The sequence below is a fragment of the Hibiscus syriacus genome, unplaced genomic scaffold (assembly GCF_006381635.1).
Source record: "Hibiscus syriacus cultivar Baekdansim isolate YM2019G1 unplaced genomic scaffold, ASM638163v2 tig00110557_pilon, whole genome shotgun sequence".
In the NCBI taxonomy this organism is placed as follows: domain Eukaryota; kingdom Viridiplantae; phylum Streptophyta; class Magnoliopsida; order Malvales; family Malvaceae; genus Hibiscus; species Hibiscus syriacus.
The window spans coordinates 1,819,943-1,892,031 of NW_024062780.1; the positions used below are offsets into that span (position 1 = coordinate 1,819,943).

At 33.0% G+C, this 72,089-nt stretch overlaps 4 protein-coding genes and 4 pseudogenes across 4 annotated transcripts; 2 read left to right on the plus strand and 6 right to left on the minus strand.

The window, feature by feature from the left end:
* Nucleotides 1-6,972: 6,972 nt before the first annotated feature.
* Nucleotides 6,973-8,089, minus strand: LOC120131956 (ethylene-responsive transcription factor TINY-like). The gene is made up of 2 exons (XM_039148815.1): nucleotides 7,952-8,089; nucleotides 6,973-7,898 (listed from the first exon to the last, which is right to left on the minus strand). Exon 2 carries the CDS (start codon nucleotides 7,856-7,858, stop codon nucleotides 7,100-7,102), a length of 759 nt encoding a protein of 252 aa, XP_039004746.1. The 5' UTR covers nucleotides 7,859-7,898; nucleotides 7,952-8,089; the 3' UTR covers nucleotides 6,973-7,099.
* An 8,668-nt stretch (nucleotides 8,090-16,757) lies between these two features.
* LOC120132108 lies at nucleotides 16,758-18,649 on the minus strand (annotated as a pseudogene).
* A 2,304-nt stretch (nucleotides 18,650-20,953) lies between these two features.
* Nucleotides 20,954-26,270, minus strand: LOC120132109 (annotated as a pseudogene).
* Nucleotides 26,271-26,332: 62 nt separating this feature from the next.
* LOC120132110 lies at nucleotides 26,333-30,078 on the plus strand (annotated as a pseudogene).
* Nucleotides 30,079-30,137: 59 nt separating this feature from the next.
* Nucleotides 30,138-34,037, plus strand: LOC120132111 (annotated as a pseudogene).
* Nucleotides 34,038-34,344: 307 nt separating this feature from the next.
* Nucleotides 34,345-39,067, minus strand: LOC120132196 (transcription factor MYB3R-1-like). The gene is given in 12 exon segments (XM_039149010.1): nucleotides 34,345-34,544; nucleotides 34,636-34,860; nucleotides 34,936-35,050; nucleotides 35,286-35,548; nucleotides 35,712-37,066; nucleotides 37,069-37,499; nucleotides 37,715-37,843; nucleotides 38,099-38,202; nucleotides 38,314-38,408; nucleotides 38,491-38,548; nucleotides 38,681-38,735; nucleotides 38,918-39,067. Coding segments are annotated over 12 exon segments (3,045 nt in total). The 5' UTR covers nucleotides 39,001-39,067; the 3' UTR covers nucleotides 34,345-34,412.
* Nucleotides 39,068-44,163: 5,096 nt separating this feature from the next.
* LOC120132001 (sulfite exporter TauE/SafE family protein 3-like) lies at nucleotides 44,164-53,316 on the minus strand. The gene is made up of 13 exons (XM_039148854.1): nucleotides 53,298-53,316; nucleotides 47,169-47,401; nucleotides 46,915-47,074; nucleotides 46,210-46,410; nucleotides 46,055-46,119; nucleotides 45,838-45,865; nucleotides 45,659-45,738; nucleotides 45,498-45,584; nucleotides 45,335-45,385; nucleotides 45,035-45,256; nucleotides 44,779-44,872; nucleotides 44,448-44,588; nucleotides 44,164-44,355 (listed from the first exon to the last, which is right to left on the minus strand). The coding sequence occupies exons 2-13, from the start codon at nucleotides 47,376-47,378 to the stop codon at nucleotides 44,270-44,272; spliced, it is 1,425 nt and encodes a 474-aa protein (XP_039004785.1). The 5' UTR covers nucleotides 47,379-47,401; nucleotides 53,298-53,316; the 3' UTR covers nucleotides 44,164-44,269.
* Nucleotides 53,317-60,696: 7,380 nt separating this feature from the next.
* LOC120131993 (indole-3-pyruvate monooxygenase YUCCA6-like) lies at nucleotides 60,697-62,474 on the minus strand. Its single transcript, XM_039148848.1, has 4 exons — nucleotides 61,768-62,474; nucleotides 61,258-61,506; nucleotides 61,017-61,139; nucleotides 60,697-60,903 (listed from the first exon to the last, which is right to left on the minus strand). The coding sequence occupies exons 1-4, from the start codon at nucleotides 62,464-62,466 to the stop codon at nucleotides 60,697-60,699; spliced, it is 1,278 nt and encodes a 425-aa protein (XP_039004779.1). The 5' UTR covers nucleotides 62,467-62,474.
* Nucleotides 62,475-72,089: the final 9,615 nt, after the last annotated feature.

Here is a 72,089-nt window from a genome sequence, read left to right on the forward strand (position 1 = left end):
TATATTTAGGGTAATTGGAATTAAACCCCTCTATATATTATTTTTTAATTGAATCCCTATTTTTTATTTAATAAAAATAATATTTTTTAAAAAGATATTATTTCGTGTCGGGTTTAGTTTTTATCTCAAAAGGCGGTTGAGTCGGATTCGGATCAGATAGAGAATGTATAACTTTTAGGTCGTGTTTGGATTTTGAAGAATATATAGTTTTTAAAACGGATCAAATTGACCGAAAACCCAACTTAACTCAACCTTGCAACCCATACATATCCCATACACCTCTCTCATAATTCATAAAATTGTGAAAGAACTACAACATATAGGGAAATTCTCACGTGCGGCATCTTTAATATAAACCGGTAAAAAATTACTTAAAACATTATTATTTCTACCGATTTTTTATTATTGGGCGCTTTACCGGTTTTATTAACATATCCGGTAAAATACTACCTAAAATATTATTTTTCTTCCGATTTTGATATTATTGGGCACTTTACAGAAAATATTAAAAAATATTAATATTTTAAATAAAAATAATAATATTTTAAGTAATTTTTATCGATCTTATTAAATAATAATAATAAAACAGATAATGTCTCAATTTAGTCGTATATTAAATATGCCGTAAAGGTAAAACTTCCCCAGCATATGTGGCTCAACCAACGCTAGAGAAGAGTAGAATTGAATTCCCTTGGTACGGGACTCGTACAAAACATGTGCACATTCATCTCCATAAAAAGCGAACAGCTTTTATTGAGCACCACAGACCAGGGATTTGACAATGAGATGATTTTGATATGTCTAAAAAACATGGTCACTTGTGGTCCAAAAAGGAATCCGAAATAAACAATAAAAAACTGTAGCAGCCAGCCATTACGTCCCAGTACATGCTATTGACGAACCCAGTATTCACTTCAAAATATCACATGGCTCCAATTTCATCTCGTCTCCTATCCTATCCTATCCTATGCTCATTGCATTATTATCTTTCTTGTGGTGAAAGCAACATTCGCTTCGTATTTCGTGTCATTATTCAGACAATTGAATGATTCATGTGCAGGATAACAAGCACTAGATTTTAATGTCGTACGTAGCAATTTGGGATGTACATGAGTATGTTCGTGTAGAATTTTAAATCAATCCGACACTTTTTAAAAATTTATATCATTCACCCGAAATTTAACTCGAATTTAAGAATGATTTCATTTGACCTAATTATTTAAGGTAAAACTCGAATCCAAACGATCTGAAATAAATATATTTATATAAAATATTATATTTATTCAATTAGAATAAGGATCTAATTGAAAAAATAATATATAAAGTGTTATTATTGTAATTATCTTTAAATATATAAAGTAAATTACATTATTTTTTTGGTTAACCCGAACATATTTCTAAAAAATCCCAACCTGAACCCAAAACTTTTTTGAAAAGATTCAACTCGATATTGGATCTGAATCAAGTCTAAACCCATCAAACTCGGGTCTCGTACCCATTCCTACATGCAATGACACGGGTCACGCTGTGACGGCAAAGCATATCCATGGTAGGCACGTGTCCATCTTAAATTTGAATTTCTTTATATTAATTATTCATTTAATTATGAGTGTCCACCCTAAATTTTTATTTATGTCCACTTCATATGAGAAAAAATAATATTTATATATATCACCCTAAAAAATATTTCTAAACCTTTCATTAGGACGATCGCTTTTAAATTAAAATCGTCGTCTTCGCATAATTTGGTGAAATTTCTTTGCGGTTCTCCTTCAGTTCTCCACGGCTTTTGAATTGTTATTATTATTTACTTGTATCATTATTATTTTGATAATCATCGTCTCAGCTTCAACTCGTGTTTGCCTTGGGCTAGAAAACAGAAAGGTGAATCCGACAAAACCGACAAAAGGGTACATCTACAGCTATCTTTGAAAATTTTGGGCGGTTTGCTGGGGTCAGGGAAATGTTTTGTAACTCTGAATAATACCTAGTAATCTTAAATTTTAATTGTCAATTTAGTATCATTACTATAATTCAGCTGGGGAAAAAAATTGTTCGAATGGGCACTCTCGAAATTATTTCGTGAAATAGAGTGAATGCTACAGTAATTCTGAAGACGCATAGGAGTCCAAGCGACTTACTGGGGAGACGCACAGAGTGCAATTAATCATTCATATTTTTATGTTAGTCGTGTAAATATATATATAAACTTTATATCTACTAAATATTCCATTTAAATTGGTATTACGAACATATTTGACATTAATTTAATTATAAAACTATTTTTATTTAAAATACACGAGATATTATCATAATGATATTATTTTGGACAACAATTTTAATTAGAAATTATGTAAACACGATATTGGTTTCTGTAGAACACAAATTCAATGCTTTGACTCCAAAAAAAATTACCCTTTGTACATTTATGAAAAAGTGAAAAAATTACCCTTTAGTACACAAGTTGAGTGATTAAATTGAAAAGAAATAAAAGTACAATGAGTGAATTTGGAGAGAGAATAAAATTGAATGATTAATTGTGTAATTTTATTTTTTTTCAATTTAATCACTCAACTTTTGTTTGACTCCTATTTTAATCACTCATCGACCATTGCTCAAGTTGTTATATGGAACTCAATTTGGTACATCAACTTTAGCATTAAATTTGTGTATTAAAGAAACAAACATCGTGCTTATATAATTTCTAATTGAAATTATTGTCCAAAAAATACAATTGTATTTAATTAATTTGGAGAGAAAATAAAGTTAATGATTAATTATGTAATTTACCCTTTGTACATTTACATAAGAATAAAATTGATGAAAAAAATATGAGAGACGTATTGCACTCCATGAGTCTCCCCCAAATTTATGTATAAGTCGCTTGGATTTCAATGCATTTTCGAGTTTACTGTAGCATTCACTCTTTTTAACGAAATAATTTCTAGAGTGTTTTATTCGAACAATTATTTTTTTTCAACTGCATTATTCGTAAAATTCAGCCCATTACTATTATTGTTATTAAAAATAAAATTAAAGTTTTTAAATGATATAAATCATAAATTTAATGCAAGTAAAAAATAACGATGTGATTGTGATGAACTGACTGTTGATAATTCATCAGTTGTACACGCGGCGTCCTGAGGTTAATGAAAAAACAAAAGTATCTCTAATATGAGGGACTTTCTGTACCTCGAAGGGGCCGACATAGGTGTCGGTCTTAGAAAACGAGACAGGTGAATGTCAAATTCAAAGGGGCCTTTTGTTTTGGTTTGGTAGAAGTCAAACGTCTTATCTAATTCTCTCTAATATGAGGTTAATATTATTATCGTTTAAGTAAGGTTTCGAGTTTGAATTATTTTATATATAAAATATTCTTATCGGGATACTCGCCCAATCAAATTCATGTGTGCGACATGAGTTGGTCCGAATTAATGAAAGTAAACCTTAAAATCGAAGGAGAATACAAAAATATTAAAATACTCAAACAACACAATTGAAATACGGGAGTTCATGTATATTTTGTCTCCTAACCTTAGTTACAACTTTACTTGCGAGTACATAACCCAGTTGAAAATTCACTAATAAATCTAAAGGTATATTTAAGTAATTAGACACAAAATAATTGATCTTAGTGATGAAAGAATTGTTGTTGTTTTTTTTTAAAGTTTTAGGTTCGAGTACATGCCATGAGTATAAACGTTTAATGTCAAATGATTAAGAGTTAATTTTGAACTGATATTACATTGTATTCACTATATATTAATAAAAAAAAAGCAATTAGATGTGTACATAAATTTTAAAAATTCCAATAGATTTACGCTAACATTTTATCAAATATTAACCAAATAAAATAAATATAAAACTCCATATATAGATATATTTAATGGTCAACAATTCTGTTATAATAACTAGTACTCGAACCAATAATTTTAAAGAACAAAAATAATTCCTTAACTATTAAAGTAAATTTGAACATTTGATCTTATCAACATTAGAGCATGTCTCTAGATTCTTATACATCCAAGTGTCTTTTAAACTAAAAAAGTATTGATAGATATATAAAATTAAATCAAGGTCTCTATCTATCACGTCCACTTGGAGACAATAATTAACCGATATTTGTTTTTAAATATTATTAAATGAACGACTCTCAGATTTTTTCATTTCCTCATGATTATGCTACGTCGTACGTGTATTATAACAAAGTGGATCTGTCAATTTAATTATTGTTTTTAATTTTAAGTTAAATTTAATCAATCTATATAATATATTTAATCTAATTTATGATTCGATCATTTAAAAATAGTTACAATAATAAAATATCATTTTCATAAATTAAATCGAAAAGAAATAAAAGATTTTTTTTTTTACGATTTCATGAATTTCATGCCTAACATATTGTATTTTTAATGAAAGTTAGCCAAAACTGAAGATAGAGGCAAGGAGCAAATATTTTATTTTAGCCTTAAATTAGATTATTGTATAACAAAATTTTAAATTTCTTAAAGCAACAGGATGTTTAAGGGATATTATATTAACTTAAGGTTAAAGAACAACATTGAAGGGTAGCAATAAAAAATATAATCATACCCTTTTTTATAATTTAATTATAAATCATTATTAATTTTTCCCTATTTTTCTTAATTTATATTCTCCAGTTGCCATTAAAGATACCCCATGCTTTCCAATTCGAGACTGTGGACTGTGGTCATGATTCTAAGTAAAAATAAATAAACATTTTCTAATTTATAATAAAAAATTCGATCGCATCATTACTTGACTGATTTTAACCAATTAATATTATTCTATAATCACCAAATAATCTAGCTAACGTCGACATGAATGAAAAAAAATCATCAACGATTAGTTGACTAAATCATGTATTTAGTATTAAAACAATTACTTTTAGTTTGTGATCTAAAGATAGAAATATCTTCGCATAATGTGATCTATGATGTGTATCGAATTCCATAAGATTCATGATTTGAAATTATGGACCAAAGCGACATGAAATTTGTTGTTAGATTCATGTATACATGCATATGGTAAATAGAGAGGAAATTTGTTGTTGGATCCTGGAAGATGAACGAAGATTGAGTGGGGAAAAAGGTATTAATTTCTTATTTCCCCAATTATCGGGTGTCTTGAAAAGTTAAATTGTCTAGTACGAAAATGGACAAAACTTTCCCATCTTATATATCGAAAATTTGGGATTTTATTTTAAATTAATAAATAATTAGTCAGTGGCGGATCGATATTAACATTAGTGTCTACCCTTAAAAAAAATTAAAATTAAAATTTCCTTCAATAATATGTATGTTTATCCTGAAATTTTATAATGTCTATTCAAAAAATTTATCATACAAAAAAATTTATATTATTAATACACGTATATGTCCACTTTCAATTTTTTTAAATTCCGTAATTGTACGTATTACACGAAATTTGGTAGCATACTCCCTCCCAGATTTCTTGGGTGGGTAAGACCCATTTTGGGGAGGGGGGGGGGTTCGTGATAGGGCTGCTTATTTTTAAACCGAATGATATAAAGGTTTGTCTTCAAAGCCGTAGCTAGGTTTCAACGATTAAAATTAAAATTTAATATTATACTTAATTTTTTTAAAAAATTTAATAATATAAATAATACACGGTATAAAAATTATTAAAACACAGTCTCAAACTGATAAATGAAAAAAAGAGGGGTTTTTCTTTGTGGGTGCATACTTGAGAATGATCTGGCTTATACCTAATTTAAGTATTGTATCCCAAAATAAAGAATTTACGTACACTTTGCTTTCTTTGACTTGGCTTTGGCTTTTTTTAATTATTATTATTATTTTATCAAAATAATTCTTGATGTCATCTTTTAATTTTATTTTAGTCATTTATTATTAAAATGTTAACAGTAATATCAACGTATTATCGTAAGGTAATGTTATATATCACATTAGTAGTTTTGTTAATTTTTCAACGTCAAGTGATAAAAATAAAATCAAAATATACTGTTAGATAGGATCTGAAAGAGTAATAGTTTATTAAAGTTTTTTTTTTGCCTTTTTACATTTGATAAAGTATTTCAGCAATATTTTATATTCATTTTTATTATTAATTTATTTTTTTTAAAAGATTTATTGATCGTTGTTTTAAACAATTTATTTACAAAAGGGTTATTACTAGTTTATTAAACAACAAACATGTTTAGCTCAAAAATTAATTTTGATGTTAATTTTTAGTGACAAAATCTTATTTTAATTAACATCAATGTTGTTATGTTATTTTGAGTAAACTACACGTTTAGTACATTAATTATCATTTTTATTTTAATTTGGTCACCAAATTATTTTTATTTTCTAAATCATACTTAACGTTTAATTTTAGTTTTATTTTGATCATTTGTTGTCACAGAATTAACGTTGATGTTGACTTGTCACCATAAGATAATTTCAAGTCGTCATTGAAGACATGCAATATTGTCACTTTAAAAATATTTTTTTAGCATTGGGTGACCAGAATAAAATCAAAATTTATTGTTGGTTATAATATTTAAAAAAACAATTAATGACTTAAACAGAATAAAAGTGATAGTTAAATTACTAATTGTAGAGTTTACCCTAAAATTTTAAAAGTTATGATGTGCCAAAAATGATATGAGATAACAAATAAAAATGTCATGAAAGAACAAAAAAATCATATTCAAAGGACCTTTACATCCATCTGACATCTGGCAAAAGCAAACCTCAGCTTTCATGACAACGGGCAAGGGGGAATTTGGTGGCAGGCCCCTGTTTTTACCATATGTTTGATCAGATTTGAAAATTACTTCTTAGAACAGTTTTCTTTCCCCTTTTTTAAGATTAATTGTTTTATGTAATTTCTCTATTCCCAATTTCCTGTTTCAAATTGTAATTGTAAAAGAGAATAGGATTGAATTTCCAGTGTTGATTTCAAGCTTCTGTACACTATGATTCATTGACAGAGATGACCTAGACAGAGAGATAGAAGATGACAGAGTTTTAGCCCTTTCAGAGAAAAAGCAAAAGGGATTTAAACACACTCACAATTGACAAACGCAAAAAGCAAAATGAAAAAGAAAACATTAGTAATCCCACAGCAAACCTTCTTCGAAGCCATTTAGTAACTGATTACAAACGTACTGGCAATCTTCCATGCTTTCGAGCCATGGTGAAGAAGCATAAAACCATCTGTCCATCGAGTCCAGAATTACCAACTCATTCCCCAACTCAGCCGAGTCGTAACTTGTCCCTAGACTCGGTAGCTCCACTATCTCGCTCAACTCGTCCGACCCTGAGGTTAAGTCCGGATGAAAAACCAAAGAGGATAGGGACGACGACGACAAAGAGGAATTTGAAGGTGATGCCGTGGATGGTGACGGAGAGTCCAAGTTTCCCATTTGGGCAGCTTCGGCTGCCGCAGCTTGCACGTCACGTGGTGCTAGAGACACGGGTCGCGGTAACGAGTTCGCGAGTTCAGGGAAGTTAAGAATCGCTGAGTCGCCTTTGATGCTCAGAGCGGCCATGTCGTGTGCTCGAGCTGCCATTTCCGGCGTGCGGAAAGTACCGAGCCAAATGCGGGATTTCTTGCGCGGCTCGCGGATTTCGGACACCCATTTGCCCCAGCTTCTCATTCGTACGCCTCGGTAAACCGGGTGGTTGCTTGAGTCCCCCCTCATTCGCTTCATCGTTTTACTGCAATCGGCGGTGGTTTCAGGTTTACCATTTAGAGTCGTGGTTGAGGTTGGGACCGAGTTAGGAGGTGAATGAGTTGACCCAGGAGATGAAGCCCAACAGAATGAGTTGGAACTGTACTCTGTTTCTGAAATTTGCAGCTCAGTCATTTTTATTAGTCCCCTCTTAGTGGCGACTTGGAGCTGCTAATAAACTTACAGAAGAAAGGACAGTATAAGCAGGCAGCCAGGCAGGCTAGCAAAAACAGAGTAAATTGAAGTCACAGTGATGAATGGAAAAAAACAAAGGCAGAGCTAAGAACTTAGAGTGCAGAGCGGAAGGTGGTGGGGGTCTGGCCATACGCCATGAGAGAGTAATTTTGAGCGAATGTTTTCTGAGATTAAAAAACAATAGCCCCGCCTTTTTTTAGTTGTACATCATTTCCCAACGACTCACAACACTTATAAACATTGAGAGAGAAAGGTAATAGCCTATAATGACCCACAAAGGAAATGGGTCACCCTGCTACACCCTATGGTTCAATGGGGGTCCTTTTCTCTACTACCACGCAACCTCTATTAATTTGTTCTTCTTGGTCACCGTTTTCACCGTGTCTCCCCATTTCTCCATTGCAACTTTCCCCTGAGATTGTTTTCGTTTGCTAGGGTTATATAATTAATTATATGATTTAATCCGATTTCACGTACGTTTGGCCTTCTTTTTACCGTTTAGGGTTTTGCTTTTTTTTTCTCTCCATGGGATTTACCTTCTTATGTTATTTAAACAGTTTAAACATAAAAAATATATTAAATGTTAAGACAACAATCATCAATGTCAAAACATTACAATCTTGAGTACGTAAGTGGATTGGTCAAGACAAAGTTTAGAACCGAGACAACAACCAAAACAAATGAATTGAAGCATGTAAGAAGCGAGTGCCAAATTATCGCATCCAAGGAAATAACAGCATTTACCTACGCGGGTGTATTAAATTTTGGGCCAACATCAGAATAGACGACAAAATATTTCTTGACCGTAACTCAGGTATTTTGTAGCCATTGGTGTACCCGTGAGTTGCTGCTTTGGACCCTCCGATCTGAATACCTTTTCTTTAATCGGTTCCTTCGAGTGTCAATAATTCAGACCATTAACAGACTTTAACAACAACTTCAATTTAATCCTATGCAATAATTATTTTCATTATTAAACTCATAAACGAATCGAACATTCAGTGAATTATTTTTGAACTATTCGGTGGGAAGTTCGTTTATATATTAAAAGAATGAATATGAAAAAGATTTTATGTGCGCTTAATTAAATGTTTGAACACGAACGAAGGGTCTATTCGATCATTTACGTTCATGAACTCTTGGTATCCGTTTGTTTGTGTTTTTTTTTATATTCGCTTATGTTCATTTATTTATATTCTTTCGTTTATATAAATTACAATCTCCAAACCCATTTAAAACATTAAGACCTAACAAATTTTAAAGTCAAACTCATTAATATTTTAAAATCTAATTAATTTTAAACTCGGATACTCAAATCAATTAAAAAAAATATAAATTCTAAAATTATTTAGAAATAAAAACTCTTTACTGTTGAAAAATCAAACCACATGGGCTGCTAAGCAGCCGGTGGCTTTGAAAAAAAAAATTATTAAAAACCAATTTTGTTGATTTTTTATATGGTCAAATTACAAACTTTAGTCATTAAACTTTAGTGTATTTATAAGATTAAGTCCTTAAGATTTAGCTATAAATACCCTATCCCATTTGGCTTCAAAACCATCCCAAAGCATTCTAGTTTTATTCCAATACTATAGAGAATTTAAAGAGTTTATTGAGAGTTGTTTTTTCCTTTTTATCAAGAGAGAATTATCATTGTTTTCTCCTTAGTCGATTGAGAGAAGTTGTAATTCCTATTTTCTCTTAGTGAAATTCTTGTACCGTTGCCCGTGGTTTTTACCCTATATTATTCAGGGGTTTTCCACGTAAATTTTGTGTATCTTTTATCTTCATTTTTATTTTCTCAAATTATCAGTTGCGATTTTGCTCTATCCGATAGCCGTCTTCCGCAACATTTACAAATATAAACCCAATTAATTTTATGTTTGTTTGTTTGTTTATGTTCGTTCGTTTGTGTTTGTTTACCATTTAAACGAACGACCATAAACAAACACAAACAAGTTGCATGAATGAACATAAATAAAAAATTTCGTTTATTTAATTGTTTTGTTAGTTCGCTTGTCCGATTAAAATTAAACAAAAGAACATGAATATACCATCGTATGTGTTCATTTTCGGCTCATTTACATGCCATAATCAGTAAATTCAATTTACATACCAGACATCAATATATGTGTTTACAGTACTCAAGGGTGAGAATAAAAAAGCTTACATCTGAAGCATGCAGGCAGCAGTGCACCGATGGTTTGTCACATGCATTAGCGTATTTGCCCATGCATGCATGCAGAGTTGATTAAAGTTATTAGGTTGTTAGTTCCATGCACCGATTCGTTGCGTATTTCAGGGTTTTTTCAACTCAATAATTTTATGCAGAAACAGACAAACGTAGATCTGTTAAATTCACGTGGTTCGCTGCAAGCTGGTGTTTGTGAATTCATGTTAGCCCATACATGGAATGTATGCGCACTGAAGCTTAAAACCTAAACGTTGATCTCAAATACGGCAAGCGTGAGTGACCTTCAACATCTTTCTTCATTTATGATCATCAATTCTGATCAGTGTTTCCTTTTTTTTTTCATTTATTGGTGTCGGTGACTTAAATTGCGGGTGGGTTTGTGTTGCGTTTATCACGGTTGCAGATATAACGAATGTTATTGGGGCATTGCGGGTACTATAGTCGTGAATCTTCTCCAAATGAGTTAGTTTTTTTTTAAATATTAAAATAGCAATCCGCTATTGTTACGATTGAACGCTATCCATTAAATTGCGGCCATGACCCGTTGTTATTGGTGTGATTCCGCTTCATACCACTATTTTCTGTGATAATGATCTCATATGTTGCCCCGACCACGATATAGCAGCCGTTATACCGCTATCCGGCCGCTATTCGAATCCCTTGATGTATTCACCATAGTGCTCTTCGTTTTATGAATTTGAAGGATTTGAGTTTTCTGCCTTTCGCAGCTCAGGTGAATCTAAAGTGGGTGAAGTGCTGATCTTCAGTTTGACAGACAACCTTTCCAGATTATAGTAAAGACGCTTTCTTTTAGTTTTATCAGATATTTTATTATCGTTGTAGGGATTTACCTATAGATGGCAACCGTCGGATTTGTAATCAATCTAATCCGAAAATTATATATTATCCGCCTGATTTGTTCACACTCACAATATATATATATATATATATATATATATATATATCCGACTTGATCCAATATTTTAGAATATAAATTTGATACGATCCGACTTGACTTAACCTAAAAATATATATCTTCCACTCGAATTTTATCAGTACGACTCGATGTTTCTCTAAGTTAGGGATGGGCACGATGCGGGTCGAGCAAAGTTTTTGGCCACCCAGCCCCGACTCGAAAACGTAGATGTAAATCCTAACCCTGCCCCGCCCTAAGGAATTTTGAGTTTTTTCACGCCTCGAATCACTACAGCAAAACAGAGTTTTAGTGGCGTTTTTAAGCGCCGCTAAAAGTATTTGTGGCGATAGGAAAAACGTTGCAAGAAGCGCCGGCAATACCAGCGCCGTTAAAGTTAGCGGCGTTTGAGAACAAAAAACGCCGCAATAGGTCAATATCTATTACGACGTTTTTTGAACAAACGCCGCAAAAGGTCGATATCTATAGCGGCGTTTTTGGAATAAACGTCGCAAATATATAGCCGCAAAATGTCATATCTATAGCGGCGTTTTTGGATACAAACGCCGCAAAATATAAGACCTATACTGGCGTTTTTAGAACAAACGCCGTAAAAGGTCAGACCTATAGTGCCAACAACCATACATTTTAATTAAGACAAAAAACATAAAGAAAAATACTTAACAACAAAATAAATTAAAGTTTTTTTTATGGATAGAGAACCTTAAAAGACATTAAAGTACAAATGAGTTACAACTGAACCTCAAAGTGTAGATATACATGGATTTATTGTTCGATACATCCTCAATTTCACTAGCGTCATCATCATAACCTCCAGATATGCCTTCTAAAGCTACTTTGTTTCCCACTTCATTGGAATTTGTCATATTCATCGTCTTGACATCTTATTTGAAAGTATCATTTGACAGTGAATGATCTCTCCTCAATAGATTAAAAACAAATGGGAAACACTATGTCAGTCTATTGAAGAAGCCGCTTTTTGTTGAAGTTTGTTCTTCAAGATTACTGCAATTACAATAATTTAGATGAGACTAAGAAGAGAAGGAAACAACCAGCAGAACTTGCATTCATAACATACATGTGAGTGATTGAGAACTGAAAAAAGATGTTGCAACAAACAACAAAAACAGGAAGTCAGGAACCATGAAAACTAAAATATATTCTATATAAGAATGTAAAAAATGTCATCATAAAGAAAACATTTAATAATGTATTGGTTGCCATCTTACTTTTAGAAGTTAGAATTCTTACCCCAAGAATCTGAGCAAGTTTGTATTCTTAGAAAACTTAAGGAAATACAAAAGAGGGATAAGCAATGAAATCTTATAATTTTGGATCAAGAAAGCATGCATGTCTAAGTCCCTCAAAGTTCATAGGGAAAACCCTAGTAGGTTCAATCATTTCAAGATTGCTTCATGTGCCTTTTGATCCTATTCATGATCAGTAAAATAAACAAATGAATCAAGGAACATATATTTCCAGTTATAACTTTGTACTATAAGAATTTTAGACGATAAAAAGAACTCAAAAAGTGAACTACTTACTCTTAGTAGTAAAGGAATGTGCCAAATATTTGGAACGTCATAGAGAGTGACAGTATTTTCGGCCTAGAAAGAAATCATATTTCTTAATAACAGTAGTTACTGATTTAGGAGATGGAAGAGAAGCATACAAATAGAATTCATGTTTCATTACCAGAACATGGTAAAACGGAGAGAGCTTTAACTTGACATTATCATCAAGTGCCTATTGCAAAAAAGGGGCAAGTGAATGAATAAGAAATGTCAAATTAGCACTGCTAAATACAGTTGAAAAATATAAATAAGGGTAGAACCATTGTACTACAACAAGCAAGAATATTTGGTCTCAAGACAAGTCTTCTAAGTCCCCGAACACTGTGCTAACAAGCATGTTCCCTCATTGCTTGATTCTTCTGAATTCCTTAAAACGAAGAATTATACCATTACTTCAAACCCATAAGGAATGTACATATACAGAAAACAAAGAGATAACAAAGAAAATATATTATATCTGAGTTTGAGCTTCGCAGCTCCTAGAAAAGTATCAAATTATTAGAGTGAAGCTTTCAAAGAAAAACATGGACCATAAAACTTTCGAGAGTTTGGTTATATTTTCTTCTTTCATTGCCAATGAAAGCTTGACCTCAGTACGGTATAATATAAACAAAAAGAAAAAAATAAAAAGAATAATATATTCAAGGACTTACCTGTATTTGTTACTAGCATGTTTATTGGCCACGAGTTTAAAGCTTGAATAAATCATCTTACTATAACACTTAACCATGAAGTTGTTTTGATATAAACAAAAAAAATCTCTTTTAAGTATTTGCACCAAAAGCTACTCATTGCTTATACTGAATTTCTTCTCCAATTGAAGTAATTGGAAGGCTAGTAACAATCAAGGACCATGAACTCTTAAATTGGTAATTTGAAATAAAAAATTTATAAATAGAATGAGAGATTTATATTCTAGTCCAAATGAAGGTACAAATACCCTAGTAAGGACTATCAAAACCAACCAGAAAAACATTATATAAGCATGCCAGAGCTTGTCCCTGCAGAAGAAAAGCAGCTTCATGGTTTCAAAACTTTATAAAACTCCAAACTCAGAGAATTATGATGTACCACTCCAGTCACAATTGAATGATGAGTAAGCAAGAGAGAGTTCAACATGAATACACTTTATAAAATGATCTTAAGGAACAATTCCATATTAATTAGTTCTACATGAAGATTAAGACCCTTTAGTTAGATGGATCACTTGACAATTATGCGTCCAAACTTGAACCTAAATTGTAGGCATTTTATCTGTGATAAATCTAATTTTGAATAGAATTTCAGAAACTGAGCTTGCAAATGCACTACTTGTATATAATTAAAGAAATTGAAATATCAATTGCTTTAATGTTAAATTTGTGGACCTTGGATTTCAAAGTAATCATTACTTCAATAAACCCCAATTCTGTAGACATCATAAAATTTTCAACGACAATTTTATTCACTCGGCTAAAATGTAAGAAAGCATCTCAATTTCACAGTTCACGACACCATCACCTAGTAACATATAAGTGATTTCTTAACTTTCCAATCATAGGCAAACGACAACAAATTTAGTTATGGTAAGCATAATCCTAAGTAAACAAGAGTAGTAAACAGAGTCTGCGGATTAAACCTGAGTAAACTTATGTAGTATGTCTCTATGTCTTGCAAGTTTCTGGGTTACCGAAGTAGTCGGTGCAGAAGATGCAGTTCATCTACTCATACGATCAGTCCAAAAGTTTCTCAAGTAATGATTGAATTTCAATTTCCATAGACTTCCATGATCTGCTTGACCCGGCCGGTGGCGACCCAGTATCTACATAATCTAAATGTAAGTAAATATTATCACAAAGAAGAAGAAGAAATGAAAGAGCACCAGATTCCTAAGGCTTTGGATTCCTAAAACAGGAAAAAAATTCCCATTAAACAAATCTTATTTATTCAGATTTTAGAATATGTTCAGTTCTTCAACAAATTTGTTCCTAATTTCAATAATCTATTGGGGGAAAAAAGCAACACACATTCCAGAAAATAACAATAAAAAGGAGGAAAACGAGCAACCCTCCTGGATTGAACCTAGCACCTAGCTTAGCATAAGAAGATAGTTTGACATCGAGATCGCCTTCAATCTTTCGAGCTTCTTTCCTCAATTCCTCCCAACCCGATTCTAGTTGATTCAGGTTTAGATCCATCATTTGGATCTCGGTAGTTCAACTTCAGATTCCTTGCTCTTCAATTCCAGCGATGAGTTCTTTTAAAAATGTGGATAAGGGAATCTAAATCAGAGATAGCATAAAAATGGTGGTGAAATATATGAGTTTGGGGTTTGGTAGTGAAGAAGATGGGTTTGGGTAAATGGCGGGATTGAAAAATGCTTGAAAGGGAAAAAAATGAAAAAAAGGTTAAAAGGCGCGACACTTAAAATTTGTAAACTTGCGGCGTTTGTAAACACAAACGCCTCTATAGTACAAGTGTATAGCGACGTTTGAATAAAAACGCTACTAAAGTACGAGTCTTTAGCAGCGTTTGTATAAAAATGCCACTAAATTACGAGTCTTTAGCGACGTTTGTAAACACAAAATGCCACTAAAGTACGCGTCTTTAGCGGAGTTTGTATAAAAACGCCACTAAAGTATGAGTCTTTAGCGGCGTTTGTATAAAAACGCCACTAAATTATGAGTGTTTAGCGGCGTTTGTAAACACAAACGCCACTATAGTACATGTGTATAACGACGTTTGTATAAAAGCGCCACTAAAGTACAAGTATATAGCGGCGTTTGTATAAAAATACCACTAAATTACGAGTCTTTAGCGGCGTTTGTATAAAAACGCCACTAAAGTGTTACTCTTTTGCGGCGTTTGTTGAAAAAACGCCACTATCGATGAACCTATTGCGGCGTTTTTATAAAAACGCTGCTAAAGTTACCATTTTGTGGCGTTTGCTATGTAAACGCCGCTATATGTTTAAAATTAGTAGCGTTTACTCCTAAAACGCCGCTAAAAACGCCGCTGTAGAACAATTTTGTTGTAGTGAACCTTTCCCGATTTTTAGTCTAAAGCTGCGACCCCAATCCGACTTGACCCAAATATATTGATATTTAAAATAATATATTTTATAATAATATATTTATAATTATTTATTATATTTAAACTGCTAAATAATATATTTTATAATATTTTAATAATTAAATAATATATTTTAATAATATAAAAATTCTTTATATATATAAAATAATTTGGTTGAGTTGGATAAGTGATTTTTCACCTCCAACCTGATTGTGCCCCGCCCCAAAATTTTTTACTATATAACCCAGCCCGCCCGACCTCGAGCCCTAAAAATTAAAAAAACCCTTATTGAGTCGGGACCTGTTGGTTTCGGGTATTTTGAACGGGTCAGGTCGGGTTTCAGACAACCCGACCCACCCCCAAAAAAAATTCACCCTACCGACCTGAACCCAAATCGACTTTTTGAGATAAAACCTGAACCCGACTTGAGCTTACCAAAATTAATAAAAAATATTATTTTTATGCAATAAAAATATAATTTTGATTGAAAAAATATATAGTGAGTATTAGTGTAATTATCCCTTAAATATATAATGTAAAATTATATTTATCGGATCGAGACGAATATTTTTACTCAAATCCAGATATGATCCGACCTAAATATCACCTTTAAAAAGCCTCAACCCAAACCTGAAATCTAAAAAACAAATCCGATTTGATCGGATCGGATCCGAATCCATCATGTTTGAGCCCCATGCGCAACCCTATTCCCTAGAATCCCTACTATCAGTTACTTTGCCTGAAATTTATGAGCCGACGTTTCCGAGTCTCGAGGCAAACCTGTTGGTATTCTTTGGATGTTCAAAAGACTATAATGGCCCAACAATTTGCTCGAATTTGGGTCTAAACTATTACCCATTCAACCAACAAGGACTTCATTGCAAAGTTCAGGCCATTCCAACTTTGTGAATTATATGGTTCAATCCTATTTTAAATCCCTAATAGTTTTACTATCATTGAAATTAAATCTTACTTTTTAAAATTTTCTAATTTTTAACAGAATTCCTATTACAAAGATTATAAAGCAATTAAAAGCCTCAAACATGGAACACTCCAATGACCTCCCTAAGCTAAGTGCCAGAGGAATCAGACATACAATTTCAACATGATTACTTTAAAGAAAATAAAATCCAGCCAAAATTTTCCATCAATCCAAGCAAGTATTTCCCAGAAATAGGCCATATTTATACGATAAGCCAACATATGTCGAATCCCGTCCGTCCACATATGTTTGTCAATTCTACTCCTGCACTCGAATTCTTTTACCCTCTCTGCAGTTTTAATCCCAAAATAAGCTCTGTTCAGCGTTGTCTTCTTTCTCCCTTCTCAGCCACGCCGGGATGCAGTCATAAACTCCCAAGATCTCATCTGGAAACCACGGTCTAAACTCGGTTAACACGGGGGGCTTAACTTTATAAGAGAATCGATTAATCTCGAGTATGAGGCCGATGAGGTTTAATTTACACTTATTTTTAGTGGAGGTGCCTCAAATGTGCTTGCTTTTCAGTTTAACCACCACCTGTTTTCAGTATGCATTTTAAAGGGCAAGATTGAAGAAACTTGGACCACAAGTAATTGGATTTCGTATCTGCCAGTTAGAGTTTATATAGAAAGAAACTTGGATTACAAGTAATTGAATTTCGTACCTGCCAGTTAGAGTTCATATAGAAAGAAACTTGCTTCCAATGTAAAGCTCCTGCAATCAAACATAAAATCAATGGCAGCGAGATGTAGTATTTTGTTACTGACAGATAAAGATTGAAGATTCGAAACATCGAAATCGGGAAAATGTACCTTTCCTTGTGCGCTTGAGTAGTTCTCCCCCGGTTGCAACGAAGTTTACTGCTGTTTTCTGGCCATTGCCGTATTCACCAAGAGCTAAAGTCCCGGTCTTTTGCAGCCTCACCCTTAAGGCGGCAGCTCCTCGCAAGGCTGCATTGATTCGTAATTAGAATTTAGTCGACTTTCCTCTGAAATCGATTCATATACTAGACTATCGATGTTATTTTCGATTCTGACGAGGAAATTCAGAAGCAATTTGAACAACATGCGGCTGCTCTGGCTGTTAGGGTCATTACATCACCATTTGTTCTTGCATTCATCGTAGAGTTGACCACTGTTATCAGTTGGTCACGATCAGCTCCCATGTCCTGTGTAATCTCAATGCAGTGGGAAGCGACAAGAGCCGCCGCGGACACGACAGCAGTCGATACTCTAGACGACACGGTTTCCATTTCCGGCAACATCGCTTTAGACACCGCGAGCGCTGCAACGGCGGCCGCAACTCCGGCCACCGACATGGCTGCATGAAGTTGTGCAGTATGTGTTCTAATCTCTTGCTTCTTCCTCTCTTTCTGGTCCTTGAACCGTTTCCCCGTTGTTCTTCCCCTCACAATGCTCCTGTAGATCTTCAAATCGGCAATTAAAAGATGGGATTGAAACAAGACGATACAATTAACCGAAAATATATTGGATAAACAATCTTAAATCTTGATTCTTTCGGATTGCCTTGAACCGGTGGAGCTTGAATCATCTGTTTCGATACTCCCAACGGAAGAAGACGATGATGACGTCGCATTTGGAGCTGATATACGCGTCTGGGAAAGTGCTTTGGAGGTTTCCATGGCCGAAAGACTCCATGATCTGGCAAGATACTCCATTGATTCTGTAGGAGTTTCAGGAAGAGGGCAAGACAACTGCAACCACAATGGAGGATCGTTCTCATCTATGTTTTCCTTTTCCCGCTTCATCGACGAGCTTCTTACACTGCATGAACTCACTAACACCAAAAAACAAAATATTCTATTAACAGTCAAAAACTTTATAGTAATGATAATAGTAAAAATTCTTACTTTTGAGCTTGTCGTCTTCTTCAATTAAGCTGAGACTTGGATTCCAACAAAACACAGCAAGAAGAAAACAAGGAAAGATAAAGAAACAGATTGGCATTTATAATTGGAAGTGAATCGAAAATGCATGGTTTTCCTTTATTGGGAAGCTGGAAATATTCTATTGTACCGGAATCTGGGCAGGCTCCCCCATTAAAGGCACATCATCTTTGTACTCAGAGTCCTGTATTTCAGCTTTACATATTATAAAGAGAGCAAAGGAAATTTTTTATTGAGCGGCGTAGGCATAAATCATCATTACCCAACTTCTCTTTTGTCACCATTATCAGTGGCCAAAGCTAGTTCCGAGGCCCTTCTCACACGCCCATTTTTGTATATCCATCTTGTTATAATCTATGGGTAAATGTATAGAATGTTCGATAAATTATATATAAATTGTTCGTATAATATCATCGACACATTTATAAACTTGTTTATCCGATTTTTTTTTTAAATATCGGTGAAGGTAAGGACTAAATTGAACATAAAATAAATTTTAAAGTTCAAACTGTGAAGCACGATGAGCTTAAGGATTAGTGACATAATTTCACCATGTCTAACCATATAAACGAGCTCGTTAACACATTCGTAAACACTAAAGGAACATCAATACCTTCAAAAAATAAACAAATAAACACAAACATGATCTTATTAGTTAAAACCCGATTCATTTACGCCCCTGTTACAACCCAACACTGCCCGAGACATATTTCTAGAAGCAAATACAAAGCATGGATCCAACTACACGGAAGCACTACAGCTTTCCGGGCTCAATGGGGTCACCCTTACCTAATGCACACTAATCTTTTGTACACGTACTGATAAAGTTTATTTGTAGAAGTTTTACCTTTTCTTTGTACTAAGACTGTGTATTGTATCCCACTAATATTTTCTTTACTGCTGCTTTTTCCCTACTCAGTGAACATGGTTATTTGTATCCTCGGAATCAAAGTATTTTGGAATTTCCTGGAAAACTGAATAAGGGTCTGAAAAGAAGTTGCTTTTGTGCAAGGCTGGAAACAAACCATGTGAACTGTGAAGTTCTGTTGTTCCCTGGACCTGGAGTATTGAATTTGAAAACTGGTCTGACAATTATCTTTCCCGATATAGCTAATTACTATGAAAATAGAGTATTTGAAAATGGTTTACACTCCAACTCCATTTTATATAAAAAGCCAGGAGAAAGAACGCAGGCAGTAAAGAAAACAAAGGCTCAATTTGAAGAAGATAATGGAGTCAGTTGGACTCGTTCTCCATATCAAATGTTATAACTTATAACTACCCCGATACCCTTTTCTGCGTATACATATCAACAAACCAGTAACAGTTTACTGAACATCTCAGTTCAAGTGCAGCCGATAAAGAAGGTGCCACAGAAAACAGTGGAGGAAAAGAAATTTTTTAAAAGCCGGAAGCATCGGCAGCGGAATTCGAACCTGCGCAGGCAATGACCAACAGATTTCGAGTCTGTCTCCTTAACAGCTCGGATCGTTGTTAAGGTTATTAATCAAACGCTATGTTTGCTCCATCCAAGATCTTTGCAAGTATAGGAGTTACGGTGGCAGTCCAACAGTGGCTGGGGAGGTCTGACTATATGATGAAGACTTGGACAAAGGAGAAGGAACTGAACGTTCAGCCTCCCTAGTCATTGAAGTCCCCTGTCCAGGCACCAGAGTCGGTGTTCTTCTAATGGAGACGGTGAGCAAGGCTCATCCCGGAAAAACGATTTTTTTTTTCGAGAAAAAAATTTAAGTTCAAATCGAGTTATAAAATACAACTCGAATAACTCAAAATTTTTAATAATTAATTGATTAATTTTCAAATTTGAGTCGAGTCTCTCAACTCTAAATGATAAATGTATATCACATATGAAAAAAATATAAACAAATATATATGTATTGTACATCAAATTGTATCACAATATTATAAATATTTATAATTAAATTTAAACATAAACTCAAAAACACCACTTAAACTCGAATTTTATTAACACAACTTGACTAAAAGAAAAAATCAAATTTGAGTTATAAAATAACACTTGTTAACTCGAATAAGTTAAAATTTTTTGACTCGACTCGATCAAATGGTCACCCCTATGCAAAGCTTTAGTTCGAAAGACGAAAAAGAAAGCGTAACATTTTACAGATCTTCATTCGAATTAAATATAGGGTCAAGGTGGAGAGTTTAAAAAAAAAAAGATGTTGAAGGAATCTTTATAATGGCCTTGCTTGAGAGCTAGACACAACGACAACTTTAGTTAAGAGATTGGTGAAGAACATATATATTATTTGATATGAATACGATAGAAAATAAGAAACATATATTAGTTACCAAAAGAAATAATATAAAACGAAAAAAAAAAATGAAAGGGAGGCAAAACGAAAAACAAACATGCTACCAACCTCTTCGTGGAGCGGTGTTTATTGATTTAATATTGGCCATGTCAACAAGGTCCCCAAACAACAACTTATCCTCTGCTTTTGAAGGCTTGCCTGGTGGGACATATGATGAAGTTGGAACCTGGTAGGATGAGTTTCTGAGGCTGCTGCTGTCATCTCTGATGGATAACCCATCCATTTTCTGATCTATATACTGTAGCTCCCCATAGCCATATGCTCCTCATTTGTTGCGGATGTATGCCCATATACTGTGCTCCCTGGTTCGGTTGGGGGTGAAAACCACAAAACTGGTTTCCGGCGGCAGCAGCTTGGTTGTTAATTGCTGACAGATTACCGCTTGTGATTGGCTGAATATACATACCCACCACATGATCACTTCCCATATGCTGAGGTCCAAGAGGTAGGTTGTGTTACTACAACTTGAGTAACCACTGACTGGGGATACTGTGAACCTGCGACAGGGCTACGGTCTGCTGCTTGTGCTTCCCATGGTGGTGGTGGCAGTGAGCCACTACTCTGGGCACCTTCTCGAAGTGCAAAAAGTATTATTAGCAGCAATAATATAATTATTAAGCCGGCAAGGAAGTCTAGCCATAATCTACATGAATTTGGAGCGAATGAGACCATGACAATGTAAATCAATGGTTTCCTAGAGTGAAATGTGACTTCCTGAAAACAAGAAGGTTCTGTAACAAAAGTGCAGTAAGCTAGTTTCCGCAGAAAAAACCTATTATAAACAGAAACAAACCATAGATAGGTGAGAGGGGCTTCTGCTGCTGAACCAGCTGGCCATTCCAGGCAGGAGTTGTGCCTTGAGTGTATGACTGCTCATATCGAGGTGATCCTATGTTTGATATAGTTCCGTTTGCATGAAAATTATGCTGCTGCTGCTGAACCAGCTGGCCACTCCAGGCAGGACTTGTGCCTTGATCACATGTCTGCTCATAACGAGGTGATCCCATGCTTGATACAGTTCATTGGCATGAAAATTCTGCGACTGGTGCTGAACCAGCTGGCCGCTCCAGGCAGGACTTGTGCCTTGAGAACATGTCTGCTCACAGAGAGGTGATCCCATGTTTGATACAGTTCCATTTGCATGAAAATTTTGCTGCTGCTGAACCATCTGTCCATTCCAGGAAGGACCTGTGCCTTGAGCATATGACTGCTCACATCCAGGTGATCCCATGTTTGGTACAATTCCATTTGCAGGAAAATTATGCTGCTGCTGAACCATTTGGCCATTCCAGGCAGACCTGTACCTTGAGCATATGACGGCTCATATCGAGGCAATCCCGTGTTTGGTACAGTTCCATTTGCATGAAAATTTTGTTGTTGTTGCTGCTGCTGCTGCTGCTGAATTTGAGGAGTCAAATGATTGGGTTGTCTAGCTGAACCTGAAGATTGGGCTCTAGCAGAATCAGAGTTGATACCATCAGAGAACATATCAATGAGAACAAGGGCATTCTGCTGTGATGCAGGAGTTGTTTGTTGTCTTTCTCCCAAAGGAACAAGGGCCAGTGTCTCTGCCTTTGGTGAATTGTAGTTGTCACCACTAAGCAGGTCTATCTTGGGGCCAACCGCTGCTGGAAGAGTTGAACCATTAGTTGCAGTAGGAGCAGAAGCAGGAAGCAATGACTGATTAAATGGTTTAGAACTTGCACCAGAGTTTGAGATAGATCTGTTAAGAAATCTTGTTAGTGAGCTCAAGGATTTCAGATAACCCAGCATTAAACGAGTTTCGACGTAAGTCCCAGCAACTAAATTTGGGAAGCAATTTTAGTTATTCCTGACAAAGAGATACACTACTAATCACTAGATCTAAGAATCCTGAAAAGGTTTCCCCCTTCAGCATAGTCAAGCATCTGAGGACAAGAACATGATTAGTTAGCATCAGCAATGCTTAGGACAAGAAGGATAATTCAGCATATATCATTCTATCATTTCCTATAGTTATGCAAAAAACAATATTTTAGTTATCACATCCCTTCATATGTGAAGCTAGTTCAAATAAGCCTATTACCTCCCATCAGCCTGCTTGCTGCTATTCCCAGAATCAAGTATGGGACCATTGACATTTGCAAGTTCTCTTGCAGGTTCATGCTTAGTTATGTCTGCTTGAGAAGAAGTTCCTGAAGCTAATTCTTCGTGCTTTGCTAGTACTCGCTGCAAATCATCATTCAATGCTAAACCTTGACATAGAAGTGACTCATCCCTACAAGAGATAAAGAATACAAGGTGATATGTCTTAAATGTAGAAGTTATAGTAAAAAAGAGGATCCTTACGATGTGGAATTAACAAGGTGTACAATTCTTAGTTTGTATGTACGGCACTGGTCAACTAAGTCAACAATAATGTCCTGCTTTAGACCCTGAAATTGCAGACTAAATCAGCTAATAGAAAATGAACATAAAAGAAAACACAAATTCCTTACAAGATTGGAAGAAGGTTTAGCAGCGTGAAACTTCATGTGCTGGAAAAACATGATGTTTAAATTGAAAAACTGGCTCACATAATGATGGATTAAGCATTTAGAACCAAATTATTACACATATGTCAGATATATCAAGAGTTGAGTAGCCACTTTAAATAGAGCGGGAAAAAATATGAAGTTTACACTGAAGAACTGGCTCACATACTGATAGATTTGAGCATTTACTACCAAATTATTACATAAATGTCAGTTATATCAAGACTTAAGTGGTAACTTTAAATCACTTAATGATTTGACGCGGGCAAACTACGTTATTAGGTTAATGTGAAATATCGTTTTACCAGCTAAACAAAATATCCTCCTCTATTTCAATTTGAAGAACATACCTCCTTGTTTCCAGGAGCTAAAGCATTTAGCATTTCTCAAGGACATCCACAATGCCCCGCGCCTTTTGAAATTCTGTCAAACTAATAATAAATGAAACTCCAGTTAAAAGAAGACTAGACGCATAATCAATGATAAAATATTAAAATTATATGGACACGGTGAATTAGCAATATAAGGTCGCAATAAAAAATGACAAAAAATAGTCCACATTTTACAACTATATATGGATCTAGTCCTAAGTCCCAACTGCTCTATTTCTAGAGAAAAGATTAATAATCGGTGTGACATTACTAGATAAGGACAGGGAGCACTGCTGACCAAAATTGAGAAGTTGAAAGTAAAAAAAAATATGAAAATTTTCACCAACTCACTTGATCTCTCTAAAAAAGAACTCCAGTAAAGGGTGAATAAAAAGTTTGTACTGGCCATAGGCACTAAATAGATTGGAATAATATCCTTGTTAATGAAAACCCACTTTATGATAATAAGGCTTTGCAATTTATTTATCAGATAATGATAATAAGAATTTATTATGAGCTGCAGACTTTAACTTATACAGATTACTGCGATACGATTTCTACAACGACACCATCAACGAGAAGGTTTAAAAAAGAAGAAAAGACCATGATAGAACTGAATAGGAATAACGGAAAAGAAAAAAATAAACATGCTGTTACCACACAAATAAGTGAGCAACAACATAAATACCTCAGGGTTGGGAACTCGGGCTCTTCAGAAGACTCGGTCATCTCTTGCCGATCAGAATTTTGAATGTTTGGGGGATAAGAAGACAACGGCTTTGTTTGAGGAGGAGTAAATACAGGTGAAGACCTCTCAGATCTCGGGGGGAATACTGATCCAGCACGCTGAAACAATAAATCAGTTTTGGCTCATAGAAGAAAAGGGGAGAAGGCCACATTATGTAAAAGCAGTACTTGCAGAACAGCATTTTTAAGACAATGAGTCAAAGATATATAATATAACAGGAGGAAAAAATCCCAAAAAAGCATGTCTTTCTACGGTTTCTGATGAGAGCCATTAACAGACATACCAACAAGTCTTGGTATGCAACAAAATATTGTGGATATCTTGCCCTTGCTCCTCCGAATGCTTCTTGCCAAGTGTCGATCAGAGTCAGTACCTTCTCTTTGACATAAAAGTCGGGCTACAATTGACCAGCACAAAAGCTCATAACAAGTTTTGCCAGAAGAAAATGTATTGAAAATGAGAGTTGAAAATTATGTACTTCATACCTTTTTCTGACTATTCTGATCATGTCTTGAAGAATACCTTCTCAGCAACATGCATATGGACAATCTCCCCACATTTTTTTACGATAGTCTCTAGTAGCTAGATCATAGGCAGTAGATCAATTTCAAAACTTGTAAAAAAAAATTAATAAAAAACAACATAATCGATTATTTTATCTAGGGATTAGTAAAAATCAAAATAAAAAGTTATTAAGATCTTACTGTTAGTACAAGAATTTGAACTTTAGATTTTTTACTTCCAAGCTTCTTTTTAATGCCTTTAATAACATCTTTCACTTGTCTGAGAAATACATATTTAAGACTTGATTTAAATCATAACAAAAATTTAAAAAAAAAAACTAGCTTAAAATGCAATTTAAGCAACTAGATTCAAACCTCATTCTCCTGGAGGGAGATAATTGGAAAAGAAAACCAGTATTAATCAAATAAACAGCAAATAGGAACTAACCCTTTCTGCTTTGACAATAATTTACATCAACTAAAAGTCGGCACCGAAAGAATTACCAGAAATAATATAGAAAAACAATAGCATAAAACTTAACTTGAACACGTACTAACAACCAGATAAAATGACAAACCATTTAGCTGGTCATGTGAAAGTAACTAAAATCAAGTTCGCTTCTGAGAAATTATCAGGATGATCAAGTCACAGTAACCAAAATCGTCTACCACGCGGTAATCTTTTAACTTACAGAAAAGTAGCATTGTCTCAAACACCGGTCTATTTCGGCATGAAACTATATCCTCTATATATAAACAAAAGCCATCTTTAAGTGCAGTGTTATCACATACGTCCACGAATTAAAATTACACATTGAACAAAGAAAAACACAAAAGCAAACCGATCAACCCTGATAAGTTACTAAACCTATTCTCTCCGTCTAAATTTGCATGCGATAAAAGAAATTTATCCAATTAGGAATTAGCAGCGACATAATAAGAAATGCGGTTGAAAGTACATCCTTAGTGTGCGGAAACAAGAAAGAACGCAAAATTCACAATCTTCGGTTGCATTATTTATGATAAAATCGAAAGCGATCATCCATTGAATCAGATGTGCAATAAGTATAATGACTTCTCAAAAAGAGATGAGAAAAATTGGATTCCGGTGCAACGCATACCCGGGTTCGTTGTTGAGTGTATCGCAGATCTCGATATTCTTGGCCCAATCAGGACCGACCAGCAAGTCGCTCGTTGCTCCCTCCATCATAGTGTTCACCATCTTCGCTCACGAAGAAAAAAAAGAATCCGACAACGGTCACCGATCGGAGAGATCTCAATGAAATGCAGAATGTGAGTCCTCCGACAACACTTCCTTCGTGTAAAAATAAATCAAACAGTACAAAAATCGGCAGTTCTATTTCTCACCGTTCGATAACATATTTTTCTTTCTTTTCCTCTTTTTTTGACCTTTTCAATTACTGGAAAAGGAAAGACCAATCAAAACTAACCACGTTTTATTAAGCGGTAGCTTGCATTTTGGCCATTACACGTGTCAATTTGTAGACACCGATAATTTTGCTAACAGCTTACATTGTACGGTTTTACAGTTCACTGGACCTGGTATTTCGTGCGGGAGATTTGTGACGACTCACGACGTCGTTTCGGGCATAGCGAACTTTAAACGAACTACTCCCGCTCTTTTCTTCACCGACCAAATAAAAGACGGATCGGTTTTCTTGTAAGTTGCTACTCAAAACTTTTTGGAGTAAATTAATGGTGATTAGTTTATTATTTTAAAAATTATTTATGAATATTTTATTTTTTATAACTAAAAATATCTGATTTATTAACAGACTAATTCAAATCAGATATTGTAAAGAAATACACCATAAAGGCCGATGAAAACATATACAAACAGATTTATTAAAAATAAAAAAAAGATATGATATAAAAAATATAAAATAAAGAATTCCAACAGTCGGCAACCAACATTAAAGTTGGTACTACGATCAACAAAGATAAAAAAAGAAAAGTTGACACATTAATGAGAGAAAATTAGGTTTCCAAGGTTTTTCAAGATGTAAGGTAAAATTAAAATGATTTTTGTATGTTACTTATCAATACAGTATTATTATTTGTTAATGGTTTGAAGTGGTTATAAGATAATATTTGAAGATAATATATCCAGATTGTTTAAGTCATTAATACTGTATATAAATATTTATTTACAAACTCATATGCTCGAATATATTATCGATCTTAGTTTAAATAAAAATTTCTATTAAAAAATTATTATTTTTAAACACATCAGAATTTAAAACTTATCAAGTGAACTAAAAAATAAACGAGGATTTATTCTTTCTAAACTATATCAATTTCATTTTGGGTAAACTACACCAGATGTTACTGAATCTTAGGTGTTGTATCGTTTATATCATTAAACTTTTAATTTTATCAATTACAACATTGAACTTTGATTTTCTTTTTAATTATACAACTAGACTGTTAAATCGTTATCATCCAAATTAAAAAGAAATTTTTTTGTGAGGTGTCTACGTCAGCAGCCACGACATCGTACCGTTAAGGATTTAACAGTTTAGTAGTATAATTGAAACGAAAATTAAAATTCTATGTCATAATTGATAAAAGATACAATATCTAAAGTTTAATGGTATTTAATATAGTTTACCTTTTTATTTTTAATATCATTTTATATAAAATTTAGAAGAATTTAAGAAGAAATTTATCGTCACTGCCGCCATCCCCCTCTCCAGCTCTGATACAAGAACCCAAATTTAAAATCCTAGGTCAGTAAACTTGCAATCAGTCTGTTCCCATCCATTGGAAATTTGGGTCTATCCTTTTCATTTCAAAATACACAATTAGGTTTTGGTCCCCTATACTTTACACTTCTCACTGTTTGAGGAAAAACCTACAGATTAATAAACACTTGATCAAAATTATCATAATTTTGAATTCCTATGAGGTTTGCCCTCAAAGAAAAGATTCCGTGGCGAAGATAGCTGACGAGCTACGGCAAGCGTTTATGCCGAAGCACGAGTACAAGAGACTACGTGAGGAAGACCAAGTTTGGATGAGGCTACAAAGACCGATCTTAATAAGTTCCATAGGGATCATTTGTCTCGCCGTCTTTGTTTGCACTTCTATAAGCTTGAAGATTGTGTTTCCGGAAGTTGTTTTGAAGCGACCATTTTGCCACGACTGGAGACTGCAGCCTTTGCCGTTGAATGTGAAAGGGGGAGTCGCCGGCGATTCAGATCTGTTTCCCGGAGCATTTTTTTGACTGATAAAGAAACTGTGGATTACTATCGAATGGTTTTGTTCGTCCCATCTATGGTCATTTTCTTAGCTTCCGCCGCATATCTGGTGGCCGGTTAGTCAAAAGATCTGTTATTTGTGCTTCGTTTCCTTAGAGTGAATTTTAGCTTACTATTAAGCTCTATTACTGTGAGTTGCGCATTGTAGAAAGGCAAAGATGAAGATTGACTTTGAATCTGGAATTAGAGTGGCTATTAGGTTCTCTCTTTCTTTGTTTTCCAGTGTCAGGAAATTTTGACTGGAGAATGTATATGGCATCGTGGGATTGAAATTTGATGACGTTTTCCCCTGTAGTTACAAATTGAGAGGGAATATAGATGTAATGTATTTGTTAGGCAATGATATGGAACTTAAGCTTCTTTTTTACCTGTTCAATGGCATGGGAGGATCTTATTGGTTGTCAAGTTTAATATTCTTGAAATAAATTGATCCTTGGCTAGCATTGAATTTCTCAGTAATATAAGTTATCCTCCCTGTGGTGAATAGTTAATTGATATCATCTGTGCCAATTTGGCTAGCTTCTTGCATTAGTCGTTGCTTCTATGGTATATGCTTTGCATGAATACTGGTTAACATGTGTCTGGTCTTGTAATATTGAGCCCAATTAAGCGACCTCAGTGGTAAAAGGAAGTATTTTTCTCTTTAGATATCCCAGGTTCAAGCAGTTGCGTCTGCAGGTGCGCCTGCGTTGTAAATGGCTAAGAAAGATTCTGAACATATACTACCTTGTGGTAAAAAAATGTTTTGATGATTTAGAACGTGAGAATGTCGGAGCTTGAATTTAGAATTTACTTTTATGCATATTGTTTTGATGATTTTATGTTTGCTATAGTAATGCCATTGTTTCTTTTGCTTGATGTCGTGTGTCGGTTTATCTAAAGCTCAACTTTTTTGGGAGTCACTTTGATGTTGGGTCTTTGAGTTATCTTGTATGTAATACTTCAAATGTCCTTGTCATTTTTCCTCTTAGTTTATGTATCCTGGTTTGTTGATTTGCTATCTTGAAAGGACTGTGCTTTTATGTTGTTTCACTCTCTAATGGCTTTAATCATGATTCAGGAATTACCATTGCTTATTCTGCTCTTGACAGGCATGGATGTTTGAAGGTGGTTGAGAATGATTATTGTGCTTCGAAAAGAGGTATGCCCTGTTTCTCATTTCTTCTTGGTTTTGGAACTTTGGTCCCTTCATATTTTGATATAGTTCCTTAGAAGTAGTTTTCTCACTTTGGAGATATAAAGCTATTAACACAATTAGCGGCTTGAATATACTTCCATTAACTAGGGTCTCTTTGCTGATTTCTTCGTTGTTTATATCTTGCTGTTTTTCATATGTGAACGTGTAAATTTTAAAACCTTAATGGATGTTGAACTGCCATATTGAAACCTGCAGGCGGAGTTTGCTGCCTGTCTATCTTGAATGCAGTTTTTGCTATCATCTTCGGTGTTCTCTCTTCGTTTTTGGGTTCAGGCCTCCTCACTCTTGGGAGCAGCTGCACTTTGCCCTTGTTTTGGCGCTATGAGATTGCCGTGTGGGGGCTTGTGATTCTATATGGGGGAACTGCCATCCTTCTAAGAAGGAAAGCAGCTGTAATTCTCGATGAAGGAGAATTCGGTAGTCGAACTCTCTGTTTAGAAATGCCAGAGTCTAACCCCTCGGAAGTCACCTCAGATGTGGAAAGTTGTCTTAATGGAGGCTTCAAACCATAGATGCGATCATCCCTCCTATCATCTGATGAACAAGGCTAAACCGAGAGTTGTTACGATGCACCTCGAATAACACGTACGAGTTCTAACAGGCAACGAGTATGATTCGGTATCAGGTAACCGGCATTACTGATCTTTCAGGTGGGAGAAGTTCCATTACTTTGCTGCAATTTCGGAGTATGGGAGCTCGAGCTAAAGGTTCCCCGTTCGACCGATAGCTCAAAAGCTGTCGAGTTTTAACTCCGGTGACGATTGTGATGTACGGCTGATTTTTGCGGTCTTAGTCGTAGATGAATTTCGTAGCTTGTGTGAATAAATTTACACTCTATACCAGGGGGCATTGTCATTTTGTGTTTTCGGCCCTTAGTCAAGAAAGACCGGTATGAGTTTTAACTTTTTAACGCGCATATGTGTATAGCTTGGGTACTTTTACCGACCCATTCATCAATCAAAACAGTTAAAAAATTCGTCAAATGGTAGAAAACGACAATTCAAAGTTATTCACATGATTATGTTGTGCTTATATCATGCTTTGTTGGTGTCATTATCAAGCCACGGATAGGGATTAAAAAATCAATATCTGATTAGTTTCGTTTTGATTTAATAAGATCAATTTTTTAAATAAAATTCAGGTTTCGGTTAAATCAATTTTTTTAAATTAACCCAATCGGGTTAAATTTGGGTTTAAGAATAGCTCGTTCTGTCCTACTCAAGATAACTACGAATTCTGTTTATATATTATTAATTTTTTAAGAAAAATTATGTAGAAACTAACATATAAGGTACTAGAATTATAATAGTATTAAATTAAATTAAATTATGATATGATAAAATTTGTGTAAAAAATTGAAAATTATGTTGACTCAAATCATAATCAAATTATTAATTAAATTTTTAGATCAAATTTAAGATAAATATTTTTTAAATCAAATTATATTTTATTATTATAATACCAAATTAAATATAGATCCATAAAAAATAGGGTAAATTATGTATTTAGTAACAAAACTATCAGTTTTGGTCTATTTTAGTACCTAAACTTTTATTTTTTAAAAATATCTAAAGTTTAACTTTTGTTTCATTTTAGTATTATGTTCAAAATTTAACATTAAATTTCAAAAAAAAAAAAACTTAAGTACTAAGCGAGTTAAGTTTTTAACAATTGAAAAATTAGACACTAAAACAGTTTTATCATAGTGTGCCGAATGCAAAAGGCCAAAATATAGAACGGGGTTGAGCTTCCTTTTGATCGGAAAAAGATAGGGTCAAGTTTTAAACAAAATTGAAAGCCTAAGATCCTAAAGTATCACTGAACCCTAATCTTTTTTGTATTATTCTTTTACTGTCGTTCACGGTCGACAATCCATACTCGCATCCCAAATCTCGTCGTCTTGGTCACCAGGTTACGTATCTCCTGCAACAATGGCACCAACTACGATTACGAGGAGACTCTAGGCACCTACGACGAAGCAAGCCGACAAGACCTTGGCTATGACCCGAACTTCGTCCCTGACTCCGTTAAGTCGTTCGTCGTCCACCTTTACCGTTACATTCGTGAGAAGAATGTGTACGAGATTCACCAGATGAACGAGATCTCTTTCCAAACGCTCTCCGACCGTCTATTTAAAGACACTCCTTGGCCCTCCGTCGACGCCGTTGCTCATTACGTGGATAACGACCAAGTATTTTGCCTCCTCTACCGTGAGATGTGGTTTCGCCACCTCTACGCTCGCCTATCCCCCACTCTCAAGCAGAGGATTGATTCTTGGGATAATTACTGTAGCCTCTTTCAGATAATTACTTTTAATTTGCATCTGTATCCATGATTTCATAGCGTGGATTGATTTATTAGTGCTTCGGCTTTCGTTTAGGTGGTGTTGCATAGGGTAGTTAACATGCAGTTACCAAATCAATGGCTATGGGATACGGTGGATGAGTTTGTGTACCAATTCCAAAATTTCTGTTAATACAGGGCTAAAATGAAGAACAAAACTGAGCAAGAAATTGCTCTTCTCCGCCAATTTGACCAGGTAATTCAGTCTACCGCGATTATAATATATAAACCGGAACTTAATTTTAATACTAGTTCTTGCTGTTGTTATAGGTAGCGTTGTTAGTATTTGAAGTTACTTTTCCCCTTATAGGCATGGAATGTGTATGGGGTACTCAACTACTTGCAAGCGTTTGTGGAGAAGTCGAATATTATTCAGATATTGGAGCAGGAGAAGGAGGGTGGGGAACAATTTACTGCTACTGATGGGTATGATTACAGTGGTGGAAGCAATGTCTTGAAGGTGTTGGGATACTTCAGTATGGTGGGTTTGTTGCGAGTTCATTGTCTTCTGGGTGATTACCAAACGGGGTTGAAGTGCTTGCTTCCTATCGATATTAGTCAACAAGGTGTTTACACCAGTGTTATAGGAAGTCATATTGCTACCATTTATCATTATGGTTTTGCCAATCTTATGATGCGGAGGTATGTTTTTGTTTCGCTTGTTAATGGTGTGAACGTTTTCTTCCTTTACGAAAGCTTTTTTCAACATTAGCTCTTTTTTAACTTAGCTGGACAATGACATATATAATCTTAATTAAAGGTATGTGTAGGCTATTCGGGAATTCAATAAGATTCTGTTGCATATTTACAAGACAAAGCAATATCATCAGAAATCTTCACAGTATGAACAAATACTGAAAAAGAATGAACAGATGTATGCCTTGCTGGCAATTTGTCTTTCACTTTTCCCCCAGGCGAAACTTGTCGAGGAGACTGTGAACTCTCAGTTGCGAGAGAAGTATGCTGAAAAAATGGCTAGAATGCAAAGATATGATGATGAAGCTTTTGCCATTTATGATGAGCTCTTCTCATATGCATGTCCCAAGTTCATCACACCATCAGCACCTAGCTTTGAGGAGCCTCTTGTAAATTACAACCAGGTAGTGATTTTATCTTTTTCAGGTAATCTTAAGAATGATTTTGGTGGAAGTACATTAATTGAATCATTTATGTGTGTGTATTCCCTTATTTACATCCAACGTCCTTTAGTTATCCAACATAAATGATTATGTTGTCACATGAGAGCAAGGGAAGTAAAAATGGCCATTTGGCATGTTGTTAAGCTTCACCTTCTTATCTTGGCTCCCATTCCTTTCAATGTATATTTCGAATTTTTACCTGCTTCCCTCTATTTACACACAGGATGCCTACAGACTTCAGTTGAAGCTGTTCCTATATGAAGTGAAGCAGCAACAATTGTTATCAGGTGTCCGTACATTTCTTAAAGTTTATTCAACTATATCTCTTGGGAAGCTTGCAAATTACATGGAAGTGGATGAGCCCACTCTGAGGTTGACAGTTCTTTCAATCTTCTTAACCGTTCTTTTTTTTCATTTCAATGTTTGCTTCATTTGTTGAATGCTAACCTCGTGTCATGTCTTATAGGAGTATCTTGTTTACGTACAAGCACAAAACTCATGCGGTTGATTCTGATGGAAAGATTATCTCTAATGCTGATGTGGATTTCTAATTGACGATGTAGGTTAAATTTTTAGCTTGCTAGCATTTTTTGTCGATATGCTGTCTTTAGCATTGCAGGTAATGTTTGCTTTGTTTTGAAGCAGGACACGATTCATGTTGTTGAATCCAAGCCAGTTAAAAGATATGGTGATTACTTCCTGCGGCATATTGTCAAGGTATGATACAACACGCGCACACACAATATATATATATATATATTCAACTGGTAATCTTTTTCAACTTTCTATTACAACTTGAAGGAGTGATAACTGATATGGATCGGATAAAGCTGGAGTAGACTGGCTGCCGACATATCTTTGCCATGGACTTGACATTTTGATATTGTGTAGTTTATGACTATTTATATGGCATTTTACTTCCCTCTTTGTTAATTAATTGAATTTTGTTAGCGTTTGATCTTGTGTGGTTTTACTCGCACAGCAAAGAGGCAAATATTAATTCCTTTATGACCACTGTAAGGGCGGCATCGAGAGGGCTTTATTAATCCTGGTTTTTTAATTGTTTCTATCTGCGCATTTCCTTATTTCAATTCTCGGAAGTACCATTGAAGTACAGCAAATTTGGAATGAACACTAGTTTTTTATGGGGGAAAATGACATTTTGAATGTACCATTATAATCTCGTTTGAACTTTTAGACACCATACTGCATATACCGCTGGAACCTTGTGATCAGATGCAAGCTAATGGTTATGCAAAATCATTTTCAGAAGTAGCCCTATCTATGATTCATTAGATACATTCTGTCTTTTGACAACAAATTTTAAGACTTTGTAAAGTACCCACAAGAAGAAAAAAGATATATAAAAAATGATATCAATTACAAACGCTGGAGGCTTTTAGCTATCTCAAACCTTTCAAAAGATAGGAAGAGGGGCTCGAGAAACTCATGGTTGTTGAGGACTTGACATTTTGAGTTCCCTTCCCTGGTGTTCCACATTCACTGAAATCAAGTGTTCTGCACTCCGCCTGCAACTAAATCGTCAAATCAGTTTCAGTGATGGCTCTTACGATTGCTAACGAAAGAAGAAAAGATGATGTTAAGCATAGTTTATAAAGCAGATACCAAAACATTTGAAGCCAAATGTGGACGGTTCTCCGACTGACTATTCTCTTTGTCAATGTTATTAGGATTGTCGATGCCTCTCCCTTTTATAATTGATTCCGGAGTTTCATTTCCCAAAACCTCCAAGGCATCAGCATAAGCAGCTGCAGTATGTTCACTTAATTGTTTCATCAACCCAATGGCATCATAGCTTCTCTCCACAGGGCTCATAAGATATCCCATGTCCTGGAAACAAATTCCCAATTATTAGGAACCATAAACAGAGTTTTTTAAGTTCTAAAAATTCTACCTCAAGTTTACCTCAATTGATATTTCTGTGTCAATTCTTGGGCCGGGAACAAATGAGTTGATAAACCAAGGAGATTTCCATGCCGATGGCGATTCAATACTTCTTTTGAATGGAGTATCTCCAAATCTGCCAACCCACATCAAGCAAGTAAATTTGTAAGCAACCCTATTTATCCTAGTACTTGAAGTGCAGGCACACAGGGTAGCAACCCTATTTATCCAAATCTGCCAACCCACATCAAGCAAGTAAATTTGTAAGCAACCCTATTTATCCTAGTACTTGAAGTGCAGGCACACAGGGTAGCAAAACAACAAAATCGATGTAGCAATGTGATAACAGTAGGGAGCAGTTCTAATCTTACATATTATAACTCTCAGTAGTAGCATTATTCCCAGTATTATCAACCAAATTCTCTACAGTTGCTGACGAATCAGTGCATTGTACTGTAGTATCAGCAAGACCCTGATTTGGTAAGCTTCCTATGCTTTTATGATGTCGGTTTCTTGGAGTTTGCCTGCTTGAAGACAACAATGATCTGCCTGCTTTAGGACCAACATGATCAGGAGAAAACAACAATGGATCATTTAAATTACGCTCAACAAGCACAGCAGCGGGACGTTGAACCTGTCAAAAGTATAGACGAAAATATTAGTAAATAATAAATCAATTCGCTATTAGATGCAAAAATGGAATATAACTGTAATGAAGATAAAAGCATTAAGACCAAGATTTCCAACAGAATACTGCAAGAGGGAACAGTATGTGTATGTATATATGAAGAACTCACAATTTTGTACGAAGCATCAATTTCAGTTTTGTCCTTCGTATGAATTTCACGGGCTTCCTTTTCCATGTTTCCTAGGGAACAAGTTCCATTAGAATCATTCTTCTGAGCTTCATCATTTAAAGATTCAGTATGATCTCCACCATTGTGTTTATCCTCAACAAATGCTTGAGATAGGTTTTCTTTTCCTTCAGTGGAGACACAGAAGTTGGTTTTATGTTCAGATGGGCACACCTGAGATATGTTGCCAGTCTCACACTCATTGAAAATTACATCCAAGCGAGAGAAATCTTTGGTCAAATTGGATGCCATATCAGTTTCCAGTTTTTTCTCACATGGTCTCTCTGATAGAGGTGATAAAAGGTCACGGTGGCGCTTCTTCAAAATGGATGGTGTACCATTAAATGTTTTTCCAGCACTTTTCAGCAGAGAATCAGGACTATTTTCCAGTGGCGGTGAATCCCACAACCGAAATGGACTGATGCAGTTCGTAGATATCATTAGTTGGCGAATACCAAGAGGACTATATTCTGGCTGCATATCACAGCCAGAGGGTATAATGTCACAGCTGAAAATTGGAATATCCAAGCTTGGAAATCGAGGAGGCTCATAACATAGACCTCCAACATCTTGTTCTGCAGAAAAGGTTGGCTTATCCTCCGCGCTAGGACAAGTTTCTACTACATTTGATTCTAAACCAAAAGTATTCACTGGAACCAACTTCCGAGAATCCTTGTCAAGGTATGACTGTCCTTGCCCTTGCCCTTGCAGATCTGGATTGTCTGTATGATCATCGCTGGTATAGATAAAGTCATCATGTGCATTCATAGTAAATGCTTGCTCTTGATTTCCAAAAGGTTGACCGTTTAACTGACAAGGGTCACCCCCAATCATATATGTACCATCCTCAACTGAAAGAAGTGGAGACACAAAAGATCGACAGCATGAGGTTGGCAATACTTCAGACCTTGAAGGACAATTCGATTTTAAGGCTGGAGATCTTCCCGTTTCAGATATGTGGATGTCTGAAGCCTGAGAACGTGATGCATTTGTGTAGCCACCCATTTCAACCATATTAGATCCTTGTGTAAAATTTTCTGAGGCAAAGCATCCATCATTCACTGCCTTCGAGAATAGGACATTACAGCATTCATCATCAGGTATCAACGTTTGTTCTTGTTTGTCTGATGATGTACCCATATTGATGAAAGGTGTAGGAGCATTTAATTCAACAGAAGACTGAAATGCGATATTCATCCCTTCAAGGCTTTTTCTGGTGTCTAAACAGTTACTTGGTCCTGATGATTCTTGCCCCAAGTCCAGAGAAGAAATATTGGGTAAATCTGGTAAACCAAACCGTAATCCCTACTTGCAGAGCAACCTTCGCTAGGTATTTCTGGAATGGAGAAGTTGACATCTTCTAAAGATGGGTAATACTCTTCTGAACAAGGTGCTGGACTGGAATTTTTCTCCTTTGCCACACCAGGCATTTCAGTAAATTGGAATTGCTCTCTTGTATGAACAGCAGCGTTAGCCAAATCAATTGTAGACTGAGAGCAGCTAACCATAGCTGACTCTTGGCTGCATTCTGATATGTCCTCAGCTATTGTTCTAAATTTAGCAGCACTATCATCTACATTGCTCTGAATCGTCAAATAAGATGAAGGCGTCGGCTGGCTTTGATTTGCAAGATGTGAGAACTGAAATTGTTCTAGAAGGCCTGATGCTATATAAGAGTCCAATTTCTTTTTGATCGAACTGTTCCAGTGATTTTTTATTGCATTGTCTGTCCTGTTATCAGTACAAAGATGGAAATAAATCACGATGAAATGCAAAAATAAAAAAAATAAAAAAAAATATTAGCTTCTAACAGAACATTAGATTTTGGACAAATATCAGCTGATGACTTGCCGTCACAAGAGGAAGTAAAATGAATGTGAGACAATAGAGGTAATCTTGATATTACATAGATGTAAAGGAGCGGTCTCTCTGAAAAGTTGGCATACCTTCCTGGCAAGAACTTTGAGAGCTCCGCCCATCTATTCCCAAATATCTGATGAGCACGAATCAGAGCCAACTCTTCTTCCTCAGTCCATGCCATTCTGTTTATGGCAGGATTGAGATGATTATGCCACCTGGATTAGAACTTAGTTGTAAGACACGAACGTAAAACAAGACGTTTGCAATAATATTCCAAAGTGAAAACCTCTCACAAATTGTTAAAATCAACATTATTAAATCAATTAGATCAGGCTAAGCCCAGTTGTTGTTACCATCCTAAAAAAAGTTACATTCTAAGTTTCAAACAACACTCCTTGACTATACCGAAGTTCTAAATGTAAATGATATTAAAATACTAAAGTTCACAGTTCTATCAAGTATCATCACACCTTTCTCTGCATTGCTTTCCAATTCGTCCAGGTAAGTGCTGAGCTATGGTTGACCACTTTTTTGGCCCATATTTGTTCACCAGCTCGATTATTAGTTCGTCCTCCTGTTTAAATTTCCCAAAAGCAACTCAGAAAGCTTATCGAAAAAATCTGTTTGTTCTGTCAGCAAGCAACTAATAGATTTGTGAGAGAGAAAAAATAGTAAAAGCAATCACCTCTTTAGACCAAGGCCCTTTAACTAACTCAGGATTCAAGACCTTTTGCCACCTGTGTAAGCACTGTACATCAGTCCGATCCTTGAAACACTCGGCTGCAGATGAACTGGCTTACAATTAGAACATTTAAAATGATGAAAAAATGGATACCATGCCTCTTAAAATCAAGAATAATACCTATCTTTTTCCAATTTTTTCCTTTAAAACGTTGAACGGCGTCACGTAGAATCTCATCCTGGAAGCCCATAGAATTATGTAGTCAAAATGAAAATTCATTAAAGAATATGCAATGCGACCACTGATACAACATTACAGGATGGGACTAAATTAGTGGATGTCATAATACATGACAGACTACGATGATTACCTCTTCAGCTGTCCATTGTCCTTTTGTGGAACGTCTTGTAGGACCGGTAGTCCTCCTATAGAAGCATTGCAAAGTCAGAAGGGAAAAAAACACAGAACTTCATAAAACAATCAATTTCTAAAATAAACATCGTCGAAAGAGGGAAATAGCACCGAAGAACCCCAATCCTGGATTTTAATTAGTGTTCTGTAAGAGGCACTAAAAGGGAAAAAATCACATAGGTTTACAAATAAATACCCATGAAGAGCTCGCATTCTCTGAGCATCATCTCCGATGTTGGGTCCAACCGAAGGGGTCGATACTGTTCTGTCACCTTCCATAGTTCTTTTGTAAATAAATGAAGCTGCATACCGCAATTCCAACTCTACAACGCTTCTCCCCTTAATCTACTGTCCAAATCATCAGAAATCAAAGCAACTATAGAGTTCCTGCGCACCAAACAATCGAGTAATCAAACAAAAAAAAAGGGAAAAGAAAACAGAGAACATATATATCAAGAACAATTGTACACTAGAAACAAAAAAGTCAGGAATCAACGATTTGGAAAATCAGTAAAGAAATCGAGTTAAAAGTGACGTAATTTGAATTCATTCAGTTTTCAAATTTCGATGACTCGGAAATCGGATAAAGAACCGACAGTTATTGAAGCAAACTGTTAAGTACGTAACTTATAGATCAAGATCGATGGAATAAAGTTCAAACTCATAAGATGAAAAACAAAATCTCCTAAAAAAAGAAGATGAAGATGCCAACCACTTAACTGAGCTTCGAAACCCGAGAAACGAAGAATCTGATAAGAGAGGGAGTAGAAACGATGGGCATTTGCAGATCCAAGCGAGGATATGTTGAGAAAGCGAAGATAAGGATCTGCAAAATGCACAGCGAAGATTACAGAAGATGAGAATAAGAGCAAAAGGAAACCAAGCAAGGAATGGAGAGGGAGAGATAAAATGAAACGGTCTAGTAAGTTTATTCAAACATAAGGGGCGGAGTAATACAGCTTCAAACCTATAATTAAAGATCGAACATTTTTTTGTATTCGACGGCCAGGATATCTCCACCTTGGACTCGCGGCCACCTCGTGTTCTTTCTTTTTAAACCTACCCAACGATCAAATTTATTTTCTTTTATATTACATATAATATATTACTATTATTCTGAAAAATTAAAAATAAAAGAAAATAAATAAACATTATTCCATCACCAATTAAATAATTTTAACGAGCCAAAAAGTTAATTAAATGGTAAGTATATATTCTATATCAAATGATAAGTACTTTCTTATATTTCTTTAATTTTTTTTCATAACATTTTTTATAAAATTTTTCTTCTAAATTATCAAATACATTTAAAAATAGGGTAAAATACATAAATGACCACATAACTATGGGCCAAACCGTGAAATGGCCACCATTTTCAAAATTGTGACAAATATACCACTGAACTATTTAAATAAGTTCAAAATGGCTATATGACGTAAACATTTAATGGAGGAGTTTACGCGGTTGTTAAAAAATTAGTATAATTAGAGCTCGAGTCCTTATAAATTTACATATTTGTGGCATTGGCACCTTGCTTTGTTTTCTTTCATTTTGGTCACTACTTGTATATGATTTATTTCCTTGGATTTTCATTTAATCCAATTTGATCCTGATTTTGTTTTTAATTTGTCTAATGCCTTAATTTGAGCATTAACTTTAATTTTTTTTATTCTAGTCATATGTATTAAATTGGTAGATTAAATCCCCTAGATTTTAGAATTAATCAATTTGATCACCAAGATTAACTTTAATTATTAATTTTTCATTAGGTCCTATTTTCAATTTAATATAACAAAATGTTGTTTAACCTGGTACCCGCATACCTGGTACTCGGTTTATTATATATATATATATATATATTATTTTATATTATTTTTTCATTTATAATTCTCAAAATATTTCACTCTAACATTCTGAATTCTGAATTTCTTAAATTATTTCACATTAACATTCGACATTTTTTTTAAAATATTTATTTTAACTTCAAAACATTTGAAATTTAATTATAATTTTTGTTTTAATTTTAATAATTTTTTTCAATTATGTAATTTGATTTTTTTAACTTTATGTATGAATTATATATTATAGACATTTAAATTTTAGATTTTAGAATTTTTCTATATATATATTTTAAAAATAATATAATTCTAAAAACTAAAAAATTATAAATTGGGTACCCTGACCCGAAAATACGAGTACTCGAATGTAATGTCCAAATTCCCCCACTTCCAACTACCATTTCATTTCCATTTTCCATTTTTCAGAATAGAACGTTACTAGTTTCAAGTTAAACCTCTTTTCTCCCATTTATATATATATATATATATATATCCAACTTCTTAATTAATTTATTCACCTTTTAAATTACATTTACAAAACAAAATTGTAATTAAAAAATTAAAATTAATAATCCAAAAAAATCTACAAATATCTAAATTACACATTTACAATAATCCAAGACCGATTAGTTTGTTTTAGTATCCAAAACAAGGTAAACTTATCTCGTCATGAAGATTATGTATTAAAAGGGTAAAAAAATGATAGAAAGGGGAAAAAAGATGGTATAAAACTAATATTCAAATACTTCACTTCCCCTATCGGAGCAAAACAAATTATAACAATACAAGGGACACTATAAACTTCGAAGTGTTGAAGCAAATAAAACCTATAGCTTGCTAATCTAGGCTAAGCACAAGCATAAACCAGGAAAGAAACAAGCACCATGGCGTCTTCCCCCAAGTTGTGGTGCAAAACTGATCTCAAAATCCATCGAACGTTCAATGATCGATCGCCCTCACCCTGCTCGAGTTCTAATAGCTTTGTTTGGTGAATGATTTTCTCGTTTCCCGCCTCTGTAGTGCTTTCCTCCTCCCCTAATACAAGGAAAAACCATTTAAGAGGTGAATCTACATGGAACAACATTGGATTGGAATTTGCATAGGGGGTTGTTTATCCAAACAATAAAGCTGTAGAAAATGTTCGTCGGCACTGACCTTCCTTGAGAGCGCTTGTTTCCATTGAACTTTTCTTGGCTACCGCGGAATAGGCCCCAATAGTTTTGACAACCAGACCACCTTCTTTAGCCAGGACAGCAGCAGCCCGAGCTTTCTGGGCTGTTTCTGGTGTATCAAACCGAAGGTAACCCTTCTCCTCGCCGATTTTAAAGTCGACAACTACACGTGTAAAACAATTCATGGTAAGAAATCTTGAAATAGTTAAAACGAAGTTAGAGAAGCAAATGTCTAGTAGGACTGTTACTTTTTTAAAAGTAAAATAGCATAATCAAATTATCAAACAAGAAAAGAGGAACAATTTTCAATAATACCTTCACGGTGCCAAATCGTTTCAGGGCTTCCTTCAAATCTTCACGTGTAACGACATTCAAATCATCTTTAAAAGCAGGTGCAATGGATTTATGTTTCGTGTCCTCATCCTTTGGAACGGGACTTTTGATGTCTGTTTCTTCACAAACATGTTTATCATCAGTCTTTTCCTCATTGTCTGACATTTGTTGGAGTCTTCTCTTCACTCTTGTAGCATCAAAACCCTTCCTGCAGAGAAAATTGTAAGAACAAAAAAGTCTTCTGTGCATCTTCCTCAGCTGAGAATTCAATCAAAGAGTGCCACAAAAACACTTTTTGTTTGCTACATGAGGAGGTAACCTCACACCATTAACCTAAGAAACAAGAGGACAATCAAACTTAGAAGTTATAACCCTTAAACATGTCATTAATTATCAATTTGTAACTAAAATTAGCAACTAAAATACATAAGACAGCAATCATCGCCCCCATTGAGCAAATACCTTAGCATATTGGTCAAAAAAGGCTCTTACATCTTCCATCTGGACATTTTACTTGAGTGGTGATGCAGCAATTTTTCTACTGTCTAATTGCTCAATCAATTCTTCGGGCTCTAATAGAGCGGTGGCTCTGCCAATTTTCGTCCCTGGAAGATTGAAAGTCACATTTAAAATTAGGATAAATTATGGTCCGTTTTGATACCTAAACTTTTAATTGATATATCAAGATGATAATAGATGTTACTTTTACATACGATGTTTAAGATTTTGGATATAACAACATTTTAGTTTTTCATTTAAACATCAGTTAAATTAAAATTTTGTTATCTTTAAATTTTAAATTTAATTATTTAATAAATTTTTATTCCTCTAATGTGAAGCAATTTAATTTCCTTCGGCTACAGCGGGACGGCAGGAAAATGGAAACATGTTCGATTTTACAAGATATTTCTACGGATTAAATTCGCTGGAGAGGAAGGATTCGAAAGAGAGGAAATAGAATGCGAGAGTGCAATAGCAATGATTTTTTTTTTTCTTTTTTGAACGAGGATAGCAGTGAAATTCATGAGCTACTTGAGGTGATATTAAATATACGTTCGATACGCGAAAAAGATTATTATTGAAGAGAAATTTCTTTTGAAATTATATTCTTACATCTAATTCGTAAAAAAATATCATTATAAGATAATAATTTATTAATAATGGTTGTATTTTTTAGTGAAATGAGGGGAATGTTATTATCTTCAAATTCTTAGATAAAGAACAATTCTCACCACTTTAGACACAAATACACTTAAAATAATGAATTCTTTTTATATGGATCATTCTTAATTCTAATTCTCCATACTTTAATCAAAATTATAAACTTAATAATAATAATAATGATATACAAAAAAAATTAATTTCATAAAATATTAATAAATTTGAGTAATTATAATTATTTCAAATTTTTAATATTTGTATATTAGTTATTTTATATTTTTATGAGGTGAAAATGTTATTATCGTAAAAAAAAATATAATTATTAGAACAATATTTAATTTTGAGTTATTAAAAATTGGATCTTATATATTAAAAAATAATATATTTGTCCACTGGAGACTACAATATTATTTTTTATATTAAGTTATGTTTTATATAAATAAATATGATGCTTATAATTAAAAGTAAAAAACTGATATGCAAATTATATATTTTTATTATTAATCCTAGGTAAGTGCAAAGTAATATATGTTCAAAGATAATTTTCAACCATTTGACATTAAAGGCTCACACCCCTAGCACCTATGGTGCTCGAATTCATGTTCTCGATGAATAACAACAATTACTTCACTACGGAAGTCACTTGGTTCATGCATATTTTCTTTAAACTTGGATGGTGTAACAATTAAAATATTTTTTTTTATAAATTTTCATTCAAATATTTATAATTTAAAATTAAAGTTTAACTTGTAAAAAAACATATATCGTAAGGATAATTTGACAAAACATACATTCAAATAATTTTATATTTCTCTTATCAAACACTATAATATTACATTCTCGCTAAATAAACCGAACATGACAATATAACATTCCTAATATAATGTTACATTCCATTCATCTTATTCACATAGGGTGATATATACTGGGCAAAATGTAACAAACAAAAGGCAGTTTTTGTTGCCTTTGGACAATAGAGGACGAGGCTAAATTTACAGGGGAATTAGAAGGGTTCAATTGAGCAAGAAAAGAAAACCTGATGTATCAATTTCCATACTTGCAGAGGTTTTCGAATCCCATGTACTCATGCCGCTCGATCTTCCCGATCATGTTTGATATGCCGACGCCACCTAGCGGAAGGAAGCCGAAGAATGTTTTTCGAGAGGGTTGAAGAGAGAAAAGAGTGTTTGTGAAAACAATTTAGAGGAATATCAAAGCTCACCTAGTGATATTGCACTGACAAAAAGTGTGAAGGCTAGAATGAAGATGATCAAAGATGCCCTTCCAAATAAAATTATAAGCCTTCGGACAATGCGTTGTCCGACAAGGGCAGCAACGGTAGCCACCGCAATAAAGTAAAGAGCTGCGAAACAAAGTATGAAATATGTAATTTCGGGAAAATGAGGAACAATAATATCCTCTAGTGGAATAAGATCAATGACAACACCATCCCCTATCCCCACCACATCCCTTGCTGGTTTCAGTGTTCCATTTTATTCCCAAATAATAAGAAACATCGACAAAATTATCGCCTTGTTCAGTTACCAACTTACCATAAGGTACCGGAAAACGTTTCAAAAGGTAATATTCTACAACAGACATGGAAGAGGAGAATGTCATGGCAAAGGTAGCAGTGGCACTTGATACCTGCACAAAAGTCGGTAAGAAGCCAAAAGATTAGAAATGACAAGCAATGGATAATCTTCGAATTCATGATACAACAAGGCCTGATTCTCCTTTCATGTTACCATCAATCCAATTCATACACGACGGATAAACTTCACACGAGTGAAGGAAACAAAGACTCACTTGAGGAGGAACACCCAGCTCCAAGAATAGCGGGCTCATGATAAATCCTCCACCTAGGCCGAGTAGACCGCCAACAACTCCAGCTAGTACTCCAAAAGCACAGTAGGTAACAAGCTGGAGCACCCGGAAATTTGAGCCTTGATCTCCCTTGGATGCAATTACTCTACGTCCTTTATAGAGACTAACCGCCTCATATAGAGATACCCCAACTGCAACTGGGATCTGGAAAACAAAAGGACACGGTAACCTATTATCAGCAATGGAAAGAGGCAATAGGGATCAAAGAAGATAAAAATTTACCTGCAGCAAGTTCAACACCCAGTACAATGCCGAACAAGTGGCTGTATTATCCTGTTGCCAAATGTTGTGTTTTATCAGTTACGCCTCAATGATTAATATTCTGTAAGTAATTGAACCATGACATATGCATATAAATGAAAAGAAAAGGCAGAGGAAACATAACCTTGGTAATCTGCAGTATAAGGAATGCAACCCAAACAAAACAAAGGAGTCCAAGCTCTTTCCAACACACATTCTCCCATACAGAGACCTGCTATGATTGCATTATTAGCTTTGAGAAAATTTGGAACTTATTAAAATAACAGTAGATTACAGTTAACCTACTTCATTATCTGTGTTGTCCTTGGGGGGGTCGTTGTTTGGGCCGCTAGGGAGAGGATTGTATTCCACATCATTATCAGTATCTGATATCAAAAGAGCAAGTCAGAAGGAAAAACATGAGGAAAGGATCGCTGAATGATCTTAAGAATCAATTAAAGGAAAAAGTCAAGTGAGCAATTGACCATTTGATGCCGAACGCCTGGCAACCTCCTAAAATCCATGAAGAGCCAGCTTTCAGATGGTTAGCAATTAGTTTTAATAACAAACGCACCACGTGATACTTTGAAATCGAACATCTATGAAATCTTTAGATTACTCATGGATGAAAATGGAGGGAAAAAATATTTAAAATATTCGAAATTTTCTACACATCAGAATGAGGCTGAGTTAATTAATTACCTTTTTCAGCATGGTTTCTTTTTTCCATGTTTCAACACCCTTGAAGAATGCCTTTGTTGATGTTCCTGCAAACACACCAATGATTTGAATTCAAGAAATGGTTCGACAAGAATATAATGAGCAGCAAACGCAACAATAGATCAGAAAATCATTACCTATAAAGAGAATAATAAGTAAAACAGTGACCATCCAATCTGCAAAGATCACATTAAAAGTGACTCCAAGGCTAATTCCCATCATGAGCATTGGCTGGATAAGAAGAGCCAAATCATAATCAACGATTGGCAAATCGAGTGTAGGATGCCTTAGCTTAAGGTTGTAATAAACAGTTGAAGCGGCTGCACCCATGATCATGCCTAGGAACATTCAAAAAAACATAGAATGCATGAACTCATTTATATTTCAACAGAATCATCTTTCTTAATAGCATTAAAAACTCTCAAATTGAAACATTCAGAGCTTAATAATCTTTGGAAGCATCAAAATGAACCTATTCATTTCTCTTGTTTGTATCAGCCAGTAAATTTCAAAATCTTGAAATCAGAGTTAGTTTACAAGTAGTGACGGATCTAGAATTTTTTTTGAGGGTGGGCACACATATATTAAGAATATAAATTTTTTTGTACGATAAAATTTCAAGGTGGGCGCTATTGAATTTCAGGGTTGGCACAACTACATTAATGAAGAAAATTTTGATTTTTAAAGAAGAAAATTCGAATTCCATAAAATTTTGGGGTGTGGATCCGCCACTGTTTACAAGTAAATTTTAAGTGCAATTCTGGACGACAGCAAGATGAGTTCATTTTTCTTCATGTAAAGAGCACAGAATTAAGATAATGATAATAACAGCAACAACTTACACTTTGAAATAGCGGTGGCTGATTTTGGATCAAACCCAATAATAAGGCTAAGCATGGGAACAAAAATGCCACCTCCACCAACTCCACCTACACTTCCAAACGCTGCTCCAAAGAATCCGATTACACTTCCCACCACAATTTGCCAATTAAATTCTATTTCCTATTCCCCAAGAAGAAGAATTAGAAAGCTTCAAAAATTACTACAAATTAAGGTGATAACCGATCAAAGAAGTAAAACAATTATATATACTTACAGGCCAAACATGGCGATAACCCGACTCATCAGATTTCCACAAGAAATTAACAGCTTTGAGAAAATAATTATCGTTCGTTTCAGATTCCTCGACGGGTTCTCCATGTTTCAAGCTTCTCTCAGCTGAAACAAGCATGAAAGCTATACCAAAACTGAGGAAATTCAACATTACCGATCTCAAAACACTCCGTTTTACCCCAAATTGCGCCATATTCAACTGTTTCGCTCTTTAATTTTCCCTTTTTTTAAACAAAAAAACAAGACACTTTTTTTGGAATCAAAATCTCTGCTTTTTCCACCTTAGCTTACAAAGAACGACGCCAAAAAGCGTATGGTTTCCCAGAAAGGCAAAATTGAAGAAACCAATAGTAGATATAAATGGTTCAAAACAAAAAGTTAAAAGGATTAAAGAGAAATGAATTTTATGGATTGGAATTTGGAAAAAACAAACGTGAACGCAACACCAACAAAAGGTTCAGGAATCTTTGGCACTACGTCCCTCGTCTCTGTGAAAATGAGAAAAAACGAAAATGTCTTTTACTCTACCGTGCACGCAGATTATATAATACCAAAAACTTGAACTGAGAGAATACACTGCTGAAGCAGGTGAAGATTGTAGTTTATTTTTAGATAAATTACGTATTTAGTATTTAAATTTTAATTTTGATATATTTTAGTATCTAAACTTTCAACTATTTCAAAACTATGATTAACGTTTAGTTTTTATTTTATTTTAATACATCGGCGTTAAAAACTTAACTGATTTTTATAAGTAAATTATATCATTTGTCACTCAAATATCTTCTCACTCCTATTTTAGTACTAAAGTTTAAATATTTTCAATTTAATTACTCAACTTTCAAATTGTTCCTATTTTAATCACTCTAGTTTATTTTATTAATAATTTTTTAGAAGACATTTGTTATTATTATTTTATTAATATATAATTAAAAATAAAAATCAAATTTAGAAGTTAGAGTTATTAAATTAGAAATATGTAAATAAATTAAAAAGTTTAAACTTTAATGATCGAAATAGAAGTAAAAAGATAATTGAGTGATGAATGACATAATTTACCGATAGAAAAGTGCCACTTGCACTTTGTATATATATAAGTTGTTACAACTAATGGTAGAAAAAAAAAGAAATTATAATACTTGTAAAGGGATTCAAACTTTAAAAATTAAGGAGTACAAGCACTTTAACCATAAAATCAAGTTCTATATTCGATTAAAATTTGTAATCTTTTATATATATGATAATTAAAGTGAGTTTTTAAAACGAAAAAACTAAAATTATATTTATTTTTATATAATTTCTTTAAATATAATCATTAAATTAATCTTTTCAATATAATTAATTTTTAAACTTTTTAAATATATTAAAAAAATTGAAATACTAATTATATTGAAAAGATTAATTTAATGATTATATATAAAGAAATTACATAAAATATAAATATAGTTTAAAAATCTAAATTGTACTTTTTATTTTTCTTAAAAACTTAATAATTATATATATATATATAATTTTAACTAAATATATACTTGATTTGATGGTTAAAGTGATTGTACTCCCTCTTATATTCCCAAGTTTAAATTGAATTCACAACCATGGTAATTTCCTTCTTCTTTTTTCTACCATTATTGTAACAACTTGTATATACAATCTTGTAACCAATTAACAAGTTAATGGTCTAGCCTAGTGGTTCAAGTCTTTTCAGGGAAGCTCTAGGGGTAGGTTAGAATCCCCTCAATTGCAAAATTATTTCATCACAATGTTTTGTGGCACCACCTTATTTGGTAAAAAATAAAATTAATAAAATTAATAAAATATCATCCAATCTAATAGTGACATGTGTCACCACCTAATTGGAGATCAAATTTATTAAATTGAATTAAAATTATGATTAAATTGATATAATGTATAAATATTAAGAATCAAGTGTGTAATTAATGTCAAATTTATTAACTGCCACATCAGCACTTCCATTAAATTTTAATAGTAAGTGACTTGATTGAATGCATTTAAACAGTTGGATGACCCGATTAAAAAAAATTCAAAAATAGTAGTCACAATAAAGAGATGTCAAAATTAGATGGTCAATAGTATAGCTTGTCCCATTTTTAAGTTGAGTACTTGAGTAGCTATATAGGGGTGTAAATGAGTCGAGTCGAGCTCGAGTATTGCTAAGCTCGACTCGACTCAAAAACTCTGAAATAGAGCTCGACTCGACTCGAAAACTGACGAGTTTAAAATTTTTAAGCTCGACTCAAACTCGAAATCCTGAACTGAAGTTCGTGAGCAGTACGAAAAATGCTCGAAATGAAAAAAAAAATATTAAACTTAATTCGATTGAATCCTCAAACTTGAACATGAACCTTAAATACATGAAAATCTTGCTGTATTTTAAAAAAAAATCAATACATAAATATTAATATTATTAATAATTTATTTTAAAAAAATTCAATATATTATATAGTCAAGTTACTCACGAGTTTTTCAAGTCGAATATTAAGTAGCTCGTTTCGGCTCTTTAAGAACTTGAGTTGAGCTCGAGCTCGAGTCGAGTCTATTCAATCCGAGTATTTATCGAGTCTTGATCAAATCGATCTCGAATAGCTCGTTATATGTCCTAACTATACCCAAAAAAAAAAATTAACACGATTAAAAAGTCATTGCCCGACAATCCTCCTTTTGTCTTCTTTTTCAAATATAGTTGTCCAACAAGCTTTCTTTCGTTTTCTTCTAATATACGGTAACCGTTCTTTTAAATAAAAATCGATGTGCAGTATTAACACCATTAAAATTGGTTTAAACCCTATAATTGAAAAAAAAATCAGATTAACTCTTATCAGAAAATGTATAAAAACGTATTCTTATATGTTTAAAATATATTAAATAAATCATCACGTCTTTTCATATTAATATTATATCGCTTCGTGTTAACATCACATACTTTAAATTTAATATCATATATTTTCATGTTACCATTTCATCGATGCAAATTAAAACGCATATATTTAATTAACCAGTAGGATTTAAACAATTAATATTAGTAAACACAAATATTAATCCGATTTTATAATATTAATCTTTTATAAATATAAATTCATATCAAACTAAATTGAATTTTAACAATAGAGTAATTAAATTTATATTAAAATAGAAACTTTTAGAACCAAGTCAAAAAACTTAATCTAACCTAACCAGTATCTACCCGTACGGAGAAAGTTAACAGCAAATGTTTGAATTCCAATTTCCCTAATCGCTTTCCAAATGACCTGTTTTTGAATCCCTGTTTTTCACCTTTTATAATTTATTCACGTTTAACTTTTTTTCATATAGTAATGATACTACTAATAATTTATTTGCTTTTATTTTTTTTCTTTTTTGGTTGTAATCTCGTTCCAAGGCTTTGTATTGATTAATCTGGATCAACCCGGATTATACACCTAATTTTGGTGGGTGAGTCTCCCGACGGGGATTTTCTGCATACACAATGACTCGAACCTGAGACAATACTTAAACGATATCAAACTGCTTACTATTTAAACAAACTTTTTTTTTTGTTGCAATCTCGTTCCAAGGCTTTGTCTTGATTAATCTGGATCAACCCGGATTATACACCTGACTTTGGTGGGTGAGTCTCCCGACGAAGATTTTCTGCATACACAATAACTCGAACCTGAGACATTAATTAAACGATATAAAACTGCTTACTACTTAAACTTATTTGATATTTATCATACCAAGTTACTTCTCATACTGTTCTTGATAACTTTTCAACATCGTAATGATATTGGCGTAGTGGTTGAGATACACGTAAGTTAAATGATTGGTTGGAAATAATGAAATAATTAAATGGTATAAGCGTATAATTGATAAAATTAAAAGATCTACAATTAAAATAAAATTCGCCTATAATTAAATGGTCATGAGTGTAGTTTACCCTAGTTTTAGAGTTATTGGCTTCAACAAGTGATGGAGGCAGCCCAAGCTTCATCTGTCCTATCTATAGGAGTGTTTATAATTCGCTTAAAATTAAATTAATCGATCGAACAAAAATTTCGAGCGATTAATCGATCGATTAACGATCAATGATTTTTTTAAACTTTAGTTATCGATTAAATCGTTTCGAAATTAATCAATTAACCAAAATTATTAAATATTTAATATATAACATATATTATTTATATATTATCTAGCTATAGGGATGTTTGAACTTCAATTTTAACCAAATTAACCGACCGAATTAACTAAATAAACAAAAAAATATTAAATACTTAATATACTATATATTATTTATATATCATTTAAAAATTTCAATTAAATCAATTAACAGACCAATTAATCGAACTTAGTTCAATTAGGTTGATTTTTAAAAAAATTGATTCATTTAACAGTTAAAAGAGAAAATTTTCAATTAATGAATTTTAGGTAATTCATCTGTTCGGTTAACCAAATTAACCGATTGAATTTTAGGCAATGTTTTGAGAATAAAAGTACCAAATTGTTGAGAGAAACTCAGAAGTTATCGTTTATGAAGCAGCTGCAGCTGCCTTCTTCCTTGGAGTTGCTTGAGTACCTGACACAACAATTCATGATCATATCGACCAAACATGCTTCCATTTCTACCAACGAATCAGAATCGAGAGAGATTCCTTCTCTAAAGCCGGTCTTGAACCTTCGAGGAACATGTCGGAGGTACCTCATTCGACCGGTTCCGGTGGTCTTTCTTCTAATGGCCTTCACACTCCAGTTATCTAAAGCAAATCCAACAAACTAATCAAACGAGCATATATTGCCAATAGAAAGCCATTGTTTCATATACTGATTCTTACCCAGAAAGTCAATAACCACCAAATGAAATCAAATTTTTAATAGGGTAATAACAAAACGGTATACATTCAAAATTTTCTTAGTTTATCGAGCACGCATACACAGCCAGAGGAATCAAAGGTAATATAAAATGGTTCATGATATCTTAAATCTAAATCAGGTAAACATCTAACTAGTTTCATGGGATGTCATCTTATCATGAAAATTTTCATTTGCTAACCTCATCTAAGTTGGGCCTAGTAAACCACAAACAGAGCTAACATGCCAAAAATATACGCATATGGTAAATCAAAAGCTAAAAAAGTAAGAAAAGAAAGATCTTACATTTTCGAATGCGGCTGGCAGGGTAGGCGCAAGCACCACAACGGCTCTTCTGGAGATGGAAGCTTCGTCGTCCACATCGAACGCATAGCGTGTGAGTCTTGTTCCTTCTCTTTCCAAAGCTTCCGGTTCCTTTTCCCTATCAAAAAAAGAGGAAAAAAAGCTTTACAATCAATTTAAAATTCTTAGTTAATGGCACTAAGTCACTAACATGGAGAATGAATCCAAATGATAGCAATGATAAATAACATTTTCTTCGTGCTGCAAAAACACAAGAAAGTCCGGAATTCAGTTAAGGTATTTATATAGTGACGAAATATATTAGGGCTTTTCTCATTTTTGCCAACCAAAGGAGCCAGCGAGAGAGTCCAACACAATTCTAATGGCGTTTTCGCTGGCCCATTTACATAGGAAAGACCACTAATAATAATACTAGAGGCCTCTCTTTTGGTTTTTTTTGCCCAATACCACATGCGGATCAATTATTTGGGATTTTGGGCCTACCCAGAATTTATTTTGGAAAATACATTCTACAGTACACAATGACATTGGATGGTGGCAAAATTTTCAAAACTTGGTAAAACAACGTCACGGGTTCGTAAATGTTATGCCTCACCATAAGGGCCCCATTCACAGGAACACTGAGTTGGTAAGCAACGTCTTCCAAAGTAATAGTCGCTTCACCACTCGAGAAATAGAACGTGTGCATCTCGGGCCGCCAAAGTTCAATCAGAGCCTCGATCAACACCGGTATAGCTTGATGCCACATAAAAATATGTCCGAAAATAGACCGAATTGATGCAGATATGTCATCATCTGCCGATGTGTTTCTCTGGTTGTCATCCCCCGACTACGAATACTTCATTCATCGTCATTCAGCTCCTGTTGGATCGACGATACATGGGTGTTATCCAAGCGCAACATATATTCTCAGGTTGCCAATTTTGAAACTTTCGCACAACGTATGTTTTTTTTTTCGATTCAGAGTTTGGTGAAAACCCAAAACAACAAACCCCTATTTATAGTCTTACCCTCAACGGCTATAAACGATTAAAAAAATAAAATGGTTGGTCGAACTTATCACCTCGAGGTGACGAGTTCCAAGTAATCGTTGTCCGTTTACCCGTTAACCAACGGCTAGGAAAAGGCTAGTATTTTTTTAATTTGAACAAACTCGTCACGTAGTCGTGACAAGTTCACCCTAATTTTTCCCTTTTTTGAATTTATAAATTTCATTTTTTTAATAATATAAAAAATATATTTTTTAATGGACTCGGCATGATGAGTCATTATAATGCTAATAAAATAATAGCCACGTGGGATCCACTACGCGGGGATTAATTAAGAATAATATCTAAAATAATATGACGAGTTCCGAATGTACCATATAAAATATCGTATTCTCCAAAATAAAATAATAGGTAGGTCCAATACCCAAATAATTTATCCTCATGAGGTATTGGGGCTCTGTTTTTGCTTTAGTGGGCTTATAATCAATTTGTCTATATTTGTTGTTACTTATTTTTATATATTTTATTTTAAGCATTCAATTTTGAACAACTTTAATTTAATCATTGAATTTTCGTATAATTATCAATTTATCATAACAATCACTCAAGTATCAAATCAATCATTGTTTTATACTGATGTGAAAGTCATATGTTGTTCATCTATCTATATATATATATATATATATTTAAAAGTAAATACTTAATATAACCCAGTTGGTCCATTAATCAATCATTTCTAGGCTGTGCTCCTTCTGGGGGGGAAATATATATTTATTAATACGCATGCTTGAACAATGAGAAAGGAACAAGTAACATGGCAGCAAATGGATCAGTAATTGAGTGGGAAAAGGAAAGATAGCTTGAATGAGTTGCACTTGTTTGAAGAAGATTGTAACTACCTGGAGAGCAATCCTACTTACACCCAATACACTCATCTTAAGAGAAAGTGCATACCAAAGAGGGAGGAAAGGTGAACAAGTGGGTTTTGATGCTTTGCTTTCGCCAAGCACATATTAGAAAGAAGCCTTGGGAACTTTCCTCTTTCTCAGTGGTCACTTACATGGAGAGAAAAAAATAGGTTTAATGTCAAAAAAAAACGTGACTAGCGTTTGATTAGATAATTAATTTGGTCTTTATTTTTTGGGAGTATTTTGATCTTTAACGTTTTATTTTGAAACAAAATAACTATTTTGTGAATGAAAAGCGTTAGTCCAACACTATAAAGATGGTAAAAAAGAGTCAAAATGACTATATAATCATATAATCAAATATTATGAGTTTTTATCTTAAAATCGGAATGATGAGACCAAAATATTTTAATAAAACGTTAGTAGTATGCCATATAAATCTTGGAGACTGATATAGAGAGTAGCACTGCAAAAATCTGTAGGATCAGAATGGGATAAAGTGGTGAGAAAAGAAAAAGAAAAAGCAAGAAAGCTAGCTAGCTAGCTTCTTCAACTTTTAATCACAGGGGGTATGAGATTACGGGGCAAAGGAGCTTTCTTCTTCCTCCCTTTTTTCCCTGCTGGCTGGGTTTTGGATCATCAATAAAGAAAGAAAAAGTGCACGAGCTTGGACCCTGCAAACCGCCTTTGGGATATCGTGCATGTGATTAGAAAGGCGATGAGAGTGGCGGTCCCAAAGATCGGTAGCACAGTTCTGCGTGAAGTGGATCTCTCCCTTAGTGCGACATTATCGTCGTTCATATCATTGATCTGATTCGAAGTCTGTCCATTTCATCTCTTTGCATGCGCTTTGCTCGTCTTGCCCTTATCACCCACGTACGCCACCACCTTCTGCAGAAAAAATCCAAGTTATCCACGACCTACACTTTGTGTTTCAATTGTTTAAGCATAGTTAACGTAAAGATTTTTGAGGATCATAAACCAATTAATATGGATATATATCGTCCCATCTCAATCGTGAACCAATGCAGTTGACATGCTGATGATTGACTCGTTACATCTTCTGGGAAATACCTGTTTAATCAACCTACCCCAGCACTGCAATGGTGAAACATCAATTCTAGCTTAGCTTTTTTTAATGGGAAACTGTTCGAAGTTCCACCCACGTAAGGAGTTATGATTAAATATTGGGAGGAACAAAGTATTTAATTTCATAATAATAAAAATTTATTGTGTATTTAATCTAAAAAAATTAGAGGGACAAAAACCTGATTTTATTGAAATATAAACTGATTAGAACCTAAAATTAGGAGTGTTCAAAAAACCAAACTAATTCGGTTAACCGACCGAACCAAATTAGTTCGATTAATTCGGTTCGGTCGATTAACCGAATTAGTTCGGTCAGTTAACGGTTAAAAAAAATTTAGAATTTGTTTAACGGTTAATTCGGTTCGAATTCGGTTAATTAACCGAAATTAAATATTAAATATATTATATATAACATATAGACTCAGCCCAAACCATTTAAAACTCAATTAATAATTTAAGATCTAATAACTTTTAAACCTAAATCAATATTAATTAATTTAAAATTTTATATAAAATTTTATTTTATAATTATATATTATTTAAATTAATTGTAAACTGTTTTTTTAATTAAAAAATATTAAATATATTATATAACATATGGGCTAAGCCTAAACCATTTAAAACTCAATTAATAATTTAAGATCCAATAACTTTTAAACCTAAATCAATATTAAATAATTAGAAAATTTATCTGAAATTTTTATTTTATAATTATATATTATTTAAATTAATTATAAACTTTTTTTTGAATTAAAAAATATTTAATTTTTATATAAATTATAAAATTTAAAAAAAAAAATCGGTTAATACAAATTAACCGAAATTTATTCGGTTCGGTTAATATTTTCGAAAAAAAGTTCGGTTCGGTTAACGGTTAAAGAAAAAAAAAAGTTTGGTTAATTCGGTTATAGTTAATTCGATTCGATTCGGTTAGGTTTAAACCGAATGAACAGCCCTACCTAAAATGTTATTAAATCAAAAATATTGGGAAGGGGAAGAGCCCCTCCCATTGCCCACCAACCCTTGTATATTATTATTTTTTGATAATACTATATAGATACATAAAATCAAATCTTTATACCTAAATTATAGATAATTCACTTTATTTTTTTTACATATATAGCAGTTAGCTAGTTTTATAACAATTTTTATTAAGTATATATCGACTGCTTGGGATGAAATTAAAATGTTTAAAAATTTAGAACCAATTTAAAATTATGATGATAGTTCGGGAGTAAAATTAGAATTGTCAAAAGTTTAGTGATCAATTCAAAATGAAAGCCATAATTTAAAAATAAAATTAAAAAGTTCAAAAGTGTGAAGACCGATCTAAATTGGGGTCATAATTTGAGTAGTGTGTTGAAATTTAACCTTTTTTAGTTTAGATAGAAGGTTACCGTCATAAGGTTGTATACAAAATTGTAAAAACACCCATAAATTCACAGCAGTCAATCTTATGCTATAAAGAAGAAAATCAATTATAAAATAAAGAGCAAAAAATACAAACTGCATAGTTTTGTCGTTGAAATAATTTTTAATTATTTTATTTAAAATTATAAGATTGTGAAAATAAATATTATTGTAATATTATTTAGACTTAAGGTTCACTTTTGTTCTTGCAATAAGCCTAAATTATTAATTTTGTCTTTATTTTTTTTTTCATCAATTTAACTCTCGAAGTTGTTTAGTATATTCATCCTAACCCTTGATGCCCATTGATCATTTTAACTAACATAAATGTGGGTCTTCTGCGTCTGTGGATTAAGAGGTTAGGAAAAATATTTATTAAACATAATGGTTAGAACAAATTGTCAAAATTTTATTATTTATTTCAGTGAGACTAAAGAATTAGGTCAAATTTTTGAAGGAAATTTTCCCCTAACACCTATATCTAGTAAATATTTTATTATTTATTTTTTTATATATGTCACGTCATCATCAAACTACATCCATAATATTAGCGGATCTAGGATTTGCTGGTGTTGATAAGCACATAAGACAATTATGTTATTCAAAAGGGTTAGAATGACCACCCTAAATAATTTCGATGGCTAAATTGATGCAAAAAATGATAGGGAGAACATTGATAAATTAGTTTTTAATATATGGGCAAAAGTGACTTTAAGCCTCTTATTCATTTTTATTAATATAATTTTCTATAATTAAAATAATATTAATTTAACCCGTGGCATAACTTAAATAAAAGTTTTTATACATAATGTATATGTATATATAACTAAATTATAGATAGCAAAGGCGAGAGAGGTAGTTGGAAATGAATAGTAGTACTAGGAGAATGGTCCAAGCAAAGCTATATCTCACCAGCATGTATACATCTACAAAGATGGGTTTTAACCAACACATGATAGTTAGGCTCCCAATGTTGAACTTGATTGAAAACGACCAATTATTACCCATTCTTTTTAGGGTAAGTTACACATTTAGTGTCTAATCTATTAATTTTGAGTCCACTTTAATATTTTAATTTTTAATTTTTTTAAAATTATACTTAAACTTTAATTTTTGTTTCATTTTAATATTTCACCGTTAAAAATTTTAGTTTTTGTTTTATTTTAGTACTCGTTCAAAATTTAACGTTAAGTTTTGAAAAAATTAAAAGTTTAGAGTATTAAAATGGACAAAAAAATGATAGTTTAAGTAATAAACGCGTTAAGATTTTAATGATATGGTACTAAAATAAAATTAAAACTAAACGTTAGGGGTGATTTAAAAAAAATCAGATATTAAGATAAACTAAAACTAATAATTTAAGTATTAAATACATAATTTATTTTTTTATCTTATGCAAAAGCTGCCCTTCTTTCACCAATTCCTTTGTTCGTTTATAAATTTCTTGCTTCTATAATTGAGGGATGATATGTTTTAATGCTTTAATTATTAAAATATGAATTTAATTTATTTTCTTTATAATTTTTTATTATTTGATTTAAAGACCTTTATGACAGGCCATCTTTCAAATCCAAGTGATTTGTCAAAACAGCTTTTGCAGATGACAAATAATGGCTGCAACAGATCTATCTTTCCCTTTTTCCGGTGAGGATTGAGGAAGCTTTACGTACAACTATTTTTGACGTTTAGCTCAGAGCATAAGGTTCTTACCTTTAGGGTACGCTTCGTTCACGAAATATAAGATTATCAGTGAGAATAAAAGATTACCAGAGAATATGATTACTGGAAATGTTGTATTTTATGTTTGGTTGGTTTAGTAGGAATGTAAGATTATCGTGTTTGATTAAAGGAATAAAAGATTATTGGAATGTATATTTGACCAATTTATCTTTATTATATATTTGTATAATATTACAAATTGTAAAATATTTATAAATTTTCTTTAAAAATTAAATTCATAATATTTATATAATTTTTTTACAAAATTAAAAATATAAAAAATGTTTAATGAAAGGGTAAAAAAATTTAACCCCTGAACTTCATATAAAATTTTAATTATAGATTTTTTTTGTAAATTTAAAATAATTTAAGGATAAATTTGTAATTTAACCTTCGTAGAATTTTTATTATTCAATGACAGAAGAATGATATTTTTGAAAAAAAATAATAATTTAAGGGCATTTTAGTCCAAAACGCCTGTAATGTTACAATACCTAAGGGAAGAGAGGTAATGACATTCCCGGTAATATACCCAAAAAAATCTACTATTGGTAATAAAACATTACCGAGAATGAGATTCCCGACCAATCAAACATGGGGAAGTGGGATTCCCATCCCATAGGAATCCCACAATACTTGAACCAAACACCCCCTTATGGTCATGGGATCGAGTTCCACGAAAGGTATTTCATAATTCGAAGGTCTCTTACGAAAGCTGCTCTCAACCTGGCGTTGGGGGAAGCCTACTATCCTACCTCCCCTTATCCCATTACATATGGGAATAAGGGTCAGCTAATTTTTTTTTTATTTTGACATTTAATGAATTAAAATATTTCATGTAAAAAAGTAATTTTATAAAAAATATTTAAAAAATAATTACAAGTGAAAGGTAAATGATTTGTATATAAATTTATAGTTTTATATTTAATTTTAAATAATAAGTATTAATTATTTTATTTAAAGATTATATAAAAAATAGAAAAAAGTAAATGTTATAATGATGATGATAATTAGTTTATGAAGTAGAATATTTTAATATTTTTTTATTGAATTGTTTTTTGTTTAGTCCATGCCGTCAATCTAGTTATATGTTTTACAATAAGGTAGGTATGCTCATATTACTATTAGTTCTATTTTAATAACCTTTTGATTTGGTACCTATATCTTATCGACCAAGAATATTGTTTTTATTGATATATATATATATATATTTAAAGGTTGAAAATTTGTATGCATTAATCATTTTTAGTATATACAATATTTGACGTAGACACGAAACAAGTAATTTCAGTGATTAAAATATTATTGTTATCTCTTGAAGTTTCAAGTTCTAATGCAATATTTTATAGAATCATTGATTGTCAAATGAATTACTCGTCTAGCTCAGTTGGTAAGAGCGCAAGGCTCTTAACCTTGTGGTCGTGGGATCGTATCCCACGGTGGGTAATTCATAATTTTTGACTGTCGAAGGTCTCCCACGGAAGTTGTTCTTAATTTGGCGTTGGGGGCAGCCTACTATCCTACCTCTCCCTTATCCCATTACATATGGGAATAGGGTCAGCTAATTATTGATTGTCAAATAATTGAGATTCATTCGTACAAATTATGTATTGTAAAAGACTTGACATGCATTTTCTAAACAATAAAACTTCAAAATAATGATTGAATTTCCAAATATACAACACTCTTAGGATGTAAAATTTAGTGAATTAATTTTTAAATTTCAGGCTCTCTTGTAAAACAAAACCTATTTTATACATACAGCACCCAAATTCTCACCAAGCTACCCCTACAAACGAAAAGGTATCATGCCTAATTAGAGGAGATTGGTAAAGTACAAGATGCACGGATAATTTTAGGTCCCCACAATCCAAACAAAAAACCAACCCTTAAAACACGAATCGAGTGACCTTAATAGTAAATGAGTCGTTGTTATTCTTTGAGATCCCGGGTTTAAGCACTAAGAATGTTAGTGGTGTCGGCATTCTATGTCAAATGATTGAGAGTTAAACATATATTGCCTTTACTCTCCCTTAACTCTTTTGACTTGCCTCTTCCCGGGGCAATAAATCAATCAAAATCCACTGCAATGTCCATATGTAGTGTGTTATATGGTATCTTCGATCACCAACCAAAAATCTGACCATCTTAATTAAAAAAAACCCAGAAAATTGCAGCCAAATGAAAAGAAAAAAGAATCAATGACGGATGAACATGAACATGAACATGATCATGATGAACGAGTGAAGGCCGTACGATGTTTGGCATCATGTTTCCAACACCGTTCGATGTCATCTGCGATCCTCTTGGCATCCATTGATGTACCTAGCAATCCACGTTTAGTGAACCCTACGGCGTATAACCCATTTTCACCTTTCCACCCATTAGGGAATGGCCTTCGAGGGTACCCATCTTTCTCTGAGAACATCTCTCCTTCCTGTCAATATTTTTCAATTCCCACTTTTTCTTTAGCCTTTTCAACCCTTTTTTGCATCACGTTGCAACTATTTAAAAAAAAGAGGGAAATAAAGATAAAAGGGGAAGGTATACCTTTAGCCAGGAGGGTACGTTACTTTTGTAACCAGTTGCTAAAATGATTGCTTCAAAGCTGTCGGTTTCACCATTAACGAACTCCACTGCAAATCGTTTTAGGCGTTTGATGCTCGGACATACCTACAACATCAACAGTTGTCAATCAAACACAGTTTGTAGGATCAATCAAACACTGGTTTGAACAGAAAAAGAAGAAAAAAAAAAGGTGATGTGATCTGAATGAGAAAAGGGAAAGTACCTTAATGTCTCCATTTTTTATGCTGGCTAGCGTGCCAACATCTAAGACCGGGGTCTTTCCGGACAGATTCTTGAGTTCCAAGGGACCCAATCGTGGTCGTTCCAAGCCGAATCGAGCGGTGTCACCCAGCATGAACCACGATACGATCAGCAATAAGCGGTCGACGAACCGAATGGGGAGCCACTTGAGCAACCACATGGACAACCCAAAAGTTGATCTTCCCAGCATCTCTCGTGGAAGGACGTGCACCTTCAGTTCCATAAACAAAGAAAAAAGGATTTATTAATGGACTAAAAAGAGAGGACGTTTCAGTTCCTTAACTGTGGAGTTTGTCTCTTTAGTCTTTTCCAGGTGGGAAAAATTAATCATGGGTACAGAAAAAGGTAAAGATTCATGATGATTACGACAAGATATGATCTTAGCTATGTTGAGAAATCCTATTTTCTTGTAATAAAACTTCATCATAAATCAGTGGGGGGAAAAAGGGGAAAGATTAGTGGTAGTTCTTACTGCATCTCTGACCACAAGTGAAGGCCTGGCGTTATGATTGCAAAGATCCAAGCACACCTCCATTCCTGAGTTCCCACACCCCACCACTAAAACCCTTTTTCCTCTAAACTCCTCTCCACTTTTATACAAACTCGTATGCCTTATGTCCCCACCGAATTCACCCTTCCCTTCCATCTCCGGCACCACCGCCTCCGCATTCTCTCCCGTCGCCGCCACCAACCACCGGCACACGTACTCCATCACCTCCCCCTTTATCCCAACGCTTTTGACGCGCCAGAACCCCAGCACCGCGTCGTACTCGGCCCGTGAAACCGTCTCATTGAACCGTGGTTCGATACCAAACTCCCTAGCGTACGCTTCCAAGTAGTCCACGAACTGTTGCTTGGTAGGGTAAGTAGGGAAATCAGCAGGGAACCCCATGAGGGGAAGCTCGCAGAACTGTTTAGGCAGGTGAAGTTGTAGGCGATCATAGGTCTTGAGTTGCCACAACGACGCTATGCACTTAGATCTCTCTAGGACTACACTCGGAACCCCTTTCTCTTTTAAGCAAGCGGCCGTGGCTAAACCCGAAGGCCCTGCACCCACGATAAGTGGCCCCGGAACGCATATGCAACGCCAAGACGACGACGTAGTATTCATCTTCTCCATGAACATGGGATCGTGAGCTTGTTTTCCTCGTATTTCTCTCAAGCAATCCATGAACAGAGCGCAATCTTCTTATATCTTTCCTTGTTAGCTATACGTAGCTAGCGCACAGCTAAATAGCTTAAAAACTAAAGGTATTAATTTCGGATAGGATGTGTATATAAATAGTAAAAACTAAGAAATATACATGCTTAGTGGGATTCACTTTTTTTCCTCTAAAAAACCCTAAACTAATAATCCCAAATGGATTATGTCATTAAAGTGAGATTAGTGTAGCAAATTGTAGGTAGGATTCTCACAGGATATTGAGATTTGATCATGGTTGGCAATGATATATAGGACCAAGTTGGGGCATGGTGGGCTTGTGAATCATAGCCAAGATGTCCTCCACATCCAATGGTATTCGATTTGGACTATTATTATTAGGATATTTTTTGATTCCAGGGGCCGCTTCTGTGATCAGGGGATATTAGATCAAAGGCAGTTCTTTCGTTTCTTTTAGAACTAACGCAAAAAAAAAAGGGTAATATTGCATGTGCATCTGGTTTAGTTTTATGATTAAGTTGCCTCCCATCAATATTGATTCAGCTTGTTTTGTTTGACAGGACTAGCTAGAGGGCGATATTCAGGGATGTATTGAGGGGGACGGTTGGGGCATCTGAAATTATAAAATTATTATATATTTTAAATTTTTTATATGGATTTTCTATTGAAAATATGTTTTTATCCCTTGAAATTTTATAAATTCAAGTTCGCCCCTAAAATTTTAAAAGTTCAAATTCGCTCCCAATAAAAAATCATGCGTCGACCACCGGCGGTATTTATGCTTCAATGTTCCGAACTTGATTTCAAATTTGAATTGCATAGAGGAAATTATGAAGTGGGATGTGTATTTGCAAATGGAAATGGTGGCGATTACGGTGGGGATGGATGAGTGGCACTAGCATGTACGGAATTTGGATGGAACTTGAGAGAAATAGAAATACAATGATGAATTGTTTACTTTTAAATTAAAAAGGGGCCTAAAATGTATTAAAATAAAAAAGATATCAGTCCAAGACTTTATTTGTATAGTTTCAAAATTAAGAGGATCCTAAAAAGTAATTGTACGAAAAAAAATGAGAGGATATTGTCTTGTTCACGTAACTTCAAAAATAAGAGGATTTAAAAAGCATTCGAGTCAAAAAGAACTAGAGGAACAAGACTTAAATTATCTAGCTTTAAAACTAGAGGGACCTAAAAACAATTAAACCCTAAATTCCTCTCACATTACTCGTATGAAAAAAAATAATAAATAGGGAACTGTTTCGTAGCCATGCATGGACTGGGTAACAAAGTAGGCATTTAGGCAAGCAAAGAAACCAGTAAACTCTATGATGAGTCATGAAATGATATTAGAGTTGATTTATGACCAAATGAAATCAATCAGTAGGATTGTATCAACGACCAGCAAATTCATCTAGCAAACTTGAGTCTTGTCACACTTCAACTCCCTATCAATCATTGATTTATATATATATAAAACTTCATGTAATACACCTACATACACATTGTTGCCAACTTTTTTTTTTTTTGGGTTAAAGAACTGTGATAAAAGATCCAAGTCAAATTGAAGCAGGTAATATAGGGTGTTCAAATTTCGTTTAAAATCGATTTAATCAAAGTTTTTCTTGTTAATCGATTGGTTAATTTTAAATTCATTCGATTAACAGCTAATGATTTTTCAAACTTTTTTTATAGGTTAATTCAGTTCGAAATCAACCGGTAAACTTAATTAACCAACATTATTAAATATTAATATATTATATTTTTATACATTACTTAGCCTTAAGAATGTTTAAATTTTGGTTTTAATTGAATTAACCGAAAAAATAAAATATTTTAATATATAATCGATATTATTTCAAAATTTCAGTTAATTCGGTTAACCGATCGATTAACCAAACTTTATCCAGTTTGATTAATTATTTTCTAAAAAATTTCAATTCAGTTAATGATTAAAACGAAAAAAAATCAATTAATAAAGTTTTGAAAGTCTGATTAACCGAACCGACTAATTGAACAAATCAAAATGATCCCAGTCAAACTCTAATTACCGTTTGATCTCGCTCCTGTCCTCACTGAATTTGTCTCAGACTCGGTCATCCCTTTTTCACGGCGTAATGAATGTAAAATTACAGGAACGTGTCCTTCTTCGCTCCTTATTTTGTGTGTGTTGGGGGGTGGTAATTTTGTATGCATAAGAATGATCACTTGATATAGATTTTAACTCAATTGAATCTAATAAAAACGTTTTTTTTTAAAATTTGAATGCAGATTGGTTCTTTTAAGAAAAAAATTGGGACGGGATGAAATCGGGGATTTTAAGGATAAAGTCAAAGGATCAAATTGAATAAAATACAAAATTGATGGATTAAATCATAAAAGATATTTTTTTTCAAAATTAAGAATTGAGGTTACACGTGTACTATAAAGTAATTGAGGAGCGTGTAATTTAAATTTAATAAAAATACATTTATAATAAAAAAGTAAAAACTATAGATCAAATCTCAAAATAAACAAATTATTTAACTAAATGAGATTTTTATTACACTACAGGAGTAAAACGGGTATTAAACTTTTTTATTGTTTAGAGAAATTACCTAACACACTTTAAATTTGTTATGAACTCCACTAAATTGAAAGCTTCATTTCCATCTACGTGCATAGTTAGGGATGGAACGAGGGGAGACAGTCATCCCCTGAAAATTTAAAATCATTATATATTTTAGATTTTTTGTTATGTATTTTTTTATTAAAAAATTATTTTTGACATCTAAAATTTTATAAATTCAATTTCATCCCCGTAATCTATAAATTCAAATTCAGCCCTAACTTAAAATTCCGCATCCGGTCCGCCCCTATACATAGCAAAGGCATCATGAGATATTTAATCTAACTTGTACAATTTTATAATCAATCCCGACTTCACCACTATCCTTGTATGATGAAATGTGATATAATATTTTAAATTAGTCGACGAAATTAATTGTCTAATACGAATGCTGGTTGGTCCATTAATAAAAAAGTGGGGGTTTCATCATAATTTTGGGGCATTAGATATTGTGCTAATAAAAAAATGTGTTTAACCTAATAAAAGATCCTCTCCCAGGAATAAAAAAACAATTGGAAGGATCATATGCAAAACACCAAAACACACTTAAGAGAGAATGTGATGTCTAGCGTGATTAAACACAGTAAAAAGCTCTAAAAGTTAGGATTTAAACTCAGGGTTTCAAATCACGGTCGCGTTTTCTGTCATTTCGGGTTACCGTGATTGTGGCCGTCGTGGGCTCTATCGAGCACAATAGCAGGTGTAGTGGGTAACTCAGACGGCGACGAAACCACTATATCGCGGACGAAATCACGTTTTCGGACCATGATTTGAAACCTTATTTAAACTATTATTTATTCTTCGTAATCTTTTATATTCGTGTCTTGTACATATAAACAAAGCAATAAAGACAATGGATAAATATTGAACAAAATTCCATTCATTCCGTTGTTGTACCCATTGAATGGAATCAATAACAGGGATATGTTTTTAATCTTTTTCTTGTATGTTATTTCTAATCTTAAGGGATTGATTTTCTATGTTAATAGTTATAAAAATATGTCATAATTAAGTATTTAATTTACTATTATGGTTGTAAAATTTTTATTATAATTATGGGTATTTCCACTTTTTAAATAAAATCAATAGTTTTCATTTGCATAAAAAAATAGTTGTTGGATTATTCTTCAATTTTTTGGGATAAATTACGCGTTTAGTATATAAATTATCAGTTTTGGTTCGTTTTAGTACCTAAACTTCCATTTTTTTCCAAAATCATACCTAAAGTTTAGTTTTTATTTCATTTTACTACCCCATCGTTAAAATCTTTTATTTTAATACCCCATTCAAAATTTAGTGTTGAATTTTGAAAATGTTGAAGGTTTAGGTACTAAAATAGACAAAAAATGATTATTTAGGTAGTTAACGCATTAAGTTTTTAATGACAGAGTACTAAAATGAAATGAAAATTAAACGTTAAGTATGATTTTTTAAAAATTAAAAGTTTAAGTATTAAAATTGACCAAAACTAATAGTTAATATACTAAATGCATAATTTGCTCCTATGTTACAGCAAATTACATAACATAGAATCTTTGTGGATCATATTAGTGTATATATATTATTCCACATTCAAAACTTTCTTTATATTTACCCAAAGAGGCTAAGAATCTGCTTTATGTTTTAAATCACTCAAAACTTGATTAGACAGTCGTGGGGGACTTGTCTTCTTTTCTTTTCCCAATGATTTAAAGTGCATTTTCCCCCTTAAGACGAGTAAAGAATGTAGTATGTATATAATATATTATATTTTAGGCTAAACTACTAATTTAGTATATAAACTATCAGTTTTGATGTGTTTTAATACTTAAACTTTTGATGTTTTCAAAATCATACTTAATGTTTAGTTTTTGTTTCACTTTAGTATCCATCATCAAAAACTTAACGGACGAGCTAACGGGTATAGCTTTGTTGGACGGATGACCAATCCAAACAGTGAATCACAAGAGAATGATGAGACAACCAACAAAGTAAAGTTTCAGGCCCATCAGACGGTTGACGACGGAGATCAAAAAATAAAAAAATTGTAGAATGCATCGTCTATTTAGGGAGATTAAGACATTTTTTGATGAAACGGAGGCCGAAATCACTTTGGAAAGGTGGGGATTAGAAAGATTGGGCTTCATTGGACGGCATATATGACGACCGAAGCCTATAGACGCGGAGGCCGACGAGCTCGTCCGTTAAGTTTTTTAACGACATGATACTAAAATGAAACAAAAATGAAACGTTAGGTATGGTTTTAGAAAAAAATAAATGTTTAGGTACTAAAACGGACTAAAACTATTAGTTTAGATATTAAACGTGTAATTTACCTTATATTTTATTAAATAATAGTTGGATGAATTTCTTGTATTGTAAAGATTTGAACAGTTAGCTAAAGGATAATATAACTACAGAAGCAATAATTTGAGGATTAGGCATATGTTATTATAGAATAATATTATTTATTATCAAGCAATGGGATTATCCATCTCAATTTGGGCCATAATTTAGAATTATTAAAATAATTCACGGCTAAAAACCATTGTTAGTATATAGATCTGTAAACTTTAAAATTTTATATATTTTTTATTAATGATATAATTTCGAATCAAAATTTTATAATTTTATATCTTTAAATTTTCATCTTTAAAATAAAATCCTATATTTGTCTTTTTAGAGTTAAATGTATCATATGTGTCCAAACTATAGCTTTCATTTTGAATTAGTCATTAAACTTTTGAATATTCCAATTTCATGCTCAAACCATGACTCTTATTCTAATTTAGTCCTTGAACTTTAAAACATTCTAATTTCATACTTAAACTATGACCCTTCTTCTAAATTGGTCCCTAAACTATTGAATATTCCGCTTTCATCCCCAAATTCATCCAAATATGCAATTAGTTTCAACCGTGGTTTAACATAAATTTTGTGTTTTTGAAACATATAATAATATAATCTAATGATTTTGTTAACAAGGGATGTGATTACTATATATGTATAGTTTGGGATGAACTGAAATGTTCAAAAAGTTTTGGGGGACCAATTTAGAATGAAGGTCGTAGTTTGGTGGTGGAATTGAAATGTTCAAAAGTTTGAGAATTAATTTGGAACGAAAATCATAGTTTAGGGATGAAATCAGAATATTGAAAAGTGTAGGGACCAATTTAAAATGAGAATCATACTTTGAGGACATGTGATAGAATTAACTCGTATTTTGCAATGCTGCTTGATATTATAATTGGGAATGGATTTGGAAAGAAGAAAGTGGTGTTTTGGCATAAATGGTTGTAGAACTAGAAAGTAGAAATACCTGAGGAAAAGCAAAGGCCTAGTGGTTATTTAAAACATGATTCATGAGTTTGCTTTAATCATTTTTCCTCCCAATAATAAGAGTTTTACAGCTCCCTAATGATGATTACTATCTAATAAAGATGATGTCACCTTAAAACCGCCCCACCTGTGTTGGTTTGCCAAAAACATTTCTAAAAACAATAATGACTTTATCATCTCAAATTGCAAAAATTAATAATAATTTTCGTCTCATTTTTGGCGAGATGAATATTTATATATTTTTACGTGTAAATAAGAAGTGTACAACTATTTTAAAATTATTTTAAAATTAATAGATGTAATTCACTGATACCATAAATAATGTAACTATAAAATAATTTCTCCCCAATTGCAGTGCTGAATCAAAAGAGGGTGGATGACACAAATCCCCACCAAAGCAAATGGTATTAAAACAAACAGGGTCTTGATGAAAAACACTTTGAGATGCAATTTTTGTACATTTTAATACATAAATTTTTAATTTTTTTAAAATCATATATAATATTTAGTTTTTGCTTTAGTACATCGTCATTAAACACTTAAAGGCACTATATTTTTATGGGTAAATTATATTATTCATCACTGGACTATTTTTTCACTCATATTTTGATACTGATGTTTAAAACTTTTCAATTTAACTACTTAACTTTCAAATTATTTCTATCTTAATCGCTCTATTTTATTTTATTAATAATTTGTGTGACATTACATTTTTTATTATTATTTTATTAATAGATAATTAAAAAAATAAATTTGAAAGTTAGAATGATTAAATTATAAGTAATTTGAAAGTTAAGTAATTAAATTAAAAAATTAAACTTTAGTTATCAAAATTGGAGTGAGAAGATAATTGAGTGATGGATGATACAATTTACCCATAAAAATGGTGCCACAAGTAAATCACCTGTCAAGTTTTTAACGGTGAGGTATTAAAACGAAACAAAAACTAAACGTTATGTATGATTTTTTTTAATAAATTGAAAGTTTACATACTAAAGCAGACTAAACTGATAATTTAGGTAGTAAACACATAATTTATCTAAAAATATAATAGAGAAAAAGATAATTTTGCTGAAAAAGTATGATGGTTTCATATGCATACATGAATGTGTTCTTTTACGAGTTTTATGTCTATTTTATGACACGAATCAACTTGCCTCAATGGTTAAAGGAAATGTTATTATTTTTAGAGGTCACAAATTTAAGCATCAACAATTGTATCAGGGTGATTAAGAGTATTTAAAAATTAAAACAAATATTACTTAATAATTAACTTAGCTTAATAAAAAGAAAAGTCTATTTTATGATAATTTATGTACGAGATTCTTAATTATTTTTCTCAACAATTTATATAACAAATGAGAAAGTTAATCTCCATTTCAGAAAAAATAGTTTTTTTGATATCTTATCTAAGAAGTATTTATGAAAAATTTGTATAAAAATATTAAAAATAAATAAATATCACTTTAAAAATATTAATATTATAATTTAAATTTTCTAATTTCGCTATTTACCTCCAATATATTTATTATTCATAATCTAATTCTAGATATCCCTTTCTGCTCCTCCTAAAGCTACGGTTTAAACTTTAAAGTAGGAATTGGCATAGACCGGGTCGAGGTGTATTTTTAGTCAATCTGATCCGATCGAAAAATATATATCATTTATTCAAAATTTGACCTGACTTGAATTTAGGGGTGACTTCATCCAACTCGATTTTTAAGATAAAACTCAAACCTAACCCGACTCGATCCGAAATAAATATATTTATAAAAAAATATTATTTTTATTCAATAAAATATGGTTCTATATAAAAAAAACAATAATATATACAAAGTTATTATTGTAATTATCTTTAATATATAAGATACATTTAGATTATTTTTTAGTCGGGTCAAATATTTTTCACTCTAAATTCGAATCTAAGACAAATATATTTTCTAAAAAACTTGACTCGATTTAACTCAATTTCTTTTAAAATTCGACATGATTAGATAGAATTAAATCGAAATTCATCAAGTTCGACTCTAGTGAACATCCCTAATCCAGAGGATATTATTCTTTGGGTTTTTTCAATATTAGATTGAAAGCCGACGGTATAGATCAATTTTCCAAAGGCCGAAAGGGACAAACGCTTGGCCTAGGCCTAAAAGAATATACTGTCGAAAAGTGGCTTCTAGAATCTAACCTTTAAGTCTCTAGTCTAACCTCTAACTTCTAATTCCGATGTAAACAAGTCTACGGTTTAATAGTGCAAGGGCGGTGCACGGCATTTCATTTTGTTGGTGGGAGAGATTTATTAAAGGAAGCTTTACATTATATTATTTTTGAATTAAATATACTTTTATTATTTAAATTAAATATTTTCCCCTCATTTGGTACTTAAAAATAGTTCTAAAACTGATATATAAATTATGTACCTTCATCTAAGTTAATACCTAAATTTTTTTATTCACATATTAGTACATTAATTTTAATACCATCCATTATTTTGATAATTTAATTAATTATTTTAATTTTTTAATATTGTGATAATATAAAATTATTGTTTGTATCAATGATATATACATATCTATATATATTGAATTACTCATTGTTATATGATATATTTATTGACAATTCAGATCGGATTTTATAGATGCCTATTATGGGGGGTGATCGGCCCTCATAACCTAGTTTGCTCCATACACAAACACCATGGTTCGAACCCTTAACATTGCTTAAGGAATCTGAAGTCATATTTCATTAAATCAATTGGTTGTTGGGTTATCACATATTCTTTTTAAAATATGTTTAAGTAATTAAAATTCATAATAGTTAGGTATGATTGTAATTACTGTGGTAATAATTATATTTTATACAACTATATTATTTTAGATTTTTTTTATTAATTATCTAATTTCACGCTGTCTAAAATTTTATAATTGTGCACTGTCTAAATTTTTTAATATAACTTCTTAAGTTCGCACCCCTAATATAAATTTATGTGCCCGTCCTTGTATATAACTATTTTAAGCATCTAAACTATTTTTTTCTCAAAATAAGTCCTTAAACTATGACTATTTTTTTGCTTTTAATCTCTTAAACTGTTTTATTAGTCAAAACAAGTACATAATTTTATATGATATGTCAATGTCTTATTGATCAAAAAAATATTTTTATAACTAAAAAATGATAGAACCTAAAATGGTTAAATATAATAGTTTAAGGGTTTAATTTGACCAAAAAATAGTTTAAGAGCTTAAAGCAAAAAAAAAAGGTGTAGTTTGAGTACTTATTTTTTTAATTTAAATATATGGTTAACGCCTATATAAAAAATTTAAGAAATACAAAATTATAAATTTATTAACAAAAAAAAGAAAAATTAAACTGAAATGTAAAATTTCCAACAACATAATTATCCAAGCACTGAGTCAGTCCATCCTTCGTAATAATAAAATATCTCCCAAACAGGTTATCATAAACGCTTATCACCGACGGGCAGCCATCTTTCACAGTTCTATCTAAAAGACACTGGTGTAAATGCAAACAGAGGGGGCGAAAGGCTCACCTCATTGCCTCCTTACATTCTCTATCCGTCTCAAATAATGTGAAGGTTTTATATTTAAAATGAGTTGTTTAAAATATTTTATATTATAAATTAATTTGTTAAATTTAAAATTATAAGGGATCTACGAATTTTTATATCAAAATTCATATGAAAAAT

What these genes read in the sequence shown, in the direction of transcription:
- LOC120131956 (XM_039148815.1), bottom strand. Translation starts at nt 7,858, where the DNA reads ATGACTGAGCTGCAAATTTCAGAAACAGAGTACAGTTCCAACTCATTC.
- LOC120132001 (XM_039148854.1), bottom strand. Translation starts at nt 47,378, where the DNA reads ATGGCGCAATTTGGGGTAAAACGGAGTGTTTTGAGATCGGTAATGTTG. An exon ending in AGCCACCGCTATTTCAAAGT is followed by an intron (nt 46,411 to 46,914) that starts GTAAGTTGTTGC and finishes GAATGTTCCTAG; the next exon opens with GCATGATCATGGGTGCAGCC. An exon ending in TTATACTGCAGATTACCAAG is followed by an intron (nt 45,386 to 45,497) that starts GTTATGTTTCCT and finishes ATTTGGCAACAG; the next exon opens with GATAATACAGCCACTTGTTC.
- LOC120131993 (XM_039148848.1), bottom strand. Translation starts at nt 62,466, where the DNA reads ATGGATTGCTTGAGAGAAATACGAGGAAAACAAGCTCACGATCCCATG. An exon ending in TAAAAAATGGAGACATTAAG is followed by an intron (nt 61,140 to 61,257) that starts GTACTTTCCCTT and finishes TTGATGTTGTAG; the next exon opens with GTATGTCCGAGCATCAAACG. An exon ending in ACGTACCCTCCTGGCTAAAG is followed by an intron (nt 60,904 to 61,016) that starts GTATACCTTCCC and finishes AAATATTGACAG; the next exon opens with GAAGGAGAGATGTTCTCAGA.